This window comes from Felis catus, chromosome B1, assembly GCF_018350175.1.
Source record: "Felis catus isolate Fca126 chromosome B1, F.catus_Fca126_mat1.0, whole genome shotgun sequence".
Lineage (NCBI taxonomy): Eukaryota > Metazoa > Chordata > Mammalia > Carnivora > Felidae > Felis > Felis catus.
The window spans coordinates 6,936,311-7,006,427 of record NC_058371.1 but is presented as its reverse complement, the minus strand read 5'-3'; the positions used below and the strand labels follow the sequence as shown (position 1 = coordinate 7,006,427).

General features: G+C 44.8%; 5 protein-coding genes, 1 long non-coding RNA gene and 1 pseudogene across 6 annotated transcripts in view; 3 read left to right on the top strand and 4 right to left on the bottom strand.

Annotated features, from left to right (window-relative positions):
- LOC123384826 (putative protein FAM90A13P) overlaps positions 1-2,530 on the top strand; it is a 3,194-nt gene extending 664 nt beyond the window's left edge. Inside the window, exons 2-3 of the mRNA XM_045055430.1 lie at positions 662-958; positions 1,589-2,530. Coding sequence (XP_044911365.1) covers positions 662-958; positions 1,589-2,530 — 1,239 coding nt within the window. The remainder of the gene's footprint in view (positions 1-661; positions 959-1,588) is intronic.
- A 6,566-nt stretch (positions 2,531-9,096) lies between these two features.
- Positions 9,097-11,143, bottom strand: LOC109499336 (ubiquitin carboxyl-terminal hydrolase 17-like protein 13). Its single transcript, XM_045055428.1, has one exon. The coding sequence runs from the start codon at positions 9,796-9,798 to the stop codon at positions 9,097-9,099; it is 702 nt and encodes a 233-aa protein (XP_044911363.1). The 5' UTR covers positions 9,799-11,143.
- A 13,163-nt stretch (positions 11,144-24,306) lies between these two features.
- Positions 24,307-32,271, bottom strand: LOC111560076 (annotated as a pseudogene).
- Positions 32,272-34,518: 2,247 nt separating this feature from the next.
- Positions 34,519-43,560, bottom strand: LOC105260478 (beta-defensin 105-like). Its single transcript, XM_019828197.3, has 3 exons — positions 39,937-43,560; positions 39,535-39,576; positions 34,519-36,562 (listed from the first exon to the last, which is right to left on the bottom strand). The coding sequence occupies exons 1-3, from the start codon at positions 40,004-40,006 to the stop codon at positions 36,435-36,437; spliced, it is 240 nt and encodes a 79-aa protein (XP_019683756.2). The 5' UTR covers positions 40,007-43,560; the 3' UTR covers positions 34,519-36,434.
- A 2,290-nt stretch (positions 43,561-45,850) lies between these two features.
- On the top strand, positions 45,851-47,982 carry LOC111560075 (beta-defensin 106A-like). The gene is given in 4 exon segments (XM_045055423.1): positions 45,851-45,866; positions 46,371-46,423; positions 47,690-47,872; positions 47,874-47,982. Coding segments are annotated over 4 exon segments (282 nt in total). The 3' UTR covers positions 47,904-47,982.
- An 814-nt stretch (positions 47,983-48,796) lies between these two features.
- Positions 48,797-53,460, bottom strand: LOC111560077. Its single transcript, XR_002741578.2, has 2 exons — positions 52,250-53,460; positions 48,797-49,545 (listed from the first exon to the last, which is right to left on the bottom strand). It is a non-coding gene; the product is annotated as an uncharacterized LOC111560077 (long non-coding RNA).
- A 2,199-nt stretch (positions 53,461-55,659) lies between these two features.
- Positions 55,660-60,820, top strand: LOC101083583 (sperm-associated antigen 11-like). The gene is made up of 3 exons (XM_003984563.3): positions 55,660-55,717; positions 57,075-57,224; positions 60,407-60,820. Exons 1-3 carry the CDS (start codon positions 55,660-55,662, stop codon positions 60,538-60,540), a joined length of 342 nt encoding a protein of 113 aa, XP_003984612.2. The 3' UTR covers positions 60,541-60,820.
- Positions 60,821-70,117: the final 9,297 nt, after the last annotated feature.

The following is a 70,117-nucleotide window of genomic DNA, read 5'->3' as shown; positions in this document are numbered from 1 at the left end:
ATACAGTGTTTGGGGTTTGGGTCAGTATTAAACAAAATCCTGGCCCCGGGCAGATAGGCAGACAATTGTTAAGGGCAGACAGGAGGCACTGTGCCTGTTTATCTTTGCCAGCTTAGGGGGATGAGACAGACAGGGAGAATAGCCTCTGGGTTAACAAGGCACTTTTTTTTTTTTTTTTTTTTTTTAACCATCACCTCTCCAGGCTGCTTGGCCTACAGCGCAGCATCCATAGTCCAATTCACTAGTTTACCTAACTTGGCCTTTTCCTCCTGTGAAAGCAGCTTTTCTGCTATAGAACTAATTGGGGGGCCTTTTTTCCCTGCATGCCTGATCTTGCTTACCTCATATAATTTTGTATTGGGAGCCTTTGCACCCGTTCCTAATTTGGGCCTTTGTCCCTCCCTCTCTATTCTGGGGACTCTGCACCCACTTTCTATTTTGGGTGCCTTTGCACCTCCCTATTCTAGGGGTGCCAATCTGGTTTACCCAAAATCGGGTGTTTGGGTGAGCATTCTATGGCTTTGAATTTCTTTATGCCTTGTTAACCCATTGGTGTAAGCCCAGGGGATTCCTAAGCTTATCCCCCACACTTCTCATGTTCTTTACACTTGGATTTTGGTTCCTGCTCATTCACTGAGTCTCTCCACCTTCCTTCACACAGGTAAAGTGTAAGAACTGCAGAGCCTTTGGGCACAAAGCATCAGGCAGCTGGTGCACCATGAGACACTGGGATGGGCCGCGGGCCCCCCAGGCCTGGGACTCCAGGAAGCTGAGGGAGAATCTGGAACCAAGGAGAATGTGGAACACAGGCAATGCAGCTCCTTCTACTTCCCAAGGTTTGTCGTGTAGACGAGAAGGTCAGCGGAGGAAGGCGCTGTTCCAGAGATTCTCCAGGAGACGCCCAGGAAGGCAGCAGCGAACCTGGAGGGAATCCACAGAACCCTGTGACTATGAGAGGGTGAGTGTCCCCTGTTCCTGCTCTTCTTCTTTCCCTGGGACAGGGGTGGGCTTCATTGCCCTCCTGGGAGCAGAGGGGTTTCAACTTTGACCAAGGTGATTTCTCTGGGAGTCCTTTTCACCCAGTTCCCCCGGGTGTCCATGCTTTTGCAGGATCCCTCGTATGTGTGCTAACAGTGTGGCTAGTGGGGGAGGGCGGTGAGAATACTATATCAGGAAACTCTTGCAACACCTAGACGCCTCTCTGGAAGACCACGCATCTTTCTTTGTGACACATACTCCCAAATTAGCCATGGAACTCAGCAGCCCCCACCGCAAACCACCTGCAGGATGCCTGTACTTTCCCTGGAAGCATGAATGGACGTGCTTGTCCACTTCGGGAGAAAGGCACGATGCAGAACCTTTCTGGTCCGTCGCTCCAGTGGAATCAAAGCATCAAGGGGCTACTGCCCAGTGTTTCTTCCTGATCAGCATTGAGCTGGAGGTCCTCATCCTCTGTCTCTCCCAGTTGTTCGCAATGGACTGAGGTCTTGGCGTTTCTGTCTGTTTCTTTGCTGTGCTTGCCGTGCATGTGTCCTTGGTGGGGAGGAAGGACTCATGGCCGTTGTCTGTGTGTTGTGTGTTCCCACAGCATCCGCACAGGCCGATGCCTGTGTACACCACCAAGAGGGTGTCTGTGCTGGAGCCGCACGTCCCGGCTGAGCCTACTAGCAGGACACCTGACACGACACAGCTGTCCCCGTCGGCTGCTCCTCTCGGGAGACCTGTGGCAAGCACCTTCCCGCCTGCTGGCCGACAGGATGCCCAGCAAGTGGGGACCCCTGCCCCTCCTGCCCCGCCTGCCCCAGCACACCAACGCTCTGCCTGGGATCCAGGCCTCAGTGTCCAGCTGAGACAACACCGGCCCCGATGTGCCTCCCTTGAAGGTCTCCAGACTGTCTCTAGGGCGCAGGGCACTGGCCATGCCCAGGCACCAGCCAAGCATCCTGAGGTGAGCTCTGATCCTCCTCTAACCCGTTTGGCTCCGAGTCCTCAGCCCCACATCCAGACACCAGGCAAGAGATGGGCCCCGCTCCCCGACAACACGTGCCAGAACCCTCGAAAGAAACCACGATGGACCCCCTTTCATCAACCCCACAAGAGCACAGGATGCCCCCGTGTGGGGCTTTGCCAGAGTCTGTGTCGTCCAGAAAGGAGAAGGGCATGTGGTCTCAAGGGGGCAGCCCACGTGCTCAGGAAGTCACCCGCCTTAGTGCAAAGCATGAGCCTCCAGCCTCCCCACCCCCAACCTCAATTGGACACTCTCCAGGCATGCACCATGGCCCTGTGTCCACCCTGTCCACAGGCACCCAGCCAGCCCATGGGAATGGTCTTCAGCCGCCTGGATAAAGGCAGCTGGAACTCCAGGTTCATAGCAGCTCCCTGTCTGGCACCTCCCGAGACGCCAGCCCCCACTGGTCAGGTCCCTCCCATCACACACCAGTCTGAAGGAGGCTGTGTGTGCATCCGATTGAGTGTCCTCTTTGATCACCTGCAGCTTTCATCATCCTCAGATGAGTGCAATTGGCAGTGAGACACCTCATGGCCTTGGAATCTTGACCTCCAACTCAGTGACCCTGAGGAGATGACTATTTAATTGAAAATAGGTTTCAGGTATGGCATATGGTGCATCAGCAATTCCCCTGTTGGGCTCGATGTACAAAATTGGAGCCCTGGTCATACTTGGATGTCACGCTTGTGTCGTGTATATACATACATCCCTTCTCCCGACGCAGAACACACTTTTTCTTTAGGTAATATATGTTATTTTTCACATGATACTTATCAACGTGGATGTAAAGTTTATTTTATGTAAATACATATTTAAGAAATTTAGTGAAATTATAATAATAAGTTGTAAGCCTCAATGTAAATATAACCTATGACATTAAATGCATTTGGTTTGCAAATGTGCAATTTGGGGATTCTGAATAAAGGATCCAACTGTTTCCTTTGCAAATTTGAAGCAGAGATTAATTTGGTAGACTCTGTGATGGTAGTTTTGTGCCAGTTGTACTGGGGAATATATTACCCGCTTTCTTCATTTTCGTTATTAAATGTTATCATGAAGCTATGTTTCCTTTTTTCACATTTAATAAAAATTTTCCAAATAAGACATAAGGTGCATTAGTTTTTTTCTCAGCTTTGAAGATTATTTTTAATTATTTACTTTGTCAAAGCTTAATTAACTGTCAGGAAAGAGGAGCTTTATAGGACCTAGGTCTGCTTCGACTTTCAGAACCTCAGGCAAACCCAGCTGTAGTGTATAAATACATGCTTATTAGAATCATTTTTGTGTGATTGGGCACCTGGGTAGCTCAGCCCGTTAAGCATCTGACTCCTAATTTCAGGTCATGATCTCAGAGCTCATGAATTCAAGCCCGGTGTCTGGCTCTGCACTGTCAGGGCAGAACCTGCTTGGGATTCTCTCTCTCTCCTTCCCGCTCTGCCCCTCCCCCACTCTCCCCACCCCCCCCCCCCCCCCCCGGTCTCCCTGAAGATAAAATAAATAAACTATAAAAATACTTCCATGTGATCCTGCGTACCTCCAATATGCACTGGGCAGGCTCAGTCTGTCTTTGGCCCATAATGGGATCCGTTGGTGAGGCTTCATGTATGCATATGCCGGAACCCTATGACAAGAGATGCACATATTGGCTGCCTTTTGGAGGCCTGGCTTGTGATTTACTGCCCTCCATAGGATTTTGTGACACAGCAATATTTGACAGGCTGGGCAGGCGCTGGTCAAAATATCACCTTAGGAACAGGCTATCTTTCTTCTCTCCCTCAGGGCAAACTCTGAGGAGGACCCAGGGAAATCCCATAGGTCTGCAGAGAGGAATCCCCCCTTAGGAAGAGCGCACGCCTGCTCCTTCGCCCTAAAGAGCATTCTTTGGGGAATGCTCCCCTCTCTCTCTCTGCAGATCTGTGCAGCCAGAAGGCAGAGCAACTAGCTGTTGGCCATCCAATGTCACTTAAACCAGGAGGGAAGTACAGGAGTCACAGGGTGAGCCCCACCCAAAACTCCATCCATGCAGACTCTGTGTGACTTGAGTCAGAGGCTGTTGTTCCCTTTCCCCGGCCCCTGACTCAGGCCCTGCCCACTGCCCCATTACTGTCTCATTCCTTCTGACAAAACCATAATAATTGGGCTCTTTTTCTAATATTCATTTTATTCAGGTCATATGGCTGCTCTTTTACATTGTTAACCTCACACCCCTTTTGCAACGCATTTAACTGTGGATAATATTATCAATGTTGTAAGTCTTCTCTGGGGGTTCTACATATGAAATGCCTAATATCTTCGGTAAGGCATCATGGAGGGTCAACTACTATGCCAAAGATTTTTGACTTTATGACATGCACGGAAACTGTGTTAGATGATATTAATAGGTTATCTGATATCATCCATCACAAACAGATGCATTGAGAGGCATCAAGAATTCTCATTGGACTAGGGGGAGGGCCTCCAAGTGCAATGCAGTCTGGATGGTTTCCCTCCTTGAAGATTGGCATGTATTGGACATCGTGTGCACTTTTCATTTGGCCTTTCCTATCTTCTCCAGGAGGCTGCTCCTGTGGCCTCTGTCCACTGCCCTCAAGGCATGGCCCCCTCCCAGCCTGGTGCCATCCAGCCCTGCCCACAGCTTCCCCCGGCCTCAGCCTGGCCTCACTCAATGGCATGGGACCACTGCCCCACCCTTACTGGCAGCATTCTTACCCCTCCCCCACCCATCACCACACCCTTCCCAATTCTCATCCTCTCAACTCCCAGTTGGTCTCACCTTACAACCAGCCCATCCCTTCACCGTACCAGCCTGGCACCAGCCACTCTCAGGACAGACCAGATTCTTGAGGGGGGGGGGGGGTGGTTATCGGGCCCAGAGGAGAAGCACACCTTTCACTTTTCTTAAAATATCCATTGACATGCACCAAACTTGGACCTGTTTTTTCAATGATTATATATTCCATTGAGTTTTCACCTTTTCCTATAAAATTGTTGGGTTTTCAATGGAGTTTTAGACAGTATTATCTCTGGCATTATTAGAATGAGGTCACAGATTGCTCTCCTCCATGTAGTGGCCTCAGCCAGTCTATTCCAGGCCTTCCTGGGGCACGAAGCTGACTCATCTCTGAGGACTAGACTTTTGCTCCTGTCTGAATGCTTTGGTACTGACATGTGGGTTCTTCCCCAGGCTTGAGTCAGCTGGCCTTCATACTTGAATGACACCCCAGCTTGTCTTGGTCTCCAAATCTCAGAATGGCCCAGAATCTTCCACGTGGGTAGTCAGGATGGGGAGTTGTCTCAAAAGAACCATTCTACCACCTGTTTCCCTGTCATGTCTATGTGTCATCTATCTGTGTGTCTATCATGTATCTCTCCTGTCTTCATCGGGTCTCTATTATCTATCTATGGAGTCTATTTCTGTTATTGAAATTGTATCTGTTATTTGCCATACTCTGTGCATGATGTATAAATTCAAATGCCTTTGAGATGCAGGTGGGTGACATCCATAAATGTTTAGTTTTCTAAGTATATTCTACATATATTTTAGGTTCATGTTTCTCATCATCTTTGTAGCCTGGACTCTTTGACAGATTATCTTCATTGTGAACATAGAATATAGCTTATTCTTTTACCCATTTTTGCTTTCTCCTTCAGAATATTTTGTTTCACCTATGGATTAAAGCCATGTCCAGGATCTACTGTGTAGGAAATACATGATTTCAATTTAAACTAATGAAAGTTGAAGTGTTCGCCATTTTCAGGCATACTTTTAAGGACACCTGCGCTCTCACATGAACAGGTGAAAACACGGTCATACTGCCTTCTTTGGAGCCTCATTAATACCCTTATGAATTGTAGGGTGAAATCTGTGAATTAAAATTTCCTTGAGAAATCCAGTTTAGGTGGCAGGATTTGTCAAGACCAAATAACACTGTTCCTATTGCCAGAATTGCTCCAACATCACCCCACGTGAGGCCACCTACTGGTTTTCCCATATGCAATCTTCTTTGCTAATTGTCAACATTTTAAAAAATTTAACATCTTGACTTAACTGGATTTATATTTTGAAATAAAAGTTCCAGGAATGTCTGGAAAACATATCATCACCAGTGGCCTGAGCAGTGCAGGGTTCTCTATTTTAGCTCAGAGTCCAGGGTCCAGTATGGCCAAAATTAAGAGTCACAATGAGGGAATCCTAGACCCACCAGACCTTCTGTAAATGTTCATGGTCGCCTTTATGCCCCACGAAATGCTCAGGCTGCAGTGCAAGGCATGGAGACTCCAATCTGCCAGCCTGAGCAAGTGCCCAATGCCAGGTCCTCCTGGAAGACTATGCAATGCCCGTGCTGGCCAGCGGCGCCCCCTGCTGGAAAGAGAGCATTGTGCAAGACTCCCTCTTGTGACCTCTCCCAAGGATTACAAAGCCAGGGGTGTGGACTTCCTCAGGTGTGGGTGGAACACGTGACACACGACCACCCAGGAAGAGCTGGCCATAGTCATCTGGGGAGCTGACTGGATGCTTATGGAGGCCATCATGAGATCCAGATCAAATATTGTGTGTGTGTGTGTGTGTGTGTGTGTGTGTGTGTGTGTGTGGTTGCGTGTGTGATATACAGATTTTAATCCAGGAAGAGAAAGTTGGATCCCAAAATTTCTACAGGATGACCTAGCATGGTTATTTTCTGTGGCTTCCCTTCGTGGCTCAGATGCACATACACTTTTTGCATTCTACCCATGATTCTGCCCAATTTAGAATCAAATCCACAGGAAAAATATATTTCACCTGTTAATGTCTTTTGAGATCTAACATCCAGTTAGCCCTGTTGAGCTCTTTCAGTGAGAAAGTGCCATGTAATCACTTGTATGTGGAATAAAAAACAAAACAGAAGCACATAGGGCAAGGGAAGAATAAATAAAATAAGATAAAATCACAGAGGGAGGCAAGCCATAGGAGACTCTTCAAAAAAAATTGTTTTTTGTGTATTTGAAAGAGAGAGAAAGAGAGAGAGAGAGAGAGAGAGAGAGAGAGAGAGAGAGAGAGAGAGAGAGATACAGAGCATGACCAGGGGATTGGCAGAGAGAAGGGGAGACACAGAATCCAGAGCAGGCTCCAGGCTCTGAGCTGTCATCACAGCACCGGACACGGGGATTGAACTCTCAAACCCTGAGATCATGAGCTGACTGAATCAGAGTCCTAACTGGCTGAGACACCCACGTGCCCCAGGAGAACCCTTAAGTGTAGAGAAGAAAGTGAGGGTTGCTAGAGGGGAGGAGTGGGTGGGCTCCATTTGCAACAGGTGTTATGGAGGGCCCCTGTGGGGGTTGGCAGTGGGTGTTTCATGTAAGGGACGAAGCCCTAAATTCCACCCCTGAAACCAAGACTACACTCAATGTTAACTGAATTTGATTTAAATTTGGAAAATGGAGGGGGGACTGGGTGCCTCAGTCGGTTGAGTGTCGAACCTCAGCTCAGGTCGGGATCTCATGGTTCGTGGCGTTGAGCTCCACGTTGGGCTCTGTGCTGACAGCTCAGAGCCTAGAGCTGCTTTGGATTCTGTGTCTCCCTCTCTCTGCCCCTCCCATGCTCACACTCGGTTTCTGTTTCTGTGTGTGTGTCTCTCTCTGTTTATTTAAACATTTTATTTCATGCTTAAATAAAACATGAAAACAACAGACCAATAAATTTTAAAAGTAGATTAAGAAAAAGTATTTTTCCTCTATCGGCTATGATATTTGAACATCCAGAATTCAATATGATTTCCTGTACAAAATTCAAATACTGACATTAGTTCCCACTACGTGTGGTGTGTATGTTTAATGCAGACTGGAAACAACAACAACAACAACAACAACAGCAACAACAGGCTTTACCCTGTCAGTGCCATTGGCAAACGACCAGAGATCTCCTATAGGGCCCCCCTCCCCTAGGGGGAATTGAAGGATCATGCACTAACTCCCATTCAACAATGTATTTAGTGAGTCTCGCTCCTAAGAAATACAGGTGTGACTGAGAGCATCCATCCATACCCTGACCTGAAATACCACATTGTCGCCTCGGTGTCCACTTGAGACTGTTTTTCTGAGGTGTACAACCGAGGACCAAGATTGCAATGCAACTGAGCAGAAATCCCTGAGCCTCCTCCCTTGTGGAGGAGATTGTCCGATGGGGGGATGGTGGTCAACTCTGCGGAACAAGGTAGAGCTGCTTGGTGGCTCAGCAAGAAGAGGTGGAAGAAGGTTCCTTTCCCCCATTTGCTCTGCAGCCTCATGGGAGGGGGATTGTTAAGGGAACCTAATCTAATGAACAGGGGCCAGGAAGGCTCCACCCACCTGTCTCCAGAGACATAAGCATTTGTTTGCTCCTGGCCATTTCCAGGCAGTTAGCCAATGTTCACACGAACATGTGGAGACTTTACAAAATAGATTATGTATACAAGGAAACACTTTGCACAGTTATGAATTAGTGTTCCCTTCTGCTCCTCTCCTTCCGACACAAGACATTCCTGACAAGGCTGTCTGCTCCCACGTAGAGCTAGAGCTCTTCCAGTTTCCTGGTCATTTGCCACTGCTCCGTGTGGAAGCACTGAGATTGTTTCAAACTCCTTCCCCTGCCGGTGCCTGTTTGGATATCACCAAGAGTCCCCACACGCACATGTTTGGGCACATGTACTTTACCGATACACAGAGAGTAGGCAATGGGATGATGGGACCGTGAGTCCCAGGCATTTTCACAGGGACTCCCAGTGCTCTGCCTTGTTTCCACCTTCATGCCTCATTGGCCACTTCCTCTGATCCTTTCAGGCTCTGAGAGTGCCCAATGATCCTCGGTGCTGATGGAGGGGAGAAACCTTCCAAATACCCAGCATAATCCACACCTCTCCAATAACATCATTACAGCCAGCCAGCCTTAAAGCTCAGGATTCTCCAGATCAACTGGAACGCCATACCCCATGAATACAGCCAGATTCACGGTCCCTCCACATGCCCCGATCACACCCACCCACAACACACAAAATGTGGCCTACAAGGGACTGTGAGTGAGTGAGTAGTGAGTGAGGGCGGGTGAGTGTGCATGTGGGCAGGCATGTATCTCAAAGCCTGTAGTGGGATCCCTGCACTGCTTCCTGAGACCTCTGTCCCTTCTTGTTCTTCCTCTTGGTAGCTCTGGCTCTGCCGGTGAGACAAGGGACTTGGTTAATGGCCGTTGCCCTCTGAGGTGGGATGTCCCTGGCTGAACTGTTGAGCCGGTAGATGTTTGGTTCACGGTGATCCTTTCCCATCTCATCTCTGTATTTGGACTGGTGAATGAGGACTGCGTCGGGGGGAAGAGCAAATTCTAGTTTCCTGAGGTTGAATTCAGACTTGGGACGGTGGCTTTCTTGGAGGAATCTCCACTGGTCTAACATGATTGTTGGCAGTGGTGTCTCTTCCACGTGATCCTCCAATTGTGGCACCTCGATGTTGGGGTCGGTTTCAGGCCCCCCTTGGGCCGCAGCCGTGCCTGCGTGGTCAGCCTGGAGGGACGTGGATTCCCCAGCACCTGGCTCACTCGCACGGTCTCTTTCCAATTCACTCTTCTGGATGTAAAAGAGGACATAGGCGTGTTGGCTTAGGGCAGACGTCGCATCACTGGCGGTCACCTTCGCATCATCCATTTTGTACCACTGGCCGTTCCCAGCTTTGATGTAACAGAAGTAATGTCCGCTGTGACAATTCCAGCCCGCGTGCACCAGCACGGCATAGAGCACGTAAGTCAGCGACCCCCCGTTCTGCCCAGACACGTAGCGTTGCATGTCAAGGCGCTCAGAATATTACACTTCCTTAGCCAGTTTGCTGCCCGTGAAATGGCAGAATCGTTTCAATACCAGCATCAGGACCTTGGAGCAAGTGTGCAAAGTCAACGTCTTGGAAGCAGGTACCTTGTCGAGACAAGTACTACAACGATAGGCATTTTCACCATCCAACTGTTCGGGCTTCACCAAGTGTTGCAAAGCTTGGCTCACACTCTGAGCTGCCCCGATATCCAGGCTAATGTCCAGGTAAGGGTCCAAAGTGCTGGAGACATCCTGGCAGTGGAGACACTGGATTTGAGACCTCCAGTACCCCCCAAAGATTTGCCGGATGAGGGTGGCGTCCTGAGCCTGAGGCTCTGAAGGCTTGTCCTCATGCAAACACACTTGCTGCATAGCATCCAGAGCGAACATCAGAAACTCATGGGCATCTTCCTGCTGTGTGTGTGGAAGACAGGAATTAAAACCCAAGTGAGGACAGTTTCCTAGGACGTTGGCTGTAAAGGCTATCTATATGTGCTGGACTGTCACTTAAATCACGATAGATTTCTATCTTTATTGTTCGGTCAATGTCCTCTACTAGCTACTTAAATTACATAGTTGGGTAATTGCCCCTTGTAAAACTTTTCCAGTATTTTTCATGGGTTAAAAACAGTAGTTTCTTGGCCTTCTCAGCAAGGCAAATTTGGTCCATATGCTGGCCTCCATTTGTAGCCAAGGTGCAATGGGGAAGTGGGGACACATTAGCATCCCTCTGTCACAGACCCTTAGTTGGCTGGTTGGTGATATTAGCGATTTTGTTTGAGGTATGCCTTGGGTCGCTTTGACATGTCAGGAACCTCTGTCATATCCTGCGTGTGGGACACCACTCAGGATTCAGGGGGGGATCTTTGAGGTAATGGAAACATGGGAGGAGCATGGGAGCTTCTCTTTGATCCCCAAGGACTCTCCCTTGGGATGCCTTTTAACCCACTGGAAAAAATTTGACTGCAAAATTTAGGAAAGGACGGATCTTCTGTAACACTGCATGGCCTTAGCAGGATCTAGCAGTTAGATCTCTTCCGCAGGAAACAGGGCAAATGGGCTGAGGTACCATCAGGCACCATCAGTTCATCCTCCCACTCTCACGGTAAGGGAGCAAAGAGCACCCCCTTGGACTGCCTACTTCCTATTTCCCCACCAATGTTCCAGGTAAAAAAATTGACAATGGGGGAAAATTTGTCTTAAGTGGACCCAAGGGAAACATATTCTGTATTTGAACTAATTTAAGTTTGATGGTTTAATTAAGATAAACCTGTCTTTAGAGTTATGAGCGTTAAATATGAAACTGTTATTCTACCTAGGTTTCCTGAAGGTCAAATAAGCTCATGTTATCTCTGTTCCAATTTTTTAGCAAAAAGGTGACTTAAAGTAATGGTTGGAGTGTCTGGCTCGCTCAGTCAGTTAAGCGTCCGACTTCGGCTCAGGTCATGATCTCACGGTTCGTGGGTTTGAGCCCCGTGTCAGGCTCTGTGCTGACAGCTCAGAGCCTGGAGCCTGCTTCAGATTCTGTGTCTCCCTCTCTCTCTGCCCCTCCCCCACTCATGCTCTATCTCTCTCTGTCTCAAAAATAAATAAGTAAAGATTAAAATAATGGTTAATTTTGTCTGTCTCAAACTTTTCATGGGTAATTGTTAAGATAGCTTTCAAAGTCTTTGGTAACCTGAAACTTTAAAGTTTTGTTTGGTTGATAAATTAGGATTAAATTCATTGGACATGTGGGTCTTTTCCAAACAGAATGGAAAGCTAAAACATTAATTACTGAAAGTAGGTTTGTGCTTTTAACTTACTGATGAGAAACTAGGACTATTTGGGTCTGTTAGTAAACATGTGTGCTTAAATGATTCATAAATTTGCCATCTAAAGAATTCTAGTAACAGTTCACAATTGGTTACTACTATGCTTTCACTGGAGACTCAGGTGTCTAAGAGTTAAAATTCTGCTAAATGTAGCTAAGACTGATGGAAATAAGGGAAACAGCTCTGTATGTAAAAAAGTAGATGTGTAAGAAAGATATAAGGAATGGAAGTACATTTTTGTTGAAGGTAAAAGAAAGTAATTTTGTCCTAAATCAGACTGGTTGTTTGAAGAAAAATAGCTTGGGACAAAATCTGAAGGCAAAAGAAAGTTGTAGAAGGTTCATGACTGAAAATCTTTGGAAAGGAGTGTTATGTGTGGTCAGGATGGACAAAGGTTGCAATGAATGGGTTTTTTTTTTTTCAACGTTTATTTATTTTTGGGACAGAGAGAGACAGAGCATGAACGGGGGAGGGGCAGAGAGAGAGGGAAAAACAGAGTTGGAAACAGGCTCCAGGCTCTGAGCCATCAGCCCAGAGCCTGACGCGGGGTTTGAACTCACAGACCGCAAGATGGTGACCTGGCTGAAGTTGGACGCTTAACCGACTGCGCCACCCAGGCGCCCCACAATGAATGGGTTTTAAAAGTACACTGGTATAAGATCTGCTTTTCTCTCTGTTCAAAATACAAAGTTTTCTTGGACTGTTGATCTGCTCTTGGTACGAATAATAGAAACGAAGTTTTTTTTTCTTTTTTGTCTGCCAGGAACACCAAAGCTTTATGTTTCCTTTTTATCAGGTCTTTTATTGCTTAGTTAAAATTCCTCAATGGTAAAGGAACTAAGTTTTGCTAACAACTGTATAACCCTACATATTTGCTTTTGAGATTTTTTTTCCATCTTGGTTAAATACATAATTTAAAGTTTTAAGATGTGTAATGATCTATGATCCTTTTTAGGATGTGTTTTATAACTTTCTAAGGTTTAACAAATTTCCCAGGATTCACAATGTAAATGAAGTCTTTGACCAATTAGGCCTCTTTTGGTATGCTAAGTTACTCTGGAAACACTGTCAAACAAATACTGGTATTGCTTGGGCAAATGCTGTAACTGCTCAGATTTAAATGCAATTCCTAAAGTTTTAATATGCTTTGGTAACAAGGTCTTCACTTGATATTCTGATTATTGAAGTGTTATGTGTCACAGAAATAACCGAATTTCCTTATCGATTGCAACATAATGAACTCTCATCAGATTGTTAACCATCTCCATTTCTGAGATTTTGTCATTTATAATTATTCTGATGCTCTTACAAAATCACCTTCAAGATTTATAAAAAGGCCTTTCAGGACAAAGACAGGTATTTAACATCTTTAAAATACTAAAACTAAAATGGGTGAGAATTTCCAGAAGTAAACAGTCGTGTTGAAACTGAACAAGAATTAGTCACATGGGACTAAACGCACTGAAGAAGATGGTCTTAGTTTTGCAGCTCTTGTTTTGAAGTATTGCTAGTTCTCTAATGTTTGCTTTTCTGGATTAAGGAAACTTTCTCTTAAGATACCCATGGTATACAAAAATAGGATAAAGTATTCATTTGTCAACAAACGAAAGCATCTAACTTTTCTCTCTACCTGAACCCTCTGAAATCCACAAACCCAATGAGTGTTCTTTCTTCCATGGCAATCATACTTATTTGCATAAGTTCAATAAGAATCTGTTCCTCTTGTAACAGGACACCATTAGAAATACTAGTTATTTTACCAAGGCTTTGACTGGAATGTCATGTTTGAAAGCTACATGCATAGACTCAGATATGACTATACAGCTCTAAAGAACTGATACTGACCTTAGGAAACATGGAGCCATATAGCCCCTCAGAAATTTTGGCCTGATAGCTTGCTTACAGAGTTCCCAGCAGCCTTACCGGCTGAGTAAAGAATGTCAATTCCTGGCAAGTGCAGGAACCTCAGCATATCTTGGGGACCTTGAAAAGAGGAATTCGCCCAAATCAAGAGGCATTGCGGGCATGCCTTATGGCAACTACTTGGCTTGGCTTCTGTCCTGGAGAACCTCTAATAGTTCAGTCTAGAGATTCCTTATAAAAAGTTCCAGCAAAGCAAATTTTAAAATATCTATACGGGGGCGCCTGGGTGGCGCAGTCGGTTAAGCATCTGACTTCAGCCAGGTCACGATCTCGCGGTCTGTGAGTTTGAGCCCCGCGTCGGGCTCTGGGCTGATGGCTCAGAGCCTGGAGCCTGTTTCCGATTCTGTGTCTCCCTCTCTCTCTGCCCCTCCCCCATTCATGCTCTGTCTCTCTCTGTCCCAAAAATAAATAAACGTTGAAAAAAAATTTTTTTAAATATCTATACGACCAATCGCTGTTCTTGCTGAACTTATGTAAATAATTAGGCCAAATTTATTAAACTGAACTTGTTTAACAAGCGAATTAGCCTTAATTTGGTTATCTCTGGAGATGAGGGTTCTTAGGTAGAAAAAGACTGCCTCAATAATTGCATCTTTATGGATGTTAAATTCTAGTTCCGATTGTCTTTAAATGTTGTTTGCCTAAGCTAGACAACTTGAGGTAAACTTCAGAAAAATTGTCACAAATAGCATAGGTATAGACAATCTTCTTGCAGGTTATTCTGTGGGGATAGTAACAGGACCCCATGGGTATATTACTTAAACAACTGGAGAGGCACCTGGGTGGTGCAGTCGGTTAAGCGTCCAACTTCAGCCAGGTCACGATCTCGCGGTCCGTGAGTTCGAGCCCCGCATCGGGCTCTGGGCTGATGGCTCGGAGCCTGGAGCCTGTTTCCGATTCTGTGTCTCCCTCTCTCTCTGCCCCTCCCCCGTTCATGCTCTGTCTCTCTCTGTCCCAAAAATAAATAAAAACGTTGAAAAAAAAATTTAAACAACTGGAAAGGGGATGGATTCCCCCAACAATTGTATATAAAAAGACTTTTCTCACTGTAGACCTATCAATAGATAAAGACTATAGTGCTTTATTAAATCATTCACTTGAGGCTAGGTCAATTCATAAATCTCTAAATATGCAAACCATATCCTCCCTAAACCTGAACTGACAGTTCCTAGAAACCCACTCCATAAAAACCCAAAGACTTCGTTTATTTAAAAGAGTGACATTCTAATACAGAAGGGAACTAACTCCAAAATGGAAGGGCCCCTACCGGGTCGTATTAAATACTCCCATTGCGGTAAAGATAGAGGGGCGCTCTTCGTGGGTTCCTATATCTAAAATAAGACCTGTACCCCCTTCACAAAAAACCAACGAGCAGACAAATGTGCCTTCTCATTCTTGTGAGTGTCACACTTCTCTTATGATGGTGGTACCTTTCTTTTTCATTCTCCTTCCTCCAATTTATACTAACAATTCCTTTCTATAATGGACACAGCATTATGCCAAACTATAAAATCAGACAGCTTGCTGGAGATGTGCGGTTTCGCCCATGTCAAGCACATCTGAATTATCCTGGTGCGTTTCACCTTTACAAGGTACTGATTGGCAACCTCTAGGTACTTATATATCAAAAATAATATATAAAGATAACATGTTTGGGGATAAGTCTATCACTCATCAAAATGTTTCTTCTTGGCCCATGATCAATAAGACTTGGCATTTACCAGGACATAACTGGACTTTTTCATACCCTCAAACTGTTAAGATAAGAACTGATTTTACAAATCCACAAGTTAATACCTGCCAGTGAGTGTCTAAGTTACAAAACCCTACTTATCACTGTACTGAGGATGGGATGTATCAAATTGGGGATGCATATTTATGGTTCACACCCACCATTGGTCGGCTAAGTCAAAAAGGCAATTTTATGCTGGAAACAAAGAAATCATATATATGATACCCGGACATACATATGATACAATATCCAGGGTAGTTATGGAAACGTGCTCCCAAACGGGCATACTTCAGGCTACCGACTGGCTTGCTACTGATTGAATAAAGCAACCTGGAATCAGATGGTTAGCCCCAAACGGAACCCACTGGATATGTGAAACTAACCTATGGCCCTGGCTTTCTCCGGGATAGGTAGGTCACTGCCCCTTAGGATTTGCCTGGATTCATGGGTGCATTATTAAAACAATCACTGCCCCAGCTAACTTCCCAAATGTAAAACAAACAGAGAGACGATCTGTTTTCCAATGGTGTGATCGTTTGGCATCCATTTTTGCTCCATCCGTGGGGTTAAAAAGTGTAATTTGGCATGTGAAAGCCCTTAACAAATACATCATAAGGGCACTCAGTGACTCACAAAAGAGCATCTCCTTACTCAACACTGAAGTCGCACAGATGCGCAAAACAGTTCTACAAAATAGAATGGCATTAGATGTTTTGGCTGCTGCACAAGGTGGCATTTGTGCTCTCATAAAAACAATGCTGTGCATACATTCCAGATTACCGTGAAAGTATTTCTGGATTTCTAACCGACATGAATACTCAAATTGGTGCTTTAAACAATCCCTCTCTTTCTTTTAGTGATTGGTTAAACTCTTGAGTGGAGGCTTTTGTCAACTACCAAAGACTTTTATTAGGGCTTCTTTCTAGTTATGCTAATTATGCTTTGCTGTTTTCTCCCATGTCTCTCTGCCTGGTGCAAAGACTATATCACTACGATAACTTCAAGCCAACGGATGATCCTTTCTACTCAAGAAGGATCATGTATGTTGTCCATGTGGGATTCAGCTGCCTCCACTTTTTGTAACACCCCTATATGTTCCCCAGCTGATCAGTATTGACCCGTAGGTAGGGACAACTCTACAGCCCTAGTCAGCAAGAAGAAGCTACAGAAGATGAGACCTTCTTATCTTAAAGATTTAAGGGTCAAAATTGTTCAGGGTGGAGATGATGACGGATCATCAGGCAAGCTGAGGGCGGAGCAAAAGTTAGCAACCCCCCTTACCCCAGGTGGGATGTGTGTGACATTCCTCAGGCACTCCTGGCTGCCCAAGGACAAAGGGAAGGAAAGAAAACAAGTGGCTGACTGAGAGAGATCACAGTCATACACGACCTGAGTGTCCACCAGTTTACAAATGTCTTGGTAAATTACAACATCACCCCTCCATAGCGATATGGGGAACAAAGGCAAGAAAGAAATGGCAGGTAAAATTAAATTTCCTCATAACCTACAGCCCACTGACAAATACTTGAGACAAATAAAGAGTAGAACATTTCTCCAGGAACACCCTACTGGCCTGATGTTAATGCCTTACTAGAGAGAAGACAACCTTAGCTGGATACTAGCAAGGCCTCTGTTATCCTAGGAGTTCTCGTTAGCACATCAAAGTCTCACTGAAGGCCTCCTTTTGACTTTAACTTCCCAACTTCATAGTACCTAAGGAGCCACTCTTCATGAACCCAGGGCGGCTCTTTCTGCCCTTGGGGCCTGTCTCTGTGCTTTAATAAAATCACATTTTGCACCAAAGCCTTCTTCATGAATTCTTTCATTGCCATCAGCTCTGAACCCCACAAACACCCTCCCATCACCCCCAAAACCTCATCACTATCACCTCTTCCATCAGACCCCTGGAGGTCCAGGTAACTTTATTTGCATATCTAGACTCTGGGCTGTTGGAATGCGAGCCTCTGTCAACTGACCAGCAGAGGGTGACAAAGGCCAGCATGGGAGACTTACACTGCTTTGGGGAGGACCTAGAAAATGCTGAAGTTTCTGGAGTAGGGGGGCAGTCACCAGCCTGTGCCTTCCAGTGCTGCACCAGCCTTTTTCTGGAGCAAATAATGAGTGAGCATGAGGCAGGCTGAGGGGCAAAGCACAAGCTAGCACCCCCCACCCATCCCAGGCAGGATCTGTGTAATATTCCTGGGACATTCCCAGCTACCCAAGAACAAAAGGAAAGGGTTTGAGTGTTTGCCATGGTAATGTGGGAAACTAAGGCAAATGAAAAATTTAATTCCCTTACTGCCTACAGCCCATTGACAAGTCCTTGAAACTGGCAGAGTGACCTCCCTCTAGGAGCTCAGCTGCCTTGATGATGGCACTTTGCTGGGGCAAAAGAGAAGCTTAGCTTAACATCCCAATCTCAAAGATCCTGTAAGTCTACTTCCTTTATCTCAACTGCTCCAAGATATATGCTGGCAATCAGACTCCAAGCTTATTGCCCCCCCCCCCCAGAGAAATCTGGAGGGTCTCATGAGTGAGGTTTTATTAAATGGTAGTAAGTGACATTTCCCTAGAACCAGCTAGCCCCTCAAGGCCCTGGAAACTTTGCTTCCAAAATACCTTACAGACTGACTCCATCCCTGACCCCCTCCCAACCTGAGGATGTATAATGAGTTACCCATCACAACCCCATGCGGCTCTTCCTGCCCATGAGTCTTGTCCCCATGTTTAATGAAATCACCTTTTTGCACCAAAGATGTCTTCAAGAATTCTTTTTTGGCTGTCAGCTCCAGACCCCATGAACGCCCCCATCACTCAAAAACTTAAATCAATGAGGGGGCTTCAAACATTTCCAGGGACTCAGGCTGGCTGAGATTGCCCAGTGGTGGTTCCCTGACTCTGAGTTGAGGTAGAAAATTCTAAGGATACTCAGGCAAGCATCAGCTCTTTCTCCAACCTCTCCAGGAAGGCAAGAGCTGTTCCTTGGCCCCCAAGTAGACTTAGAAAACATTTTGATGACTCTGGCCATCCAAGAACAAAATCCCTATGTCTTCCAGCTCATCACAAGACTTATCTGGGCCTTTGGGAAATCGGTGGGGGGCGGGGGGGCAGGGGGCTTGTAAATTTTATTAGAGACTCCACCAGGTCATGGTTGCATCTCGAACCCTGGTTGCATCTCGAGTTTTAGCACTGTCATTTTGCAGGGTCTTTACTGAAGTAGACAATTCTGAGAATACTTCAGCAGTGGGAAACTCATAATCGTTTTCAGGAAGACAAGAGTGATCCCTGGGCTCCCAAATATTCTTAGAAAACTTTGTGGTGGTTCTAGTGGACCAAGGATGCCTGGAAATTGCCCCAGCTTGCTATGTGGAGAGGGTTTCTAGGAAAAGGTTCAGAGGGAACACCAGGCCCAGCCCAATGTGAGAATATGGAGCAGGAGCCTGGAGTAGATGAAAAGAGAAGATAGAGGTAGGTGGGGAGGAAACCTGAGATCCGTGCACAGGGCCAGTCAGTCCTGACTCTCAGGGTACACAAGGACAGCCCTGCCCCTGTCCTTACACCCTCAGAGTTCTGGCACATCAGTAGTCAGTGCTTACTTTATGATGATCGTCACACTGTTCAGAAAGTGCTACGGAATTCCTTTCCTGCCCAACTTTATATTCTCCCCAGGGCTCATTATTTTCTCGTTTTTCATGTATCTGATTTTAGATGTACTCCTTTCTAATTCAATCCTAAACTTTCTGCCCATTGCCTGAACCTCGTCTTTAAAAGTTTATTCTGATCAGGTATGTCTATCAATCTCATCATCTTGTAGAGCTGTCTCCTAGAGATGTCTGAGGTGTCCCAATCAACGTTGTTGCCAGCTGTGCGTGTTGCTCACTGCCACGTTGAGGGGGCCCTTCATTCTCTTCCTGGGATTCCCACAGGAGTGCTCTCCTGAGTCTCCTATTCCCACGTTGTGTTGGTTCCCTATTGTCACTGTCACGAATTACCATCAACTTAGTGTCTGAAAACAACAGAAATGTATTTCTTTTTTTACAGGTTTGGAGGCCTGAAGTCCAAAATGAGCCATTTTGGTGGTTTCAGAGTGGCATCTCACTGGGGACACCCCTGTCTATTAAGGGATCTGTTTCTTACACACTCCTTTGTCTCATCTGATGAAAACACTTCCCTGCAGTGTTCACAGTTGGCCTTAGCCCTTTATAAATCCAATGACTTTGCTGAGTGAAATGATAAATGGAGAAAATAGAGAAGTGATTTGTCAGAATTGTGTCATTGAAGATCTGGTAGGATCCTTGAGAACAGAGACTGTACCTCATTTGTCCATATGTTCTCAATGCCCGGTACATAATAAACATCACCAGCACCAGCCCCCTCTTCATCCTTATCCTCCCCTCCCCCCACCCCCATTTGGATTTACTGCCCTTAGTAATTAGGCACTATTGTTACCTCTGTGTCCACTCCCTACCCTTCAGCAAATCCTAAGGTTCCTGTTCTTCAAAACAAACAAATAAATATCCTACTTCAAGTGTAAGTAATGTTGCTTATTTCTCCTTGAATATACTTGGCCAGGAGTTTTAGGTACTGGCTCTTCTCTTTTATGCTTTTGGTCATTTCCTTGGCCAAAAGCTGGTGCAGGCTGCAGTAAGGCATGTCTGGGCAGGATGGTTAAGATCTCTAGTCCCTGTTTCTACCCTGAATGTAGAAGGGTACACTCTGTTTGGGAGTCAGCTGGAATCTCCGTGTGCAGGTTCTGTTCAAAGAGACCAGGGTTGAAAGGGAACAAGGAGAGCCAAGTGTGGAATAAAGCTCTAGGGACAGAGTTGAGCCTGAACGATCAACAGTATGGAGCTAGTTTTCTTAGACTCAGTTATCCTTACAAGTAGGTCCCTATCACTCCCCTTTGCCTGCATCCAAGAGCTTTATCATGGCTCTGTCATGCCATTATCTTAGAATCCCTAACTCTTGGAGAACACAAGCAGAGGAGGCTTGGAGACAAAAAATGATTAGGAAAATGCCCCATTTTCTGTTACTCAGACCCTGTTCAGTTCAGTGATGAGGCACAGATGGTTCTAGACACCGGGAAAGCCTTTGACCGCTCTTCATTTCTAAGTCGATCTTTACACAACCTAGGATGTGGTGCACGCAATCAGAAGAGGTTATTCAGAGGTGAGACGACCACGGTTCTCTCAGATATCCACTTTCCCACGGGGCCCCTTCTCGGTGTGCTCTGCGTGTAGGTAGTGGGGCTTTTGTCCTGTGTGCAGGATTCTCTCAAGCACTCAGATTCTCAAACTTATCAGGTCTTACATAAGTTTGTTTGATCCGTGGGGAGACTTGGTTGGAAAAAGAAGAGAATGGCATAAGAAAATGACAGTAGTCCTCATGGGTGAAGGTGTCCATACAGACAGTGGAAAATGGCTTCATTTCAGTCAGCAGCTCACTAGGACCAGTAGGACAGATCAGTTTGGATAATGAGGACATTTCAATACCTCCATGAGGATACCTAGGGACATAGGTGTCCCTTGAGAGCAGAATGGCCTTCAGAGGAGGACAGAGGGTCCTTGTTATTTTGGATGCTCAGTTACCCAGCATGATGAAAATGGGAATTATTGAATGGGGAAAAAAATGTCAAATGGGAACATAAGCTACCAATACATTGGCAATAGAATGGAACAAAAGTCCTTCAGTTCAGTCATAGTGATTTAGGCTAGATTGATGAAGCAATTGGTCTGAATAGTGATGACAGGGTATTTTGCCTGTGAACTTGTTCCAGACTCCACTAACTCAGGTCATACTCAATCATCCTACCCTGAGCTCCCCTCAGGCCTCCCATGAGGCACAGAAACTGCCATGTTGTATGTTACTTTGCTAGACATATATTCATCTTCCCATTAAAGTCTGAGCTTCTGTTCCCCTAGTTGAGCAAGGAGGTGAAGATTTTGTTTAGTTCCTCTCAATGTCTCCTTTTCAAAAAGTGCATCACAGTGAAATACCACTGGACCTGAAGGCAAGGCTTCTGGATTTGAGTTTTGAAGCTCCATCTTGGTTTCTAACTAGAGGTGTGGGACAAGGGTCATCTTTGAATCTTGGATGCTCCTCTAGTCAATGATCTGTAGTTGCCAAACTTCACTACATAGCAGACTTGATTGGAAAAGTGATTTTAAAAATTCAAATTCTTAGCTTAAGAGTTCCCAATACGGGGGCACCTGGGTGGCTTAGTCAGTTAAGCATCCAACTTCAGCTCAGGTCATGATCTCACAGTTTGTGAGTTTGAGCCCTGCATTGGGCTCTGTGCTGACAGCTCAGAGCCTAGAGCCTGCTTTGGATTCTGTGTCTCCCTCTCTGTCCCTCACTCTCTCTCTCTCTCTCTCTCTCTCTCTCAAAAGTGAACATTAAAGAAAAAATTAAGAGTTCCCAATATGAAAGCATTAAAGTGAGGACAGACTTCTGAATATTCAAAAATATTCTAGGTAACTAGAATCAGTGTGGTTCTGGAAACATCGACTTACATTATCTCCAAAGGCACTTCTAGCTGCAATATTTTCATGCTCTCACAATTCGAGTGTGACACGTACACTTAGTTTTATGGTTGAATGACACAGCTGGGGTATGCGTGTGCACGTGTCTGCATGCATGCACACATATGCAGCAGGAAACATGAACTACTCCTCATCCCGTGCAAAACCCAATCCCCAAATTCTAGGTAACTGAGAACAATGTCAGTGAAAAGACAGGGGTGAAGAAATGTCACAACACATTTGCACATATTAGTGAGTAATCTATGTAGATTTATGTAATGAGTAAATTGGGTGATTTGTGAGGGAACCTAAGTGCTCCTGAGGAAGCTGTTTTTAGCCCGAGTGTCTGGGTAAATGGTAACAATATTTACCAAGATCTGGAATAGTGAATGAAGATCAGTTTTGGAAAGAAAGTGATAAATTGCAACGAAAACAAGTTCCTTTGGGGTGCCTACCAGAAATCCAGTTGGGGAAGACCAATGCCCTAAAAAACTTTAGCAAGATGTTAGAGTTTGAAATATAGTGTAGGATTTTTGTCAGACAAGGCCCATTCGGGACAACAGAAATCATACTGGATATTTAAAACAGGAAATTTAATGCAGGAAATTGGTTACACAGGTGGTGGGTGGCTGAAAAGGCACAGAGATTAACAACTACAGGCCCAGAAGAGCAGAAGGGAAAGGGGTTATAAGGGGCAGGAGCTGGAAACCCTGCGGTAAGCAGCCTACAGCTGGAGACCGGATGTGTGAGTAGGGGACACCTACATCTGAGCTGGTGCTCAGACCTCTTAAGTGGGGAGCAGCACGTGGGTGTGGCTTAAGACTTGAGGAAGGAGGGCCCCGTGATTGGGGCTCAGACAAACAGGGTGGAGGCAACCTGCAGCCAGGGTTCACACTTCTGAGAAGGAGACATAGCCAAACAGGGGCGTGGAGAGCCAGGGTACACGGCAAAGCCGGTCGTGGCTCAACTGGTCCTCTTAACTACCAAGGGGACAGACGCTGGGTGCTGCTGGTCCTTTCGAGAGACCTTGTCGGGCTGCTGAGAAAGCCGAAAGAAGCGGGCGCCTGGAGCCAACCATCTGCTGCTGTTGGGGTGCCGGTGGCTGGAGCAGGAAACGGAAGCAGGTGTCTTCACCTTTCGCCTTCATTTCCCGTCTACTGCCAATGCCCTGACCGGAAGCCAGCTGGCCACGGGGTCTGGCAGATGCAGCGTGCAGGGTGTCCACACACTGCCCTAGAGTGCAACACAGAAGAGGGGCTTGGAGCCCGGAAATGCCGGTAAGCAGACGGTGCCGTGGCAGTAGGTGAGACCTTGAACCACGGGAGCATGTGGGGTTATTTAGAGAGAACGTATAACAAGGTGGGTGAAACCAGGGTGTGTGCAAGCCCAGCAAAGAGGGAACAAAAGAGAGCCAGGGAGGAAGAGAAAGAAAATAGCCTAACGCTTGGGTCCTCATGGGCAGAGGAGACAGAAATGAAGGAGACAGACCTCATTGTGAAATGTTTGTGAAAGAACCCAGATTGAATGAATGCTGGCCGTGGGTCACTGGGGTTGGCCCTGGAATCTTTACTAAGAGGACAGTGGCCAGGACGTGTCTGAGAGGTCACTGGCTCCTTATTACGAGAAATCCCAGCGACATGAAGATGGCAGAGGACATTTCTGTTAAGTTGAGAAGCAAAGAGGGAGACCATATGCACACTACGGTTCATTTTGCAAGCAAAGGGAGAAAAAAGGAAGGAAAGGGGGAAGAGATCTAAGTACATTTAGGTTCTGAAAGGCAGTTAGTTTTATCTGAGACCGTGGGAAAGAATTTTGGGGAAAAGCCCAGGACCTGAGCAAGTTCCTCTGATTACAACAGACAGCTTTATCTGCCCGCTCGTCTCTTACATAACTTTCAGATAAAAAAATTCAGCCGATTAACCATAAAGGTATGTAGCAGCACCAGAACACTTTTTTTAAAAACACATTTTTATTTCTTATTTTACAGCTTTTTACAAATTGTCTTGTCCCAGGACATCGTGTTTTATTTTGCTCTCTTATTTGCGTCTCTGCAGGAAGCAGGCCTTCATCGAATAGGTAAGAAAACTCTCCAGAGCAGAGCTGAGGGGATTTGTTTCTTCTGTTCTGGAAGGGTGTGCTGTAAATCTGTGATGAAAACAGCCTGTGAACTGTATCTTTCTCTGCCCGAAAGCGGGGACTCCAAATTTTGGCAAATCAGGGCAGAGGCAAACCTCAGTTTACCATTACCATCAGCCCCAAAAGCAAAGATCTCAGGGTCACAGAAGGAATTTTGCAAAGTGTCTAATTTTTCTGCAGCTGATTTCAGCTGCTTCCTCCACCTGCTGCTCACTGAGCTGCTAAAAGGTGTTCCAGCCAGGGCGCCTGGGTAGCTCAGTGGGTTGAGCGTCCGACTTCAGCTCAGGTCATGATCTCACAGTTGGTGGGTTCGAGCCCCGTGTCAGGCTCTGTGCTGACAGCTCGGAGCCTAGAGCCTGCTTCAGATTCTGTGTCTCCCTCTCTCTCTGACCCTCCTCTGCTCATGCATGCACATGTGCTCGCTCGCTCTCTCAAGAATAAACATTTTAAAAAAGTTTAAAAAAAAAGATTTAAAAGCTGTTTCAGCCATAGGCTTCTGTCCTCATCTGGCACACCATTTTGTACACATGCTAAGAACACAGGACCAAAAAGCCAAAGTCTAGATATGGCTATAACTAAGCTAGTACCTGTGGGATCTTCCTGGGCCTTTACCTCCTCGTCTGTAATAAGAGCATTGAATTAGATTATCTCTAGGCACCTGGGACTTGAATAGGCCACGACGGGATCAATTCTCGCGGCAAGTGGCCAGAAGGAAGATGCTACCGAATCTTTGGCCAACCTGAACTTTGACACGGGCCAGTTTCTTTGGGTCACTTCATGTCCCAGATTGGACAGAGCGTGGAGGACATTCTAGCAACTCTTACCTGTGAAGGAGACGGAGGGGTACTTGTCAGCAGTGCCGCGAAGGCAGCCATAATTGGTGTCCAGTAGGTGGTCTATTTACTAGGTGGTTGACTCTTCTTATAGCACGGGTCCCAGAGTCTGAACAGCAAAAGCCAGGGTCACACATGTGTCTGAAGCCAGGACTGTCACTTCAGAACCCATCTGAACCATGGTCCCACCTTTCCATTCTATCTGTTTTAACCTGTTCATTCACTCCCTCACTGACTTCATCAGTCAATAAAATAGTGAATGGGCCCTATGCCAGCAAGTGGGGGTGCAAAGGTGAACAAGACTCAGTGCCTTCCCTCAGGAAGCTCAGGGCCTAGGGCGGGCATTTCCCTGCAGTGTCAGAAGCTGGACTGATGGCTTCATTCAAAGAATGCAAACTTTAGAGGGCAAGAGAGAAAACCCAGAGCTTTGCCGCACGGAGCTCACAGCCAGAGTATCTTCGCCTCTCTTTTTTTGCAGCTGCGGCTTGGCTTGTACTTGTTCTTCCTTTCTCTTCAACAGAGTGGTGTCAGTTCAGTTCTACAACCCCCAATCTTAACCTCAAAGGAAAGGCACTCGGCTTCACGGTGACCGTCTGGTTTCAGACAACGTGGCTCTCTGTGCATCCCTCTGCTAGCTAAGTGAAGAAAGCAAGACTTCGGTTATCCAGGAATCCATGACCAGAAAGCAACATGACATCACCTGGGCCTCACCCACAATTCCCCATTAGCGAATCTCCTGCAGACACAAAGTATAAATCTAGAGGTCAGAAAAAACAGATGCCTCCTGAACGGCTTCATCGGAGTTCAGACTCGCTGCACAATACACACAGGGTCCTTACTTGATATTCACTTCCCTCTGCCACAATCATTTCTAGGATATCTAGAAGCAGAGTATTTCTTCCTGGGAGGGAGACAGTACACTTTCTAATCCCAATAAACAGTCCTTTCCAATAAATGATCTTTTTTCATGTCTCCAAAATCAATAGGCTCCGATATACAGTGAAAGGTAAAGACTGTGCCGTTTACACTGTAGGCAGACCGATGAGAGACCAAATGCACTGTCGTGCGGTTGTGGACAATTTTAGGTGCAAAGTTAAAGAAACATGGTGCTGGTCCACACTGTAAAAAACATCAATGGAATAATGGATTTAACTCTGGCAGGCAAATTTAGAGTGGCCTCGGCCGTGGCTTTTCCTTCGGAGCAAAGAGTAAGCTGAGGAGAGTAAAAATATTTTGAGAGGAATGAATGAAAAAATTTCTTGTGGTGTGGGTTCTCAGGAGAAGTGATAGAAGGAACTGGCAGTTGCTCTCAAAAGGAACTTATTCTTGGAAAGTACAGCATTGGGAGAGGGGGAACAGACTACACATTAGCTGCCATACAACTGAGATACTGCCATGCGGAAAAGACACTGACGCCATGCCCAGTTAGGACGCAGACCAATGGAAAGGAATTGCACGGCCTTAGATTTCTGTTCACAGTTAGAGGACATTTTTTCAGTAGTCCCATGCTGAACTGGGAATAGTCTGAGTTACAGAACAACTGAAATTCATCACGCTTCTGGGCAATCAACTAACATGGAATATGTATCAGGGCAGATCATAAGAACAGGAATGATGATAAGAACAGTGACATCAAAGCAATAGCAACAGTGAACTTTCTCAGAGAACAGAGGGCGTGCCTGGCTTTGTTTAAGCGGTTTATACAGAGGGATTGTTAAACTTTCCTCAAGCAGTTAGTTTTCCCCTTCAGACAATGAGTAATGGATCCTCTGGTTTTTAGCCGGAACGTGGATACTTAGCATAAGGAGTCAGCTCCTGGCCCTGTGTCCCTGTATGGCCACATGGAGGAGTTTGGACCAATGGCTGGTTCTGTGCAATGTCTTTGACCATGCTCTTGACTTGCTTTTCAGCCCTCTCCATTAGAGCATCTTTAGAACCAGATAAAACAGTCCCATGTTTAGGATGCAAGGTTGACCTTCCTCTCTGGTCTCAACATGACTTAATGGAGAAGAACCTTCCTTCTACCCACACTGGTCAACTTACCTATTTTTGGACTTTTACATGAGAAACAAATAAACTATCCTTTTTCATTTACTATCTTTTTAAGTTTCTTTGTTAAAACAAGTTAGCCTCTACTCGAATATAACAAATGTCTTAATATTTTATATTTTTAAATATATTTTAAATGTTTATTTATTTATGGGGGGGGGGGAGGACAGAGAGCAAGCAGGGAGGGGTTGAGAGAGAGGGAGGGAGAGAATCCCAAGCAGGCTCTGCACTGTCAGTGCAGAGCCTGACACAGGACTTAAACCTAAGAACCATGAGATCATTACCTGAGCCAAGACCAAGAGTTGGACGCTCAACCAACTGAGCCACCCAGGTGCCTTGAAAAATGCCTTAATCTTTAAAACCATCCTATTATTATTACCATTTATAGAAAGAAAATTGAAGCACAAGAGTTCATACAGTTTATAAGGATTGGAACTGAGATCCAACCTCCAATGTCTTGGCATGATAGTCTGTTGTTACCTCTTGTATTGACCATTGAACTCACTTCCAGCTCTAAGATTCTGTGTAGTTGTGATGGTGGTGGTGGTGGTCCCAACTGGAGTCCATCCTGTGCTTATTGTTAGGATTCAAATGTGTCTGAGCTGAATCTGAAGACAGGGAGCCCTTAACTAATGAGTCAGAGGCCTGATGATTGGGGATGGAGAAGACAGCTTAACATGTGTTTCTCTACTTGGATCCATTGTCTGACCTCTGAAGAAAGAGAGTGGGGCAGAAGCTAAGTAAGTGATTTGATTAAGTGAGACTTTGAAACATGAGGGCATGTTTTTATGCCCGTTTTCAAAAGTGCAATGTAAATACCACATCCCAGGAAGCCCCTCCTGATTCTCCAGTTAGAAAACCAAGCTTCTCTTTGTCATCTGTATCTCTTATGGCACTTATGAGAACTGTTTTGTACTATAGCTATTTGTGTATCTTCCTGTCTCATCCATTCACCTATTTACACATTTGAAATTTATCAAATTGCCTATTTATTATTCTGGACAACCTACTTTTGACCAACACAGAAATAATAAAACAATAAACTTCAAGCAAATTAAGGGTGAAGACCATGCTCTATTACATTTTTGATCTCCATTTTACTTACTTTTGATATAATGCCCAATTTCTCATTAAGTGGTAGGAACATATTTCATATCTATTGGTTTGGTAGGCTTACTGAGGCCTGATTGTGTAAGAGTTAAGTGTAGAAATCCAGGAACCATGAAAAACAGTGTTTCACAATACATAGGGAGTCCCCATTAGAAATGACTTCATAACAGGAGGAATGAAAGACAGTTGAGAAAGGATGGATATAAAAATTTTTTAGGGATAGTCTTGGCTGTACCTGAGCAAAAAGAAACTATTTCAAAGGTGTCAAAGATTGAAAAGCAAACTAATCAAGATGCTACTTGTTTAAATGATATAATTTCTCACATCAGTATGTGAGAACTAGAAAGAAATTCTAAATAATCTAAGATTAGGAGAATTGGACCAACTAGTAAGACATAAAAAAACAGACTAAGAACCTTTTGAGTTTAGTTTCATTTAGGTTACAAAAGCTATACTTCTCTAAATTAACAAATGTGTTTGGACTTTGCCTCTGAAATTTCCTCTCATTTTAGAGCAATCACTCTGACATATGCTAAAGCTCTGCTGAATATTACAGAAGAAGGAAAGATCTAAACATAAAGAGAAGTCTGAAACCCCTTGGTGGAGCTTTTAGGGGAATTAACCAGATACTTCTCTGTTTGGAGTTAGTCTGGCTCTGTGTGGTCCCATTGTTTTTTTGTCTAAACTCAAGAAAAGATTTCCAGGGGTGCCTGAACGATTCAGTCAATTAAGCGTCTGCCTCTAGATTTCGGCTCAGGTCGTAATCCCAGGGTCATATGATCGAGCCCCGCCTCAGGCTCCATGCTGAGCATGTAGCCTGCTTACACTGTTGGTGGGAAAGCAAACTGGTGCAATCGCTCTGGAAAACAGTGTGGAGGTTCCTCAAAAAATTAAAAATAGAACTACGCTACAACCCAGCAATAGCATTACTAGGAATTTATCCAAAGGATACAGGAGTGCTGATGCACAGGGGCACATGTACCCCAATGTTTATAGCAGCACTTTCAAAAGTAGCCAAATCATGGAGAGTCCAAATGTCCATCAACTGATAAATGGATAAAGAAGATGTGGTTTATATATACAAGGGAATACTACTTGGCAATGAGAAAGAATGAAATCCTGTCATTTGCAGCAACGTGGATGGAACTGGAGGGTATTACGTGAAGTGAAATAAGTCAGTCTGAGAAACACAGATAACATATGTTTCCACTCATATGTGGAACTTGAGAAACTTAACAGAATACCATGGGGTAAGGGAAGGGGAAAAAGTAGTTTCAAACAGAGAGGGAGGCAAACCATAAGAGACTCTTAAATACAGAGAACAAACTGAGGGTTGATGGGGGGGATGGAGGAGGGGGGAAGGGGAAAATGCATGATGGGCATTGAGGAAGGCACTTGTTGGGATGAGCACTGGGTGTTGTATGTAATGAATCACAGGAATCTACCCCCAAAGCCAAGAGCACACTGTATACATTGTATGCTAGCTAACTTGACAATAAATTATATTTAAAAGAAAAAAAAAAAGTTTCTCTCTCTCTCCCTCTGCCCCTCTCCCCTACTCTCTCTCTCTTTCTCTCTCTCTCTCTCTCTCAAATAAAATAAAATAAAATAAAATAAAATAAAATAAAATAAAATAAAAATAAGAAATAAAATGAAAGATTTCCAATAACTGGTTTGTCCCGGGACATTTTAAGAACACAGGAATGAGTCACACATATTTCTAAAACTTCAGCTTTCTTCTTAAAAGACAGATTGCCACCCTTACATCTATTAGGATTTCCTTTTACCTGGGAAAATGCCAGCAAGGAGAATGAGAGCAGCAAAAATTAAGAAAAAGATTCTCATGGCTCAGACATCAGTGGAGAGAGGACAAAGGAGGGACAGTTGGTAAAATCCAGCTCTTTTACCAAGAGAAGTTGATCAAAACAGGTTCTACAGCTCCGAAAGGGCTGGAAGTCAACTTTGGTTTGTAATGTTCATTAGGAAGAAACTATTTTTCATGCTCTACTGAATAGCGTGTGGGCCTCTGGGTCAGGTATTACCTAAATGAGGTTTACAGGAGAGTAAGGCAAACAACCTGTCCTCCAGCCCGGATCCCTTGAGCCTATGTCTCTGCCTAGACGTCTCTTTTTTCCCTCAAGCCCCATCTCGGGTACCTTCCCTTCCAGAAGATCTATAGTCCCCATTCCTTTTCTTCTTCTCTAAGATCTTACACACAACTTACTCTCTTATAAGAGGACCCAGCTGTTATTAATGGGTGCCTGGTATAATTGCTTTTCCAAAATTATAGTATATGAAAATTTTTTTATCTGTCCAATTCGACTATAAACTCCACAGATGAAAACCACTCTCCCTCCATCCTTTCCTTTCCATTCACTCTTTATGACAGAGCTTTGTAGCAGTAGATATTCAAAAATATATGTTCTTTGACTTATTAATAGCTGTCTAGTTAGAAGAACTCATGAATAGTCAACTAATTAATGTAGATATTATCAAATGTTCAAAGTTTTTCATCTGAAGATGATGATGATGATGATTTTAAGTAGGCCTCATACCCAACATGGAGCCCAACATGGGGCAGAAATCAAGACCTGAACTGAGATCAAGAGTCAGATACTTAACCAACTAAGCCACCCAGGCAACCCTGTAAGATATTATTAAGGATAAGGGCATTATGATTAAATATGACCATGTCTCATATGTTATGGGAATAGCTTTCATTCAACAAATACGGGTTGGAGAACTACCAGGTGTATTTATATGTTACTAAAAAATTTGAACTTTATCCTAAAATCAAAGGAAAGTTATTGAAGGGTTTTAGGTAGGGGAGTTACTTGAAAGATTAAAACTCGAATGAGTAATTCCATTTTGAATAAAGCAGAGTGAGCTTCTAACAGGTGGACCCTCCCACCGATAATAAGTAAAACTCTGGGGGAACAAAACAAAACGAAATAAAACAAACCCACAAAAAAACTACCTGAAGAATATGAAAGTTGAAATAAATACAAGCATATTTTGGATAAAAGTCAAAAGTTGGAAAAATGGAACAGCCCAGAGTATGTTCTCTCTGACTGCAGTGTGGCATGGAGAGGCTAAAACAAAACAAACAAGATATCCACCCTCTTTCTAAACTTAGAACACAAAGATAGAGCTAAGGGAGAAGCACCACAGCTTCTGGAAATGAAAACCCAGAAAAGGGAGCTTAGGTTCTATATGTGAACTCTGCCCATAACTCTTGCTAACCCCTGAAACACGCATTCACCTTGTTAAGATAAAATGAAACAAACACGCAAACACCCCTGAGATTTGAGCTGCTGCCCATTACAGATGAGGTGATATTTGCAAATTGAGTTTAATAGAGTCGCTTTCCTGTCAAATCAAAACATCAGCATTCTTCAGAAGATGTACCAGTCTTCAGATTCTTTTCAACACAACATTCACAGCATCCTGGACATCAATCTTGTTGAAATAATCAGACAAGGACCTTAATATATCCATTTTAACACACTCCAAGTAGTAAAGAAAATACACATGCAATCAATTTGAACTCAGGAAGTCTCATTAGAGAACAGAAAATATAAAAAAAAATTTGATACTAAAAAATACAATATCTGAACAAAATTAACTGAATAGATTTGATAGCACCGAAAATATGACAGGATCAAGAGTCACTGAATCAATAAAAACTATGCAATCTGTAGATGAGAGGAAAAAAAGATTGAGAGATATAGGCCGTCAAGGGTCTGATGGATAACATCAAAAGCTAAAGCAGACAGGTCATTGGAGTCCCAGAATGAGGAGAGAACCGTAATGGGGTAAAAAGTAGTTCAAGGAAATAATGGCTGAAAATTCCCAAATGCGGTGAAAGTAACAAAAGGACAAAACCAGGAAGCTCAGCGAATTGCAAGGAACATAAAAACCATGCTTAGGCACAACACAGTCAAACTTCTGAAATCCAAAAAAAGGGAGAGAATCGTGAAAGCATCCAGAGAAAAGTAACACTTTGAGTTCAGGGAAACCGCAATTGAATTACCATCAGCTTCTCCTCAGAAACGAAAGAGGTAAGTAAGGTGAGTGGGTGCACACCCTGCTGTGCTGTAGGAAAACAAGCAGAAGCTGCCTGCCCCAAATTCCACCTGCAGGAAGAACTCCTTTAAAAGGGGAAGATAGAATAAACATATTTTCAGGGCGAAGAAAACTGAAAGTTTTCTCTACCAGAGATTCCCTAAAGGAAGTTCTTCAGGCTGAAGGGAAATGCAAGAAGGAAACTTGATTTTCAAGGAGAATAAAAAACATCAGAAATGATAAATATCAGAGGTGCCTGGGTGGTTCAGTCGGTTAAGCAGCTGACTCTTGATTCAGCTCAGGTGATGATTTCATGGTTTGTGAGTTCGAGCCCCGCGCTGAGCTCTGTGCTGACAGCTCGGAGCCTAGAGCCTGCTTTGGATTCTGTCTTCCTCTCTCTCTGCCCCTCCCCTGCTCACACTCTGTCTCTCTCTCTCTCTCTCAAAAATAAACATTAAAAAATTTTTTTTAATAAAAATAAATTGGAAGTTTATAACAATAACCCAGTTAGGAAATTTCCTAATATTTGAAAATAAAAAAAAACATAATTCTAAATTATGTATGCATCAAAGAACAAATTAGAAAACATTTCACATTGCACATAAAGAAATACCAATATATCTGAGCGCCTGGGTGGCTCAGTTGGTTAAGTGTCTGGCTCTTGATTTCAGCTCAAATCATGATCTCATAGTTCGTGAGTTCCCCACCCACATCTGGCTCTGCACTGGCAGTGTGGAGCCTGCTTGGGATTTTCTCTCTCTCCCTCTCTCTCTGCCCTTCCTCCACTCACACACTTTCTCTGTCAAAATAAACTAAAAAAAAAAAAAAAAACCCAAAAAAACAATATGTCAAGTTTTGTGGGACCCAGCAAAAGAATCACAGAAATTTGTGTCCAAATGCTTATTTTAAACAATGAAAAATGTCTATACTTATGACTTAAAATTTCATTTAAAAAATTTTAAAAATGGAGAACAAGGGGAGCCCAAGTACATAGAATGAATGAAAGAGCAAATCCTATAGACATTAAGATGTTTGGAACAGATCCAAGGGAACAGGTTACCCTTCGAGGGACTAGTCAGCTCTTGAAGTTTTAGCTTCCTAAATTGGAAGATTAGTTCACTGATTTGGGATCTTCCGTCTTTTTATTTTTTTTTTAAATTTTTTTTTCAACGTTTATTTATTTTTGGGACAGAGGGAGACAGAGCATGAACGGGGGAGGGGCAGAGAGAGAGGGAGACACAGAATCGGAAACAGGCTCCAGGCTCCGAGCCATCAGCCCAGAGCCCGACGCGGGGCTCGAACTCACGGACCGCGAGATCATGACCTGGCTGAAGTCGGACGCTTAACCAACTGCGCCACCCAGGCGCCCCTCTTCCGTCTTTTTAAATGGAGACATTTACAACTATAAATTTTCCTCTAAGCATTCCTTTAGCTGCATCCCCTAAGTCTTGTTTTGCTTTGTTTTCAATTTTCATTCACCTAATATTTTCTAATTTCTCTTTCGATTTCTTCTTTGACCCATTGCTGATCTAGGAGCATGTTGTTCATTTCCACATCTTTGTGACTTTCCCAATTTTTCTCTTGTTATTCCTTTTTGGTCAGAGAGTATACTTGGTATGATTTCGATCCTTTGAAATCATTGAGGCTGGATGTTTGGCTTACCATATGGCCTATTCTGCAGATATTTTGGAAGAACGTCTGCAGAACGTCTCATGGGACCTTGAGAAGAATGTATTTTGCTGTTGCTGGGTGGAGTGTGCCATAGATGTCCAAGTGGTTCACAGTGTCTTCAGATCTATTTCCTTATTAAATATTAAAGTCCTCCAATATTTTTGTTGAATTATCGGTTTCTCCCTGCGATGTGTCAGTTCTCACTTCGTGTATTTTGTGACTCCTGTGAGGTTTATATACACTTATAATTGTCATGTTGACTCATGAGGCTTTGACTCATCTACCATTGTACACAGTTCTCTTGCCTTTGGCTATATCTTTTTCCATCCATTTTGATCTCTTTAGTTCCTTGAATCTAAACTGTGTCTGTGGCACACAGCATAGAGTTGCATCTTCTTTACAAACTCCATTCTGCTACGTTCTAACTGGAGTGTTTAGCCCATTTGCATTTAATGCCATAATTGATGAGGTAAGATTTACATCTGCCATTTGCTATTTGTTTTCTAAACGTTATGCCTCTTTCCCCCCCTCTGTTCCTGCATTACTGACTACTTTTGTGTTAAACAGATATTTCCTGAGGTACCATTTGAATTCCCTGTCATTTATCTTGCAATCCATGTTTGAGTAATATTATAAATGACTTGGGGGTTGCAATTAATTTTAAACAATCTAGTTTGTTTACAACCACCCACCACCAGGGTGGTTCAGTTGGTAAGTGACTTCAGCTCAGGTCATGATCTCTGGGTTCATGGGTTGGAGTCCCACATCGGGCTCTCTGCTCAGAGCCTGGAGCCTGCTTGGATTCTGTGTCTCCCTCTCTTCCCCTACCCTGCTCTCTCTCTCTCTCTCTCTCTCTCTCTCTCTCTCTCTCTCTTTCAAACATAAATAAACTTTAAACAATCTAGTTTGGATCAATACTAATTTGATTCCAATGGTGAACAAAAACGTTATTCTGTGAAGCTTGGTTTTCTCCCCCTTTCTTTTGTTCTGATTAGAAAGAAATTGGAGTTTTGAAGGATGAGAGCCTCTCACTGGCCTTGAAGGAGAAACTGCTGTTCTATGGGAAGAGCCATTGGACAGGAAAAAGAAGGCAGCCTCGGCTCACTCAGGACAGCCCGATGCTGACAGCCTGCAAGACAACAGCCACCCACCCCAGGCCTAGGACCCCAAGTGACAGAATTTTCCCAGCAGCCCCAGGGGTGTGTGAGTAGATCTCTTGCCTTGGATTAGATCCAAATCTGGACCAACACCATGCTGTCAGTCTTGTGAAACCCTGAGCAGGGAGTCTAGCTATCCTGTGCCCAGACTCTGGACCCATGGAAGCCTGAGAGATAACGTGTGCTATTTAAGCTGCTAACTTTTGTGGTGCTTTGTTGTACAGTGAAAGAAACGGATACCGCAATGTTCCAAGATAAATCTCCTTTTGGAAAGCATATTTCTGTGTTCTTTCAAGGCTCCCGTGTGGCCCACAGCATTCTATTGTGTCCTGAATGGTTGATATTGTTTCTGGTCCATTTTATGAACTTATCTTAAACCTAACCTCCCAGGTCTCTATCTTAAACCACTTACTACAGTTCCCTTGCTCTAGCATGCCACATTATTTGGGAATTTTCCCTTTAGGATGGTTTCAGCCCAGTGACCTTGAGTAGCATTCACTGGGTCTGTGGAAGCCACGCCCCTTTGCCCTCCCTAATCTCGTGAGTGCAGTCCACTCCAGTGCTGACTTTTCTGTCCTGCCATGGTGCACAACTCCAGTCGGAGCTCTTTGCCTGTAGACACTTTGAAGTGTGGACACCTGGGAGAGGCAGCCACTGCTGGAGAGGTGGGGGAGAGAACCCCTTCCTCCCATCCACCATTCTCCCACCAAGGAGAGACCAAAAGATGTACTGTTGTGCAAAATGACCAATCATACAATGGTAGCTCAAACATTAAGCAAAATACTGTTCGTCTCACATGTAAAAACTGAGTGATCAAATTTGAGTAGCTGCTCATAAGGATGAATAATTTTGACCTTATTTGTATGAAGCTACAAATTTTATTTCATGAGGCAAAAAGTTATATAGTCAACCATCCATGCTTAGTCTAGGCTGCGCATTGTAAGTCAATCTCTGGCATTTTCATTTATAGGCAAGAAAAGAAGTGAGAAGTTGGTGCCACAGACATTAATTGAGTAAGTATGAGTTGCCTAAAAAATACACCATAAGTTCTAGAAGTAAAGAATGACAATGTATTGATATACCAAGAAATGACGTGGATAATTTCTTGTATTCTATACAATTATAAGTCCACTGACACAAATGCGATGTCCTTTCTGTTTCTCTATTTCGTTAAAATTGGTACACATAGATAGACACACAGAACATGATGGGGGTATACATGTCCGTTTCTGGCTCCCAGGCTATGACCTTGAGGAAGTGACAGCTTCTCTGGGTCTCAATTTCTTCAAATATAAATAGAGATAATAAAATCTACTTCATAAGGTTATATTGAGTTCTCTGAGGAAAGTATGGGGGAAATACTCACAAATGACAAGGTACTCCACAAATTTGTAGTGGTAGTATCTGATTAGGCTCTTAGGCACCTTCGAATCTTGATTTTAAAATCAATAAAAAATAAGCAAAGAAACAAAACAAGGGGAGAAAGAAACCGGAATGATTCTGAGACTCACTCACAGTGTTACTTGGGTAAAGCCACCCAATTTCTCTTGCCCTCCTTTGAAAGTCCAGGCCTGCTTCCAAGACTGGAGGAGGGCCGATTGGGTTCAGCTGACCTTCCGTCGGCAACAGAAAAAGTTCAGCTTGCAATGTCCAACAGGCTTCTCATCCTCAGCACACATCTTCCTGCACTTGCCCCGGCCGAGCCTGCATGGCTCACAAGCAGCAAAGTCACCTACGCCAGAAAGATCTACTGACACACCTGTCCAGGGACTCCCTGGACGTGGGGAGAACATCAAAGGCCACCTAAATAAGGGAGGGTTTATATGGTCATAAAGAGTGTTTTTAAGAGCCAGCCCTGATTTTTCAAAGAGCTCTGCTTTTCTCAGGATGGAGATGGGGAGACTTAATTTTGAAGCAAGAGGTCAGCACATTCTTTGTTCTTCATGTGTTTATAACCTGGCCTGTGTCACAAGTAAGCACAGTGGGGCCAAGTGTCGTGTATATTACAGAAGCATAAAAATACATACCTGATACTTCTGTAAAGGTTACAGGATAAAGATTAGAGGGTTATCTTGTGGTTTGAAAAGATCCTTGAAGGTAGAGGTGAAGTTCGGTGCAGTTTTTTTGGGGGGTCTGGGAATGGTGTGTGTCCTCTGCAAACTGCCTGATCTCAACTTTCTCATTTGTCAAATGAACATTCTAGAAACACTTGTCTACACTGTAAATTCTTTTAGTGGTCAAATGGAGTAATTCATGTGAGAACATGTTGCCAAACACTATTTAGTCAATTAGCTGTTTTTTGCTGTTGTTACTTTAAGCAAAAGCTGTTTTACATGATCACAAAAAAATTTTTCAGGATAACTTTTGTGGACCAGGGAGGTAGTGCCTTTGCCAGCCAAGAGTCCTTTATTTGCTGGTCTGGTTCTCCAGTGGCAACCTTTATGTTGCAACCCCTTATTTTCTTTCCTATTAACTACCTTCTTGTCAGTAACCCAGAGCTACATGGAATCTTACAGGTTGGTCTCACTACGACAACCACTCACTGGGCTCCTTGACAGTTTATTTCCCCATCCTCAGTGGCTATTTAGGATTTTACGTTCCCTGTCTCATCAAAGAAGATGTTTCCTCCCTCTCCTTCCCTCTCACATCATGGCTCAGTGACATGCCCAGAGTTGGTCCATTCTTGGACTGCGTTATATCACCTTGATGCTGGATCTCCTCAGGTTGCCCACCTAACTTATGAAAACCAACCGAAGAGCTGTTTGTGCTCATGCTAATTGCTGGTTGCTTTGTGCTGAAGCTTGCCCGGGGGGCATGGGGATGGCCGTGACTATCCAGTTGGTTCTACGAAGTCCACCGTTAGAGTCAGATCTGTTCCTCAGGCTTCGCTCTAGTAAAGCCCAAGTCCGCATCACATGTCTCTTCTGCCAGACGTAGTGCACTCATCACAACTTGTGATAAGAATTCCTACTGGCTCTGAAACAAAGCCCCTGATGACTTTTATTCCAACCCGCTTTGATTGGGGGCAAGAGCAGACACAAGCTAACATTCTACTGAAGGCTTCCTGAGAACACTGAAAAACCAGTGCCCTGCTTCCTCGCCACACAACACTTCAACTCCTTGTTCATGTGTAGCTGCTGATTTTATCATTTTCTCCTTCTGAGTTCCAATCTTCTTCCTTACCTGGGAACTTCTGGGTGAGCAGCCATCCACCTTGTCTTCCCAGCTTATGTGAGTTCCACCCGTCTTCACTCAGATGATGCCCCAGCCTGTCTTACCTCCTGAGCCTTGCATTACCGAGGCAGGGAGGAATCAGCGTTTTCAGCCCTGGAACCGGGTAGGATATGGACTTATGTTGTGTTTCTAATCTGACCTACGCTTCGGAATGCCGGGTAGAGTCTCTAGATGCCCATTTGCTGCCAAATTAGAACACCCATTCTCCTGCTAACCCGCTCTGGCTGTGTTTACATGCAGGGCTTACAAGCAATGGTCGGAGTGATTATTTATGACAGCATCTGCTCTTTTCAGGCAGGGTGTGGTCTGACCGTTCAATGCCTTGCTGTCTGTTGAGGATTTTGTATGCCACCTCTGCTCAAGGCTATTGCTGGGCGCTTTCCTACCTGGTTGGGAATCACAGAATCCAGACTTTGTGACTCTGGCATCCTGAATTGGAAGCCTAGCTTACCACTTGTCATTCTGTCACCCGGGGACAATTATTTAACGTCTCATCCATGTCCCAGCTTCATCGTCTTGTATAAGACAGCAGTTACAATATCACCCACATCCTAGGGACGTTTTGAAGGTTAAATGACATAATCCACATAAAGTTAATAGACTGCCTGGTGCACAGGAACTGCTCAGTGATGAGTAGAATCTTAATTGTTTCTCACTCCAAAATGCTGTCTAAACACTTTTAAATTCTGTTTGCAATTCTCCAGAGATATTTCTTTCGGTTCTGTTTATAATACGCATTCTTCCTGCAGAAGATAAGTATACAAAGAGATCAGGGGGTGCTTCAACGGGCACAGCTCTTCTGTATTGGCGGTGAGATTTCACCACTCCTTTATTTGATCCTTCTGAGACCAGTAGCATAGGCTGGGACACCTCTTACTGGGTTTAGGGGCAGAGCCTGTAAGACGTGGGCGAGCATGTTCTCAGAGCAGTGCTTCTTGGCCGGTACAAGCCTGATCCTGTAACCTTGCTTTCATTAGCACCACAAGCTGATGACAATAGGTCATTACCAGGTCCAAATCTCTGTAGCCGAAATTCCAATTCAGTAACTAAGAGATTTCCCTGTGAGATAGCAAACCCAGATATGATGCTGGCTACAAGAGGCAGAAATCTGGGGTTTCAGGCAACTCTATTCTTCTGATTCTTTCTTTTTTTTTCTTTTTTTTTTTCAACTTTTATTTATTTTTGGGACAGAGAGAGACAGAGCATGAACGGGGGAGGGGCAGAGAGAGAGGGAGACACAGAATCGGAAACAGGCTCCAGGCTCTGAGCCGTCAGCCCAGAGCCTGACGCGGGGCTCGAACTCACAGACCGCGAGATCGTGACCTGGCTGAAGTCGGACGCTCAACCGACTGCGCCACCCAGGCGCCCCTCTTCTGATTATTTCTATCACACCTTGCCTCCAGAAGTCAGAGGGAGCTGACAGGTCAGAGGTCTTAAAAGTAGAAATTACACACAGGGGATTCAACTTACCTCCTGGAAGTGGCTTGGAATACTCGAGTCCTGCCTGGCACCCTAAATTCAAAATAGCACATTTTGGATTTTAAAGTCAGTGCAGGAAATAACGCTGTACAAAACAACATTCCTGGCTCCACACATCTGCTGTCAAAGGTCAGCAGATCACAGAGGCCGTATCTTTATTCTATTTCTGAAGGCTAGCACTCTGGGTAACCAGTAAGAAGTTTAATAAAAAGGTTGGGGGTAGGTGAGAGAGGGAATTGTAGTTTGCTGAGAAAATGCCACTGTAGATTCAAGAAATTCTCGTGAGGACCTCAGTGGGGAGCTGACTGTTAATCTCGATTTTACGGTGGCCCACAGAAGAACCATCAGGCTTTAAGAGCTGCCCCCATCACAATCCCATCCATTTGCAATTACCTGATGGAAACTGGGTGAAAATGAAGAAAAAGGCAAAGACAACATAAGACATCTTCCCGGTCAGGGTCATTTCTGGGGAAGACTCTTCAGAGCAGAGGTCTGGGACCTCTGCGAGAGGACAGGAGGCTCACTTATATTTGAAAGTAATGGGGAATACACTTGGTCAATGAAGTGAATCAATAAAGAAAGCACACTGACATGCTCCATTTCCTAGGATCAAGGACTGACATGATGGGAGGACCTGTATTCTGGGAATTCTGGCTGGGGCAGTGGAAGGAACATGAGGCCAGGAGCTGGAAAACCAGGAGCCACGCACTGTTGCTACTGATGCAGGATGTAGGAGCCTGCTAGCCCCTTCTCTCTCCCAGCTCCATTGTCTCTTCCATTGACTAAGGAGCAGCCATAGTGATTGACAGACGCAACATGCCCAGAGCTGGTCCATTCCTGAGCTGCGTTCCATCACCTTGAGGCTGGATCTTCTCAGGTTGCCCACCTAACTTCTGAGCACCAACCCAAGAACTGTTTGTGTTCATGCTAACTGCTGCTTGCTTTGTGCTGAAGCTTGCTGGGGGGATGGGGATGGCTGTGCCTATCCACTTGGTTCTTTGAAGCCCACAGCTCCTCTGCCAGTCTCTTAGGGTTGTTGTCAAGCTGTAGGGATGAGGCTATGGATGTGCTTGGAACATAGGGAAGTGCTTGGAAAGAAGCCTGGTGCCCTGTAAGAAAAGCCCAAGCAATGTGCACTGTTACTGCCCTGGTTTTCATTTGTACTACCTTCACACAAGAAAGGGGGTTGGTTAATCTCAATTTTATGGTGGTCTGGGAGAAAAGGGGGGGGGGGTGGTAGTCATTTTACCAACTTAGCTCTGAATCCCCAAGCCTGTGACAATGTCAACTAGCAGCCCAAAGGCAGAATTTCCACATCCTTTTCATTCATCAAGAACACAGGTATCAAAATTACTACTTATATCCCTGCACCCCCAAATAAGTCCCATCCTGTTGTCCATGCTTCTGCAAGGCTCTGTTCTTCATCTTGGGAATGCAAAATAGGATAACTGAACAAGGCAGGCTGAGGTCAGACAGAGCGGGTTAGCAGATGTATGACCTCGGGCAGGTGGCTTACTTTGTTGAACTTGTCTCTTCATCTTACAATGGGGACGGAATAAAGGTACGTACTTCATAGGATATTTAAAAGGACTCACTGAAATGAGTATTAAGTGGCTATCAGTGTGTCTGGCTATTATTACCAGCCTTACATTCACGTGTCTGTCTATCCTGCTTTGCGTCCAACTTTTATGTAAATTCTTTTTCAACTACACCAACTCACAGTGAACTTTTTCTGGCCTGGGAAGTGCAGCCATGCTGATATCTGTACGTTTGTTTCCGTGGCCTTCAAACAAGGCAGCTTCGTGAACATAAGGCAATACGTAGGTACTAGAGGACGAGAGCTGAGCCTAACAGCCTCAGCCTTCAGCTTCCAGGCATTTTTAATAACCTGGAGCCAGGCCAAGTGTGAGGAGGGCAGCTGCACACCCCTGTTCTTACCTTGGGGTTTAATGCTCAGCACTCACTGTATTGCAATTCTTAATAATTTTATCTTTGAATATGTGCTCTGTAAATCAAATCTGGTCGGAATAGGAGCAAGTCTGGGACCTTAGAGCCTCAGTCCCCATATGATCTGCCTTCCTTCCCCTCCTCACCTTCTTGGGGGTTCCTGGCCCCCGGCCCTGGGGGCCCCACCCAACCTCCTCCTTTCCTATCCCTCCCAGAAACACTGCCACCACCGACCCCCAGCTCGTACTGAGTGGAGATGTACCTAGAGATGGGATGGCAGTGTCTTAGGGCCCAGCATGCCATCAAGCCCTCCCGTGCCATGACCGTGCCATGGTGTAGGTGGGCAACCTGGCAGGAGCAGACCTCTCTCCAGCCCCCAATTCAATGCGGATTGCTTGTAGCAGATATTGATATATCCTTGAGAGTTGCCCGGCCACCATGGATGGCAGCGGCAGGCTCATGGGGGAAACACCTGGCTTGACTCTCTCTGGAGCAAGACATGCCGGTCCAGCAGTGGCTGATGGTGGACCACACACGTATGCGCAGTGGCAGTGTGGGGATCCCCAGGCAGTGTGAGCATCTGCAAGTGTCCTTCAAGCATCTTTGTGCCTAGGAGATTGTGACATTAAATAGCAAAGAACCATTACTATGACAGATCGAGAGAACTAGATACCTTTAATGGCGCCTTTTTCCTACTTCTTGAACATGGGCCCTTGCACGTTATGTAGCTGATCTTGACCTGGAGTGAACTTCTAGTCTTAGGAAAACAAGATGACTCTAGAAACTTTCAAATTAATGGGCTAGTCCTTGTCATGGGGATTGCATAGCCTCCTTGCTCCATCATGAGGCCAGAGATGCCCCTATAGAGCGGTCCCTACCATGCTCACTTCTGTAGCTCAAAGCCTCCTGCTCCAAACTCAAATCCTTCCATATGCAACTGCTTTGAATATGGTACAAATCATCATTTGTTTAGCCATTTAGAGCCTACCTGCTTTGCACACCCCCACAAAAGTTCCCCCCACATCTGCTAACATAGATAAGACAAATCCCAGAGCTGTAAGACTCCAAATTGCTGACAGCCTTCTAGGGCTTTGATCCCGAGACTTCTCACCTTGCTGGTGAGAGGTATCATCTAGACTCATGAGCCCCTGTCTGGCACCCTCTCCCCTGGGAGTTCCATGGCCCTTTGGGGTGGGCGCCTCATGCTACCTTCTCTGGGAGGCCCATCCCCTCATGCAACCCTGTCCACGTACCACCTGATTAACACCTCTCATGGTTCTACCTCTTCCCTGAGCAGCCCTCAAACCCTGGGACTCACCACATCCTTGGAATTCACCCACTCAAAGTTATCTGCCCTCCTCACAGTGAGGTGTGAGTAGGACACATCTTAGCTCTTACAACGTTGCACGTCCCTTGGGAGAGTTAGTTGGCTATTTGTGAGTGCTCAGACAAAATCACATATGCCATGCTCTGAATGTCTGTGTCCCCCCAACATTCATGTTGAAACCTAATCCTCACGGTGATGATGTTTGGAGATGAGTCTTTGGGATGTGATTAGGTCAGGAGAAAGGAGCCCTCATGAATGGGATTAACACCTTTATAAAAGGGGCCCCTGAGAGCTCCCTGTCCCCATCCCCCAAAGGAGGACACAGTGAGAAGTTAGCCATCTGCAACCCAGAAGAGGGTCCTCACCAGCACCCGGCCATGCTGGTGCCTGGTCTTGTATTGCAGCTTCCAGAACTGTGATAAATGTTGTTTATAAGCTACTGAGTCTGGGGTGTTTGGTTATAGCAGCTCAAACAGACTGAGACACCATACGCTGAGAGGAAGACAAAGAATCCCAAGCAGGATCCGTGCTGCCAGCCCAGAGCCTGATGCAGGGCTCGATCTCACAAACCATGAGATCATGACCTGAGGAGAAATCAAGAGTCTGACACTTAACCAACTGAGCCACTCAGGCTCTCCTAAAATTTTTTAAGTGAGTATTGGAAGGGAATAGAAAAAATTTGTATATTCAGCCTATCATTCTTTTTTTTTAATGTTTTATTTATTTTTCAGAGCAAGAGAGAGACAGAGTGTGAGCAGGGAGGGGCAGAGAGAGAGGGAGACACAGAATCCAAAGCAGACTCCAGGCTCTGAGCTGTCAGCACAGAGCCCAACGCGGGGCTCGAATCCACAAACTATGAGATCATGACCTGAGCCGAAGTCTGACACTTAACCGACAAGCCACCCAGGTGACCCTCAACCTATCATTCTTCACTGGATTTTTCATATAAGAATATATAATCAACACACACACACACACACACACACACGTACGCATACATACACACACCTCACAAAAATCTCATGGTGACTGAGGCTAAGGATACATGGAACATTCCCGCATAGTTATTTTAAGCAAATTGTTTAATTTAGAATAATTTAGAAAACCTGCACAGTGGAGAGTTCTCACATACCCCTCCCCCAGCTGCCCCTGATGTTAACATTCATGCTAATAATTATTAATAGTATGACCACGATGCGTTTGTCAAAACCAAGAAATTATCATTGGTATGTCATATTCCTACTGACTACCCTACAGATTTTGAGTTTGTCTGAGGTTTTCTCACAACCGGACTGGGGTTTGGGGCCTGGGAGAAGAATAACACAGGGTTGAGGCTCCTCACCTTGTCCCTCGTGTCAGGGGAATGTGCTGGGGACATGCCTGTCCACCCCTGATGTTAACCCTGGCCACTCATTTAAGGTGCCAGCTTTGTCCGCGCTAAAGGGACACTCTTGCCTCCCCACATTCTTTGGAATTAATCGCCTTCATTCAAGTTGGAGGACTCAAGCCTCACCTCCTGGAGGGAGGTGTCTACTGGGACCATCTGCAATTCTTCTGTTAAAAATGTGTCCCTTTTATCACAGTTACTTGTGCGTTCAATCATTTATTGACATTACTATGGCAGGAAGAAGTAAATTGATAGTCTTATCCAGGTCACATTCACAAACCATGTTTTCAGTTACACAGCAAGCATTTGGTTGCTTTTCGGGAGTTTGTGATTATTTTAATAATATCTTAAGATATTTCAATTTTCAGTAGCAATAATAATAGGGAGAATGATGATGAGGGAGGCTCATCTCCCTAATGTCACATTAAAGAGGGGTATTTCCCAACAGGGAAGAATTAGAGTGGGTAATTCAGGCCTTTCTCTCCATCCACTTAGCTGATTTACTTCAGATTAGGAAAAAGAGATAATCAAATTAGTGGCAGCCTGTGGTCAGAGTATATGGATATTTGATGTATCTATAGTCTTAATCAAATATCAAATATCCCATATGCTCATAACTATCCAGGGAGCTGTTTGCAGATTAAATAAGATGATGTATATAGTATTTAAAGTATCAGCACTTTTTAAAAAATAAACAATAAAACATATGTTTCAGTAAAGGCACTTGCCGAATGTACACAGCTCACAAATATTGGAGCTGGAGTTCAGACCCCACTGACTCCATCATGATATTCTGTAATTACTCTGATTTTACATATGAGTGAACCAAAGCTATTAAGGAGCATAGTCAGGATTAGAAATCCAAACTGCCAGATTCCAGATCTTTCTTCCTACTGGTGCATATATCTGCCCCTGATCATCAAGGCACCCTCTACTCTGTCTTCCCTTCTTCCCCATTGTCCTTCTTAGGAACTTTCCAGTGTCAGAAAAGCAGTGAGCTGCGGGCTGAGTGACACCCACTGAGATGTGGGCTCGGCTTGGCAAAGCATGGAAACGTTCTCATTTGTGGCATGCCTCGCTGATCAAGATGTTCTCTGGTCTAGAGAAATGTATAAATGTGGGTGTTTGCTGCTCTTTTATCATGGACGCTGTGCTGATCTCTCAAGACCCTTCGAGACATGAGGACATTCCTCTTTCTCTTTGCTGTTCTCTTCCTTCTGGCCCCAGGTAAAATGAACGTCTTTGCAGGGAAGGTTCTAGAGGTGGTGGCCCAGAGAAAGAGTCTGCTTCAGTGAGCACCTTGGTGTGGTCAGCCCGGTGGCCCTGCAGGGGAGCATTTACTATGGGAGGTGACCCCCCTAATGTCTCTTCTATGAATCCATTGCATTTTCCCTGATTGTCTGAGATGGGGTATCACGGGGTTGAGGAAACAAAGATATGCCAGGAAAGATGCCCTTTGGTCCCCAGCTCCATGCTAACTAACAAAAACAAAAAATTGGGGAAAAAATGTAAAAGCTAGGGTTGGCATCTGTGGATCTTGTAAAAAATAGTCGTGATAGATATGAGACAGGTAAGAAAGAGAGCCAGAAAAAGGCAAAAAGGGACGAGGAAAGGGACGGAGCTCGGACACTGCGTTCACGCCGGCCATGGCGCAGGTCCAACGTACGTGTCAAACTGCTGCTCCTTCGTCACAACACCATGAAGCTGGGCACTTGTGACGAACACTTCACACCACAAAATGCATGCGGTTCTCCAATGCCAGGACCTTTAAGGAAACTCTGTCCTATTTCGAATTTAGTGATTTCAGACCAACACTTCAGGCTTGGAAGGTGTGCTTTATAGATATTTTTCAGATGCAGAAACTGAGCCTCAGATGGGCTAGGCGGCTTCTCAAAGTCACACAGATAAGCCAGAATGAAGCCAGGACCTGAGAGTTCACAGCAGGACTCCTGCCACATTCTCTGGCTCCCAGGAACCTCTAGTGGCTCCAGTCAGATCTTCCTCAAAATAAAATCCAAGACTAGACTCATCCCAGTTTCCAGAGAGCTAGAGAAAGGGCTTTTCAGAGCCTGCAACGAGCCCAAATTGTGCCAGATGCTATAGATGTCTCCTTAGGAGGCTCAGAATTCTCACACCGGCTATATGTGTTGCTGGTCTGTTTTGCAGTGAGCCTGTGTGGTTCGATTCTGTGCCAAGTGCACCGGGATCCAGGACCTACGGTGAGCTATTCATTCCACTGACCTCGATGTACACGTTGGAAACTGACCAAGGCCCCCTTTTCAGATCAGTCAGGTTTATTATATAATTTAGTTAACACAATATAAGATAAGGCAATATAAAATTATCTATATAAGCAAATGGAACTGACCTATTAATATGCATTTGCACACACGCACACACACACACACACAGAGTTACATTAACCTCTAGATGGGTGTGTGTGATGATCCATCCGAATCCTTGTAGACACAGATGCTCTCTCTTTGCAGAGGCTCTCTCTTTCTGGACCATCACTGTTAACTGGATATAATACAAGGACCCTTGTGAAAAGTGAGGTCCAGTGCCTCCAGCCTGGGATGACCTTACAATATTAGGAGGGGGGATAGAGTACTGTCCCCTGCAGTGGGGGCCAAAGTTCACTGAGCTTTGAAACACTGGATTTTGATACTTATGAACTTATATGCAGATGCTAGAAATGATTAGTACACATGCTAATACCAATCCGCCTGGTTTTAGTTTTACATATATGTGAATTAGTCACCTTTGTTTGTCGACATTAATTTCAACTTGTGTACATCTGATGCCTGTCCTTAAATATACCTGGATTAGGTAATCTAAAATGTTGATTCCAGTAAGATGTCTGTCTCTCCTTAACTTGAAGCGGGCTGCTCTTAGGACGGCTACTGATAAAGTACTAAGGCCAGAGCCACTATATTCTGCACAGAATAGACAAGAGGAGTCCTGGGGAACCACTCCCAACACATGCCCCTACTGGCCCTTGAACACGTTTTATGAAATGTGGCAAAGAAATCTGATGAGCCTTTCTAGGCAATCTTTTCCCTTCCACCCACAAGAGTAAACTTTTCCCTTTCTATATATTTATCCCTGTTTATTACTCCAATCGTGGGCCATGTCCCCAGCCTCAGACCTGCTCAATTCTCAGGGTGTAACACTTGGACAGCGAGTTGGGGAGTTACCTGCCCTGGAGGGGTTTACAAGGACAAGGTGGTCATTACGTACCGCTAACAGATTCTGATAAAAGAACAATAGCTTCTGCTTCCCAAAGCCCCCACAGCCTAACCCCAAATGTCAAGACAAACGTATTCTTCCTGGTCGTTAATCCCCTAAAATAAAAAGACAGAAAAATTAGAGAGAAAATATCTCCCTACCATCTCATCTACTGGCAGGATGAGACCACGGCAGCTTGTAAAGAAATCTTTCCTAACTAGTTACAAGACTGTACCTGGTAACTGGATGTATGTGAGAGAATTAATCCCAGTGGCTCCTTGCCTTCCATAGCCAGGAACGCGTTTTTTGATGAGAAATGCTCCAAGCTTCAAGGGAGGTGCGTGAATTCTTGTCAGAAAAATGAAGAACTTGTTGCTCTCTGCCAGAAGTCTCTGAAATGCTGCCTGACCCTCCAGCCATGTTGGAAGAACACAAATGATTGAATCTGAAGGCTCTGGCATTCCAGAGTGACATAAATGACCTCATTTTGTCTTCTTTTTACTCTGGTCTCTTCAGTGAGAAGACACCTCAATAAAAATAAATGACTATTTTTTATCAGTTTGTCAAGTGCTTCACTTAGAAAGGAAATGTGAGTAGTTAACCCTGATGGTCCCTGCCTACTTGCCTTCTTTTTCTATAACTTTTTGCTAAGGGAACTTTCCCCAAATGATCTGATATTTCTTTTTATTTATTTTTTTTATTTTTTTATTTAAAAAAAATTTTTTTTATTCGACGTTTATTTATTTTTGAGACATAGAGAGACAGAGTATGAACGGGGGAGGGTCAGAGAGAGAGGGAGACACAGAATCTGAAACAGGCTCCAGGCTCTGAGCTGTCAGCACAGAGCCCGATGCGGGGCTCGAACTCACGGAGTGTGAGATCATGACCTGAGCTGAAGTCGGTCACCCAACCGACTGAGCCACCCAGGCGCCCCGATATTTCTTTTTAAAGGGGACTGCTAAAGACTATACATCAACAAACCTCTCACTTGCCCTCAGGCAGTCAGCCCCAACCACCTGTTGAGACAGATGATAGATAAATGGGTAAGTGGAGAAATGAACATATTAAGGATAAGTAGATAGATAAATTTACTTATTAAGGATTCTCATGTGTCATACACATATATAAGTTAATCATCTTGACTCCATGGCTTTAATTGGAGACAATTACTGGATCCAGGTCCCCGAATGACTTTCTATTATTTGCCAAATCACTTTCTGACTCTAAGCTTTCATATTACCCAGTTCAAGTAAGGATTCCTGGTCATGTTCCCCAGGCCTAAGATCCAGCCTTGGTTCCCTGTTGGGTCAGAAATCTTGCCTTATTTCCCTCTTGAGTCCCCAAGGTCAACGCGCTTAATCCTGTTGAAGCAACAACCTTTTTTTATGACATTTTTCTGTTTTGAGATAATTACAAAGTCATGCACAGTTGTAAAATACAATACAGATACATCTCTACCGTTTAATGCAGTTTTCCCAATAGCACAACCAGAGGACAATACACTACGAACACCAGATACTGACACGGATACAAAACAAGTCCATCACCACAGAGATCCCTGCCCCCACCCACGCCCGCCATGTTGCCCTTTCAGGGCCACATCCTCTTCCCTCCTGTGTCCGCCTCCACCTTAATTCCGGGTACTACTTATCTGCTCTTCACTTCTACAACTTGTTCTTCAGGAACGTCATATAAATGGAATCCTACAGGAGTACTTGGGTGGCTCAATCAGTTCAGCGACCGACTTAGTTTCGGCTCAGGTCATGATCTCGCGGTTTGTGAGTTCAAGCCCGGCTTCAGGCTCTGCACTGACAGTGAGGAGCCTATTTGGGATTCTCTCTCTCCTTCTCTGTCTTCCCCTCCTCTGCTTGCATGCGCTTTCTGTGTCCCTCAAGATAAATGAATTTGAAAATAAAATAAATGGAATCCTACAGTAGGTAACTTCTGGGGGACTTTTCACTCACTGTAGTGGTCTGGAGACTCTCCATGTTTGGTGCGTGTCTCAGTAGGTCTTCCCTTTTTGTCCCTGCATCGTAGTCCACCGGGTGGATGTACCAGGATTCATTGAACCCTTCACCTGCTGGAGGACAGCCGGGTTCTTTCCAGTTTGGTACTATGACAAGTAAAGGTGTTGTAAACTTTTACGTTTATAGATGTTTGAGCAAACACAACTTGTCATTACTCTGAGACAAGCGTCCCAACATGCACTTGCCAAGTCATATGGTTGCAGGTTTAGTTTTTACAAAAGAATGCCAAACTGTTTCCCAGAGTAGCTGTACCGTTTTTACACTCCCACCAGGAATGTAAGCGTGACCTAGCTTATCCACACCCTAGCTAGCATCTGCTGCAAAAAGTTGCCACGATTTTTTTGTTTTTGTCATCAACAGCTTATATGTCATTTTAGTTTGACTTTCTCTAAAATCTCATGATGTTTAACACCTTATCCTGTGGTTTTGTTTTTTTTGTTTTGTTTCGTTTTTTGTTTTTGCCATCTTTGTACCTTCAGCGAAATGGATGGCTCACACTTATTTTCTAATTGGATTTTTTCTTGTTTTCACTGTTGAGCTCTGAGAGTCCTTGATATATTCTTGATATGGGTCATGTGTTGGATATGCAATTTCCAAATATTTTCCCCCCAAAATACATTGCATTTTTAACCTCTTAATAGATCTTTTGAGCAGCATTTTTTTTTAACTTTGTGAAGTCCAGCTTCTTTCTATGGATCATGGTTTCTTTGGGAGTCAAGTCTCAGATCTTTTTGTGTAGTCTTAGATGATTTTCTCCTATGTGCTTTTCTAAAAGTTTAATGGTTTCACAGTTACACTTAAATCCATGAACCATTTTGAGTTAATTTTTCTAAAAGCTGTTAAGATGGTCAATGTTGTTCTCATTTCTGTTTTTGCTGTGGGTGTTCAGTTGCTCCAGCATTTGTTCAAAAGGCTGTCTTTTCTCCATTGGATTACTGTTGCAACCTTGTCAAACATTAGAAACTTAGGTCCAAACAAACTCCTACCTGGAATGTTTATAGCACCTTTGTTTATAATCACCCCAAACCAGGAGCAACCAAGATGTCCCTCAGTAGGTGGGCTGAGAACAAACTGTGATTCATCCAACTAATGGAATATTATTCAGGAATAAAAAACAGGTAAGCTGTCAAGTCACCAAAAGACACAGAATAACCTTAAGTGCATATTGCTGTGTGAAAGAAGCCAGTCTAAAAAGGTTATAGACGGCATGATTCCATGTATGTGGCATTCTGGAAAGGGGAAAACTAGGGATCGTGAAAAGAAGTGATCTTTTGCCCCGGTTGCCAGGGGGTTGGCCAGGGGTAAAACACAGGGAATGTGCTAGGGCAGAATATCAAACTTCTGCATGATTCTCTGCCTTTGTTAAACCCTGAGAACCATGCAGCCCAAAGGGTGAACTAAAGTTCACTGTGCAAATTAACAGAGTTAATTGGAAGTCAGGGCTACCCCAGGGTGAAATGCAGAACTATCTAATTGTATCATAAATGTATAAAACAACTTTCCTGCAGGCCAGGGGGAAGGGAATGCTGGCCTGGGTAACTTCTCAGTTACAAAAGAAGTCTATAATCTAGTACAATGCACAAGAGCATGGCACTCTAGCCGATGATGTATTTGTTAGGTAACACAAGCTTAGCAATTCAGATCTTGCTATGCACTTATAGCCAGAACTGAACAATTAAGTACCGGGCTTGCAGATGTGGGAGCCAGGTTTGGAGAGGGAGTTTATAGATAAGCAGGGAAAAGGTAGAATGACCCACCTGGGGATGGATGACAGGTGGAGACCTGGCTTGCATACAGATGGTTACATATACAAATATTTATTGGTGTGTGTGTGTGTGTGTGTGTGTGTGTGTGTGTGTGTGTGTGTGTGTTATTAAACAAATATGTACGTCCTTGCTCTGTCAGCTTAGAGGTCCTGGAAGCAAGAACATTCCAGCAACTATGAGCACACCTGGCACTCAAATACTGGTTTTTAATTCCATTCACCAACAGAAGGAGTCAGGGATCCTTGGAGAAGTGGGTGTTTCTAAGACTGGAGCAGAGAACGTACAAGATAAACCCAGAGCAACTTTGTAGTGCCAGAACATGTGGAAGAACTTCAAACAAACAATGACACAGTGTGCCAAAAGAACACAAAAATTGAATTAATTTAGGGAAAAAGAAATTAAGTAGTGTTGGTATAAAATAGATATCCATGAGTATATAATAAATATTCATGATCAGGACTCCACCATACTGAAGGAAACACCAGTCTGTTCCTGGCTGGTGTCCCTGCAATGTGACCTTCACAAATACGTCCTAGGGTGTCCCATTCATTTGAGCGAGGAAGCTGGGTGGGCTGGTGTAGGGGGCGTGTCCTTCCTCCAGATAAAGCTTTAGTAAAATCATTTTCCTGGGAGAGTCAGCTCTTGTTGTAGAAAACTCTCTGGACACATTTCACATAATTACTTCCCCTTTTCCTTGCCAGGGCCACCGGGGATTACTTCTTGGCTTTTCACCGTGATTACCTCATGGGCGTCCTGGAGTTAAAACCCAGGAAGCAGTGGGATCCCTTCCCCTGTGGCCCTCAGTTGTTTGGTTCAGGCTTGCCCTCACTCATCCTCTGGAAATTTGTCAACATGACCACAGTGTTCCTACCCTTTTAAGGCTCCAGAGGCTTCTGCCCCAGGTTAGCCCATCTCCACTGTGACTCTCTCCAAATTTGGGAGCGGTGGTTTACCCTGTGACCTAAGTTCTCTGATGGGTCCAAGAAAAATCATCGATTTTCAGTTTGTTCAGAGTTTTTCTTACCTTAAGGATGGGAGTGGAGACTTTCAGGTTTTTCACATGTAGCAGCTGCAATCAAAGTCCCAGGGTTCAGCCCAGTGAGCCCGGTAGGTATCTCCTCTCCTCTGTCTGTTCTGCTCTCCCCTGCTCATGTCGCTTCTGCTTTATGCTCGTCCTCTCTGTCCCAACGTTCACTCAACAGGTGGTTGGTTTTTAAGCACATGTTGGGCACTGGGCGAGCCCGTAATTTGTGAATGGAACATGAACATCGTCTCCCACCTGGGGAACTTAGAATTCAATCAGGAAGACCAAGTCACTGAAAACATCATGTAATTACAACTTGGGAAAGATGTCGTGAAGGAATAAAAAACTTCCAGGGCGCTTGGGCACATGGGAAAAACAGGGAGAGATCCCCCAACGTTGTGACATGGAGATTCCAGGAGGTCATTCGTGGGAGGAGGGGGGAGTATTCCAGGGAGAAGAGCGTTGGGCCCTGAATGGAGGCCAGCGCTGCTCGAAGCTCATGGTAAAGGGCTTGCTTGGATTCAACCAAAAAGTGATAGCAGGGATTTTATTGTAGGGATTTTGAGAAGAGATGTGACAAGAGCCAATTAATGTTTAATTTTAATGTTTAAAATTCTCTTCTCATCTGGAAGAGAATCAGATGGTGGGGTCCATCAGCGAGGAGAGCAGAGGGAGGAGGTGGCTTGGGAAATCTGTTCCACCAGGGTTCCAGGGTATTCTCTCAAGTCAGTTCAGTCACTATCCCCCAGAAACCACTGCCAAAGTCCCGCCTCCTGGTCTTCAGGCATGATAATCGCACTGATTTATTCTGTTATTTAGTGAGAAATGAATTTGACACAGACAAGATATGCGGCTATGGGACCGCCCGCTGCCGGAGGCGCTGTAAAACAGGGGAATTCTTCATCGGAACTTGCCCCAACATCTACCCCTGCTGTCTGAAAACGCGGAATGCCAACCGACCCATTCCTCTGACGTACTGAAACCCGGTGGCGCCGGGTCCTTGCAGCAGCCGAAACTCTGAGCCTTCACTTCCTGAGTCCCCTCACGGCTGGACCGTTCCCAGTGGCTGCAGCTAATCCAATTACGCTAAAACCTTGGATTGCGAGTAACTTGTTCCTGAGTGTTCCACAAGATGAGCAAATATTTCTAATAAATTTTAACTTGATAAACGAGTGAGGTCTTGCAATACGAGTAGTACATGACGCCCAATGTCACATGATCACAGCTGAGCCAATGGTCCTTGAAATTCGCTTTGATATGCAAGTGCTTTGGATGACAAGCCTGTTTGTGGAACAAATTATGCTCGCAAACCAAGGTTTTACTGTCACAAGAATTTGCTAAGTGCCTTCACTCAGTGGAGAGCATGTGGGGGAGCCTCAAAATGGCCTTGCATAGTTGGGATAAGGGAGAAAGCAAAGTGGGTTAAGTGAGTGTTTCAACAGCCAAACCAAAAAGTACAGCTAATCAGCCACAAGCCTAAGTGAACTTCTTTTATTTATTTTTTTTAGTTTTTTTTTTTTTAATGTTTATTTATTTTTGAGAGAGAGAGAGAGAGACTGCACGAGCAGGGGAGGGACAGAGAGAGAAGGAGTCACAGAATCTGAAGCAGGCTCCAGGCTCTGAGCTGTCAGCACAGAGCCTGATGCCGGGCTCAAACTCACAAACCCTGAGATCATGACCTGAGCCAAAGTCGGACACTTAACCGACTAGCCACCCAGGTGCCCCCTAAGTGAACTTCTTTTATATTTTTGGCCTGAACTGCATCAGCTGAGCTTGCTAGCATGAGTTTTCTCTTCTGATCAGTTTTGCTCAGCAGTTAGTAATGTCTTTTATTAATTAAAACAGGAAAGAAATCAATATTAAGTGCAATTCATTTAGCAAACACTCTAATTCAAGGCATAGACCTCCAGGGAGCAAGACTAAAGAAATATTATGTGACGACAAGGGACTGGCCCACATGGATGTCTGTGGAGGGTCACATCCTGCAGACACGGCACAGAGCTGATCTGCCCCCCCCCCCCAGACCCACTGTCCTGAAATCTGGTAAGGAAAGGGGAGCCCTAAAACATTTGACTTCCCTTTTTCTTCCAAATGTTAGCCCAGCTAATAAATGAATGATAACAAAGAATGATAACATCAAGAGAATATCACTATATTGCAAACCCCTAGGGAAATAATGACCTAGCCTGTGAATGTCAAGAGCCCCACTCAAATAAACAAGAATGGGGCACCTGGGATGCCTGGGTGGCTCAGTCGGTTAAGTGTCCGACGTCAGCTCAGGTCATGATCTCACAGTCCATAAGTTTGAGCCGCACGTCGGGCTCTGTGCTGACAGCTCAGAGCCTGGAGCCTGCTTAGGATTCTGTGTCTCCCTCTCTCTCTGCCCCTCCCCTGCTCATGCTCTCTCTCTCTGTCTCAAAAATAAATAAAAACATTTTAAAAAAAATTTTTAATAAAAAAAAAAGAATGGGGCGCCTGGGTGGCTCAGTTGGTTAAGCGTCCAACTCTTGGTTTAAGCTCAGGTCATGATCTCACGGTTTGTGAGTTCAAGCCCTGCATCGGGCTCTGTGCTAACAGTGCAGAGCTTGCTTGGGCTTCTCTCTCTCTCCCTCTCTCTGCCCCTCCCCTACTTGCTCTGTCTCTCTCAAAATAAATAAACTTAAAAAAGTTATTACAAGACGAGAAAACTCAGACTCAATCACAGATTTTTTTTAAAAGCAGAATTGAATTGGACCCAATGGCATCAATAATTTCTGAGGAAAAGTCAAGAATGAAAAGAGGAGGGAAAAATGAAGAGTCAGATGAATTAAAATCAAAATGGGGAGGACACAGAGATGAAGGAGAAGTAGAGGAAGCCAAGGAATGCGGGGAGAAAAGAACAGAAATGAAATCTGGAATGACTTTGGAACGACCCACACAACTTCAGGAAATGACAGTTGTGAAAAATCAGGCCATCCCTGAAATGCCTGACGTTTTCCTGCCTGATTTTTTTACACTGAAATAAATACACTCAGAAGCCAGGGTAGAAGCCGGACGACAGCCATATTTATGTCACCATTTCGGTGCACACCGGCGCTTTAATAGACACTTGAGGAAGTTGGTTTTTTGTGTTAATGACGTTTGTTCTCTCTCTTTCCTCCTTCTGCTCCTCTTCTCTTTGTTCCGTCCTCTCTTAGTCACCAAACCCACCCAGGGCATTCAGGCATACTTTTCACTTCCTGAGGAAAATGGCTCCCATGTTTGTTCCGCTGCCCGTGGGAAAATAACACACCGACTGTCCTCGGTGCCAGAGACACCGTTCCGGATTTCAGCTCTTCCCACCTACAGGCCCCCGCCCTGCAACTCAGGGCTATAAAGGGAGCCCTGCTGCCAGCCCCGGGACCTCCTCAGACAGCTGTCCCCTTGGTGACATGAAGCCATCCCTCTCTGTATTCCCCAGCTTCCTCCTTGTGGCTCTGCTGTTTTTAGGTAAATGGGAAATGTGACCTCATCCTGGGGACTGAGTCTCTCTGCAATGGTCATCTCCAGGTGGGGCGTCCAGGTGGGGCATGAGACACTAAGCCCACAGGTGCATTTCCTGGTGGGGTTCTCGGGCAGCAGTCTCTTGATGGGTTTGTCAGTGACCCCTTGAATGTGCTGATGGCCCTGGCTCCCCAGCAGACAGGGTCCTGACCCTGACCACACTTCCTCAGCCTTTTAATATTCACCTGCTCCTTACAGAGAAGGCAGCCTGCATCATGAATGATCCTAACTGTTAGGGAGTCTCACTCAACAACTATATTGGGGCACACTCATTGGGGACGCTCATTGGCTTACAGGTGGCCTCCACTGCCAGCCCTCTTCAGTCCTCACTCACCTCTCCCTCTCCTCTCTCTCTCCCTTTCTCTCTCCCTCTCCTTCTCTCTCTCTCCCTTTCTCTCTCCCTCTCCTTCTCTCTCTCTCTCCCTTTCTCTCTCCCTCTCCTTCTCTCTCCCTTTCTCTCTCCCTCTCCTTCTCTCTTTCAGTCTATCTCTCAGACTCTCTCTCTCCCTCTCTCCCTCCCCCCTACACACACACACACACACACACACACACACACACACACACACACACTTGCCCTGCTTCCAACCCATTCCATGCCATTCTCTATTTGCTCACTCTCTTTCTTTACAGCTTTACTGAGGTACACTTATTATACCAAAGCCCACACATAGTTAACGTGAACAGTTTGATGAGTTTGGACATTTGCAAACACTCCTAGTACCATCACTATAGCCAAGGTAAGAGCCACCCGCAACCCCTCCCAAAGTTTTCTTCTGTCCCTTTATGGTGGTGTTTTTTTGTGATGAGAACACTTAAAAGATCTATCCTCTGAACAAACTTTGAAGTGCACAATACCATATTGCTACCTGTAGGCACGGTGCTTCACAGCAGATCTCTGGACTGCGGCCATGTTACAGGACTGAAACTCTGTACCCATTGAGCAGCAGGGACTCCCAGTCTCCCCCGACCCTCCATTTTACCCACCCCCTAGAGTAAAGGACCTCATCCTCATGGGTCCTCTCAAAAGAGAGAGAGTTCTGGGGCGCCTGGGTGGCGCAGTCGGTTAAGCATCCGACTTCAGCCAGGTCACGATCTTGCGGTCCGTGAGTTCGAGCCCCGCGTCAGGCTCTGGGCTGATGGCTCAGAGCCTGGAGCCTGTTTCCGATTCTGTGTCTCCCTCTCTCTCTGCCCCTCCCCCGTTCATGCTCTGTCTCTCTCTGTCCCAAAAATAAATAAACGTTAAAAAAAAAATTAAAAAAAAAAAAGAGAGTTCTAAAAATGCTGCATATTTACTCGGAAACAGGACTATCTGGAGCCAGAAATGAGGACCTTCAAGGCACTGAGGGTCCCAGAGAACCCAGGGAAGAGTCTCCTGGACAAGGAACAAACGGGTCTCATTTGCTACACCACCAAGAGAAACGCCACATCTTACCGCGTACTCCCCCTTATGAGGGTAGGTGACTCCAGAAATTTTCAGTGAATGAAGAGATGGGAAGGGGTCTGTGCCTGTGGGGGTAGGGGAGAGCTTCACCCAAACCTGAGACCCGGAGGATATGACATTGAGTAAGACACCCTCGTGCCCTCTCCCTTGGCCTTGAGTTCCTTCAATCTAGGCATTTGCTGAATACCTGTGAAGAGGGCGGGGTGACCTGTGAGCTCACAGGGAATGCCCCAGGGTGGGGTGTGCGGAGGATGGGGCACTGGTCTGAGGAACACAGCCATGACAAAGCCAAAGAGCCCTCAGCCGCCTTTCTGGTCGGTCCTCAACCCCCACGAGGGGCCTGAAAGCAATCTGGAAGGACCTAGAGAAGACCGTCATTTCTAAGATGCTTCCTTAGTCCCAAACTCTTTCCTGACCCTGAGTCAGGGAACAAGAGGCTGGACACTCAGTGGGCAAGAGCAGGGAACACATGAGGGTGTTGGCAGACAGAAGCCAGGAATTCAGATCCTGCGACATTATTCCCTGCATCGTTCTCTCCTCTCTTCAATACCTTTGGAGAGGGCTCTGGGCTCCCAGGGGACTCACTCCCAGGTTCTCCTCCCAAGAGAAGGTGAAAAGACAAAATGGTGCTTGCACAACAATATAAACAACATGAGGTGTGTGTCACTTATCCTAACTGTAGATCTATGACACAGGGTCATTCCCATTTGACTCATGAGGGCGTTGGGGAGATTGGTCCACATTTGTCCAAGATAACGTGTCTAAGATCGTGCGGCTGGCAAATGGCAGTCAAGAGTGGAAACTTCAAGAATATAAGCAAGACTTCCAGGGCTGTTGTCCAGGAAGAGGTCTCAGTCCACTCCCTTTAAGACATACCTGTTTCTTTCTCCCCGATACCCTGCACTCGCTTCCTGCCTACGTTTCTCCGTGTGCATCACTCTTGAATTTTTACTTGCCTTCCCCACCTGTGATTTCCGTCCTTAGTGTGCAGCCTCCCTATGTTCAGACTGGCCCTGATGTGCATCTGCTCCATCCCAGTGCCACACACAGAGTGCAACCTTGTGACCGGGCATCACTGACCACTGCCATCTCATTCCCCAATTCAGAGAAGAAGCAATGAAGACAGAGAATTTCCTCCATAATAAGTATTTTTGCAATACAATTTTCTGAAGCATTTTTACTTTCCTACTGTTTTTTCTACTTCCTATTGCATTTGAGTCTACTGGAGAAATACTCTTTATGAACAAAATTCTCTCCCTAATGGCTTCTCCTCTGAATTGGGGAAGGACTCTCGTTACTTCCTGTATTAACATTATACCTCGATCTGTGTCTAGAAATGCAGTGTCTCAAAAGTACACCTGAAAAATAAACAACTAAGAGAATACACCCTAAAATGCTCACCCAGCTGTACAAGTCTGTGCTGGTCTGGCACTACGCTGGGTTAACCCACATTTTCCACCATTACACTGCTGTGGTCCCCAAGCCATGCGGTGACTCCTAGAAAATGCTCTGCTCTTTCGTGTCCTTGCACAACCCTGTGGAGCACATCTAGCTTTAGTTCAAGACCCCATTTCGACACTACATTTAACATCCATTTAAATCTGATAATCTCTGTGACCTTATTTGGCTGTTCTCTATGTTCCCAAATCACTCTGTGCAGACTCGACTGTGGATGGATTATACTGAATTTAAATATGTGGTTACATGTTTGTTTCCCGGCTGATTCAGAAAATGTCCCCCTCCCCTGACCCTGTTATGGCACACTAAAATGTCCTACATCATTCAGCCTTGAAGGAATGAGCAAGTGAGTTAATTTACCGAGTGAATAAACATCTGTAGGGCCCCCCATCTGTTCTATTTTTGTCTTTCTCTCTTTCTAAGATTACCCCCTTTCTCTCTCAAAAGTTATTAAATTTCCGTATATAACGGCATGTTTAACCAAGTACAAAAATGGGATTTTCAGCTGGGATTCAAGGTACTAGGGGGTCGGGAGGCAGACCACTCTGCACAGAGGAGGTAACCAAAATGCAGCGACACAAGCCTTAAATCCTAGGGTGACTGGCACATGGAGAGGCCCCTCCTTCTCCAGAGGGCAAGGGCTGGGGGTCTTGCTCCCAAATGGAGCCATTGGTTTCTTTTTTTTTTTTTTTTTAATGTTTACTTATTTTTTGAGAGACAGAGAGAGAGACAGAGAGAGACAGACAGAGAGAGAGCTGGGGAAGGACAGAGAGAGAGAGAGAGAGAGAGAGAGAGAGAGAGAGACACACACACACACACAGAATCTGAGGCAGGCTCCAGGCTCCAAACTGTCAGCACAGAGCCTGACCCAGGACTCAAATTCACGAGTGTGAGCGGGGGAAGGGGCAGAGAGAGAGAGGGAGAGAGAGAATCCCAAGCAGGCTCCACGCTGTCAGTGCAGAGCCCGATGCAGGGCTCAAACTCACAAACCGTGAGATCACGACCTGAGCCGAAAACCAGAGCCAGGTGCTTATCCGACTGAGGCACCCAGGCGCCCCACTTTTTCTTCCTAACACTTGCCCCTTGCCTTTTCTACCAATCGTCTTCATAATATATAATTTAAGATAAAAATTCATCTTTACTAACCGCAGGGCCTGAAACGTAGAGTGAGGGAGCAAGTTCACATTCCTCAAGTAAACTGGCACATCTCAGAGGCACAAGACAGTCTTCCAGGTGCTTCCCCAGAATGAGGCGGAACTAGAAGTCATTTTCACTTTCAAAATCTGCCCTTGGCTACCTCTCATCTCCCTTACAGAGATGGCTCAGCCCAAACCCACCCTCCTCACAGGACCATCCCACTGAAGTCTGCACTTGGGAGGGCTGTGTCACTCGTCAGTGAGCCTCGCAGAGCCCTTCCGTGTCCCCTTGCATAACATCCTACATTGTTGAAAGTGGAACATTTGTATCGTGATACATCTCTTACCGTGTCTCTTTCCAACTGCCTCTGACCCGGCAGCTTGTTTCTCAGGGAGAGTAGAGGTGGCTTTCAAGCCAGAATCAAGGATCTGATTTGTACACTCTCAGGCTGACTACAGGGAACTGTGAGCGCTCACATACAAAAGAAACCTGTTTCCTACCTATGGGTGACCTCCGCCATGTCCCTTTGGACTCAGATGATCCCTGTTCGAGTCTTGAGATGGTCTTAAGAGGCTAATGTCGGATCTCTCTTTATACAGAACCAGAACCAGATTTCAAAGTGGTCAACTGCAAGAAAAGTGAAGGCTACTGTCAAGAATACTGTAATTATATGGAAACACAAGTGGGTTACTGCTTTAAAAAGAAATACACCTGCTGTTTACATCACAACTGAACTTGCTGACACAGAAGCCAGAATTTGGTCCCCTCGCCGGCTCTCTGGGTCCTGTCCCTAACGCAGACACAGGGGTTTTTGGAGAAAGGACTAGCTGAGGTGTTGTCATCTGAGCTGGAGAGTTTCGACATGTTATTCCAACTAAAAGAGAGATGAAAACCCACTACGCCTGCCCTTAGAGAAAGTGACTTAGCCTGACGTGGACAAAATCCTCAAAAATCAACAGTTTTTGCTGGTAGATGTGGATGTAATAAACTTTCACAAGAAAGCATTCAAGTCATTCCTTCTCTTGTTTAAAAAAAAATTTTTTTGGGGCGCCTGGGTGGCGCAGTCGGTTAAGCATCCGACTTCAGCCAGGTCACGATCTCGCGGTCCGTGAGTTCGAGCCCCGCGTCAGGCTCTGGGCTGATGGCTCAGAGCCTGGAGCCTGGAGCCTGCTTCAGGTTCTGTGTCTCCCTGTCTGTCCCTCCCCTGCTCTCACTCTGTCTCTCTCAAAAATAAACATTAAAAATAAATTAAAAATAAAATAAAAATAAAAATATTTTTTGACGAGCGCCTGTGTGGCTCAGTTAGTTAAGCATCTGACTCTTAATTTTGGCTCAGGTCATGATATCATGGTTCATGATTCCAGCCCTGCATCGGGCTCAGTCCTGAAATGCAGAGACTGCTTGGGATTCTCTCTCCCTCTCTCTACCCATTACCCCTCTCAAAAAATAAATAAATAAACATTTTAAAAAGAGAGAGAAGGGGCACCTGGGTGGCTCAGTTGGTTAAGCGTCCGACTCTCAATTTTGGCTCAGGTCATGATCTCATGGTTCCATGAGTTCAAATCCCACATCGGGCTCTGCACTGACAGCTTGGAGCCTGGAGCCTGCTTCAGATTGTGGGTCTCCCTCTCTCTCTGCCCCTCCCTTGCTCATGATCACTCTCTCTCTCTCTCTTTTTCAAAATTAAACATTAAAAAATTTTTTTAAAAAAGAGAAAAATATTTTTGAGTACCTGTTTTGTTCCTGGGCACTGAGAAATGTAACAAATTGGAAACATGAATATGTGAGGAGAAACACAGCCAAATAAATTTAAAAAATAAAATGCCACACATTTTATCATGTGAATATATCCAAGGCAATATGTGGAGCAGATAAATATAAGAGATTTAAGAAAGGATTCCTGGGGAAATTCGAGCAGGGTTTTGGAGGATGAGTAGGAGTTTGTTAAGCAAAAGAGAGAGGCAGAGATTCCCAGGCAAGGGGTACAGTTTGCAGAGAGGCATGAAGATGTGAAAGAATGGTTTGCTAAGCAAATGGTGAGAAGTTCAGCATCACTATGAAAGAGACGGATTGATTACAAGTCTCAAATGAGGAGCGTGCAGGAAAATGGTGAGAAGTTGTCAAAGAAAATAAATATGATGCTCCAGATCTCAGCTGCTAAACAAGAGGGGGTTATCAGGTACCTCCAGAGGAGTGACGCCATCATAGTTTCAATTTTAGAATGTTCCTTCTAATGAAAGACTTGGGGGTGGATTAGAAATGCATGAGACCAGAGGCAGGAATACCAGGTAAGGATTGATGGCAACTGTGGACGTCCAGAACAGCCATTCAGTGACCAAGGTGGAGATAATGGCTAGGAAGGGGAAAGAAATGGGTCCCCGATGACGTGGGGTTCTCAGGTTTGGTGACGGAGAAGAAGGAAGGGCATGGGACAGAAAAGAATGGTTAACTGAGGCAGCTCGCACAGGACAAGAGAGAGCAGGAGGGACATGGACAGGACCAGGTTGGCTCTGGACATGTTGTACTGGATCAGGCATTCAGGACACCCCGCAGGGGCGTGAAGGGACCAATGCAGATTCCGGGAGAGGCAGGGAGACAAGAAATCCGAGTGGAAGGCTTGCAATCCTTCGTGAGGGGGCAGCTTTCCGGGCAGCAGAAGGACCTGGCTGAGTGATGCTAACAGTTCAGGGAGGCACAGAATGGGGGAACCACCGCAGCACTTGGCGGGGGCTCTGGGAGGGGACGTGAGACAGCATGGGTCTAGAAGATGAGCACAGGAAAGGGGGTGGGTCATCCTGCAAAGGAAGGTGGGCCCGGACAACAAGCAGGGACCCCAGAACAAAGGCAAGGATGCCTCTGCCTCCACGTTGTCTCCATTCCGTCCGGTTGAGGGACAGGGGCTGGAGATGGGACTCCACTAGGAACGCAGCCTCGGGTATTTAATGCCAGCGTCTCCTAAGCAGTGAGAGCAAACATTGACTCAAGGAGCCTTTCATTTTTGCCTTTGGCGTAAGAGTCAGAATAGTGACTAAGTATGAAATCGAGAAGGGGGGAAGGTGTATGTGTGAGGAGTTTGTAAAGGAAACAGAATGTTGGGGTGGCTGAGAGGGAGATAGGAAGCGTTGGCGCCCTCCCTGCAAATACACGTCTAGCGTGTCACCTTTCTCCTTAAATCTCTCTGCTGGGGCCGCTGTTTCCATTCACTCATTCACTCATTCATTCATTCACTCATCCATTCACTCATTCACTCACTCAACCATTCACTTATCCATTCACTCATCCATCCATCCATCCATTCATTTACTCATTCATGCACTCATCCATCCATTAGTTCATTCACTCATCCATTTGTTCACTCATCCATTCATTAATTCGTTCACTCATCCATTAATTCATTCACTCACTCACTCACTCACTCGTCCATTCAACACATATCTAGTAAGCATCCACAGCAGCCCAGGCATTGTTTTGGGTACCAGAAGTCCAGCGATGAACAAAATCTCTGCCCACACTCTACCAAGAGGGACAGACAATAAGCATGACAGGTGAGTAAAATGTATGATGTATTAAAGTGATAAATGACGTGGAATAAGAAAAATACAGGAAGGGATGACACCTTGTCAGGCAGGGGCTTGGGGCTGGGTGCGGGAGGTAGGAGAGCCTCCCTGGGTACAGACAGAGAGTGGCGGGGGGTGGGGGGGCAGGCCCTCTGCATTTGGCGGGTGGAAGGCATCCCAGGGGGAAGAGAGGACAGTGCCAGTGCCCCAGGGAGGCAAGGTGCTGTATGTGTTTGTGGAGCAGCAGGACGAGGCCAGTGTGACTGCAGCAAAGGGAACTAGGGAGCTACAGTCATCTGTGAGGCCAGAGTGGTAGCAGCGTTAGGTAACGAACCCAGGGGTCCCAGCAAGATTTGGGCTTTCTCTTTGAGGAAGATAGGAGGCCATCTGCAGTTTGCTTCTTCGTGTTTCTGTACTTATAAGAGCATTTTATTAACACCACTGGGAATAAAAGGTCAGTGTCAGACTGAGCTTTCCTGGGAAAATGAACTTACAACTCTCTTCAATCTCATGAGATGAAAATGTGCAAAGAGTATTTTCTGTCCCCTTCGGTTGAGTGAAAGTCACCCTGCATGAAGACCTATTGTGTCCTGGAAGTCTACTGCCTGTGCCCACTGCTGGTGGCTCAGAAGTACATTTGTTATGACCTTTCCAAACTTTCATTTGTCACGTGGGCATTGGTGGATGGCAGGAGTCTCCACGCCTGGTCCTTTACCCTTGGTCCTCACTGGGATTCTGCTCCGGGGGCTTCTAATCATTCCCCGAATAATGGGAACTTAAAAAAAAAAATCTCTACTCGCTAGATTCATAGTGAGGCAATAGCAGAATTTGCCATGAAATATGTCTAAGTGGTGATTATTTTTGGGCTCAAGGTGATTATTAGTAAACTGTTTATAACCCATGTTACAAAATTTTGAATCCATCATCTTCTACACATTTCTTTACCTTTTATGAGTCAAGAGTCCTCTCTGCTCATCACAAGGAAAAACCCATTTTATTCCTTTTCTATCTCCTTTTTTTGGGTGGGCGGGGGGAGTTGTCTATATGAGATGATGGATGTTAACTAAACTTGTGGTAATTATTTTATGGTATATGCAAGTCAGATCATTATGCTGTACACCTTAAATTTACACAGTGCTCTGTATCACTTATGTCTCAAAACTAGAAAGAGGGAGAAAAAAAGATCATCATTTCTGATGTCAATGATATCTCAATAAAACAAGAAAACAAAGAAAGGAGATGCTCTGTCCTCAAAAAAAATCCTTTGGAGCACTTGAGAGGCTTAGTCAGTTGAGTGTCCAACTTCAGCTCAGGTCATGATCTCGGTTCATGAGTTCAAGCCCCCCGTGGGGCTCTGTGCTGACAGCTCAGAGCCCAGAGCCTGCTTTGGATTCCGTGTCTCCTTCTGTCTCTGCCCCTCCCCTGCTCGCACTCTGTCTCTCTCTTTCAAAAATAAATAAACATTAAAAAATTTTTTAAAAAATCCTTTGCGAGATTGTTGTGTCTGGGTTCCAGCTGGGTTACGATAAAGATTCCACAGCTCATGTAGACCATCGAATTCCCAGCGGTGCATAGAGTGGCACATAGATCTCCTCCCAGAATGCTGCTTTTCCAGACTTCTTTCTGGATAAATGTATTCCATACTTAATTCACACACAGACACACTCACACGAGGCTGATACTCAGGGACAGGGCATGTATGGTGAAAACTAGTACTTACATACCAACCCGGAAGCATTGCCATTGACTCAGTGACTCAGTTATTCTGCTTCTCAGAAACAACTGACTCTTCAATGGGTGCAAAGTTACAGTTATGCAAAATGAGTAAGTCCTAAAGATCTGCTGTACAACATTGTGCCTGTGGTTAAAATACTGTATTGTGCACTTAAACATTTCTTAATAGGAGTAAGTCTCATGGTGAGTGTTCTTATCTCAGTTGAGAAAAGGTAATTGTTCTCAAGAAATAACAAAAATGTTTTGAGAAATTTTTTAAATAAATCTAAATTTCAAACTAGAGCACTTATCAAACTACGGTATATCTACTTAAGGGATGTTATATATCCCTTAGGTATAATAAACATAAAAGCAAATAAAAAACATAAAATGCATAAGATAAAGATTTCAAGGCAATTTTCTATCTTGGAAAATACAAGATACAAATTTTCATATATCTGATGTAAAATTAATTAGCCAAAGTATGTCTGAAAGAAAAAAAAAGATTTTAGGTTCCAATGTGAAGATTATTGGAGATTTTTAACTACTTTATCTTTGAAAATACCCCGTCAAGGGGCGCCTGGGTGGCTCAGTCGGTTAAGCGTCCAACTTCAACTCAGGTCACGATCTCGCGGTCCGTGAGTTCGAGCCCCGCGTCGGGCTCTGGGCTGATGGCTCAGAGCCTGAAGCCTGCTTCTGATTCTGTGTCTCCCTCTCTCTCTGCCCCTCCCCCGTTCATGCTCTGTCTCTCTCTGTCCCAAAAATAAATAAACGTTAAAAAAAATTTTTTTAATAAAAAAAAATTAAAAAAATAAAATGAAATACCCCGTCAAGTTACTGCATAACTCTTAAATATGCATTCAAAAAGACAAATAAATGTGCCTAAGGATAAATATGTATGTATATAAACAAAGGCATACTTTGACTGTAGGCAAAGACGTTGCATCAAGAAAGTCCTAAATCTAACATAAGAAAGAACTTCTGGGTATTAAGACTATAAAACATTCAAGCATGTTACCCAAAGAGATCTTGGGATTCAGAAGAATAAGGTCACAACTGATATTTTTCTACCAAGTGCGGTAATTTTTACAGCCCCCCCCCTTGGAGACAACGGAATGAGCCCCGTGGCCCCTCAAGGCAAGTTCCAGTCAGCAGCTCTGTCAGTTACGCTTGCTTTGTTCTTTTCACAGAAGTCTGCTTAACGCAGGACCCTGAGGATGGGAGGCTTTATGGACACCAGCTGTACCCCTGGTGGGAAGAGACCCATTAGCCAGAAATTGCTTTAGGTCCTTACAGGGCCAGTCATACCACGCCTGGCTGCCTCCATGTCTGCCCTCCATGCCCACCTTCCACACACAGTGTCCTGCCTCCCACTGCACCTCGGGACCTTCCAAGAGCTTTGATCCCTGTGACTCATCCATCCCCCCGGGGTGACCCTTCGTGGAGGAATCTATTTTCTCCTCCATACCCCTGGTCTGCTGGGGCGGGGGCCAGGTGGACAGGCTCAGTCAATCAAATCCCCATTTCGCTTCCTTGACTTTAATAACAGCCACACCTAGTTTTTTCTACCTGTCCATGCGGGTGGTGGTCACTACACCTTGCAGGCTTGGACTGACTCAGTTTATCTCTTGGGTTACAGGAAAGTACCTTACTGGACCCAGGGAGTCCCCTTGTTGTAAAAACAAAAATTAAAATTAGTATGTCCAAATGAAGGGAAACTGAGATCATTAACACCGTGTCTGCCTCTTTCTTGATAGACCAAAACAATTCCCGGAGGTCAGATGACTAACGTTAGCATTACCTATGAGGACAGCAGGGATAGGGCTGTATCCTGGCTGTGGGGAAATGACATCAAGCCCAGGTGGGAGGCAGAGGGGTCTGAAAAAATGTCTCTGTTAGGTCTAAATGCATCCCTCGTGCTCTACCGACTGAGCCAGCCAGGCAGTGGACGCTGCAGTTAGGCATGAGGCTTTCAGGAGAGCAGGGAAGTGTCAGTCTGTTTTGCCCCTTCTGTCTGCTTCCTATGGACCCCCTCTGTGATTTGCCTCCACTCTGCTCTTCTTTTCTCTGGGGGCTCTGAGAACATTCTTCAAGAAGCCACTGCTGCCTCCTACCTATCTATCCAAGGCACCTGTAACGGGCACGTTACGATTCCTATTTCATTTAAGACAAAATAAGCATAGAAAGTTAAGTGATCCAACCCAAATGGCGATCAGACAACACATCCAGGTTGCTAACCGAGTTCGCTTCAAGCCAGAAAAGTCCAAGTGTGGGCTTTTTTTTGTCTTACACGACACTGACATTTCTAAGAGAACACACCTTTGTTTCTCAGAATGTCTTCTTGGCCACAACCTCAGAAAGATGGACACCGGCCAGGACAGGGGCTCAAGCTCTGGGGAAAGGCACTTTCCTTGCAAAGGCATGTGACTCTGTGAGTCCCAGATGCCAACAGACGTGGGTGTGCGAGCAGAGGAAATCACACTCACCAGGAATGCTGATACTTGGGTTCTAGTCCCGACTCTAGTCAATAATTGTGTTGACGCTTTGTGCAACTCCTGATGAGTACAGGGGGCAAACGTGTCCTTCTAAACCCACGCTCTTTGTGACAATCAATGAACTGTATTTGTAAGAACAAAAGTTAAAATTAGAATGTTCACATGAAGGGAAACCGAGAGCTATTTCTGTAAGTACAGTACCTCAGTAGACAAAGACGTGATCGCAGGAGGTTGGTCTCTCCCCTGTGATGAATTTATGGTGAGCCTGGAAAAGAAAAAAAGACCTATGAAGTCAACAAGATGAGAGTTTGGTGTAGGACTCTGGGAAAATGACGAATGTTCTCCCTGTCTTAGCCAAGGATCTGAGATTGTTAGCTGCACAGAGGGCTCTAATATAGAGGATCATAGGAAGGAAGTAAATAATTGATTTAGGACAATGGAAATAAATCCCCAAAGGAGTTGCTAGTGCCAGAAGGAAAGGAGGCTGGTGATGCTGATCAATCATCTTTTCTCTTTATTTGAAGCTACAGGAATAAAGACAAAAGGAAGACATGTGAGGATTCTTGGATAAGAGGAAGTCAGTGGGAAGATCACTTCAAGGGGATACTGTGGTAAGAATCATTAACCAAAGAATAAGAACAATTACCCCAGCCCAAATTGGGTGGTGGAGACCCCACTTATTTATTCCCTTGGTCTAAACCCAAGGGCTGGGTTGACATTCAAGTGGTTGGAAACCAGGCACTTGGTGAGGCCTCTGATGAACAGTGATCCCAAATCGGACAATCAAGACACTCCCCTATTGCTTTTAGGGGAGCATGAGATGATCCCACTGGGATAGTAGAGGCTGAAAATTCTGTTTTATATCTCCAGGAATAAAAAGGAGGACATGAATCACAGTACATGGTTAAACAGACACATGGAGAGGAAGAAATGCTTCTATAAAGGTAAGAAACCTGTCTGGTCCAAGGAAACAATAAGTACGAACATAAGTACAACTTTGAGAGGGGAAGGTGAAATCAGCCAACTGCTGTCTGCTCTTCGCTAGGGGATGGAACTTCTGGAATCCACAGAATTGCAAACACATAGAGTCTTGACCTTTAAAGGGCACAGCCATGCTTTGGCCCCCAGGACATATGAACGTGGGTCTGAACACAGCAAATTGAAAGGAAGAAACTGACATCTGCCGTTCTTCTTGGGGAAAAAAAAGGCAAAGTAGTAAGGAAACAAACGTAAATTTTATCATCTTTTCAGGACCAGCATTTGGGTGAAATATTTTCTGACTCCCTGAATATTTCAGGGTGATTTTCTCCTTTTCCCACGCAAGATAATCAGCCATGAAACCAAATCCTTTCAACACAATTTTTCCCTTAAAATCTCAAAGGTGTCTTTCCCCGTCTGACATCTAGTGTGTACTAAAATACACGAGGCAGGTCTGTTTTTGTTCTTTTGCAGGATGCCTGCTTTTTTGTAGTTTTTTTTTTCCTTTATTCCTCAAACATCTTATTTAAATACTGCAATTCTCTCATTTCATCTGAAAAATTTGTAAGCCCTACTAACTGGCTTATTCTGATAATTTTCTAATTCATAAACAATTTTAAAATTGTATTTTAACATTAGTTCTTAAAAGAAGGGGAAGGTGGGTGGGGGGATGGGACAAATAGGCAAAGGAATTAAGAGTTCACTTATCACGATGAACATATGGAATTGCTGAATCACTTGTACACGAAACTATTATAACACTATATGTTAACTATACTGGAATTAAAATATTTTTAAATAAAAATATCAAGAATTTTTTTTTTAATTTTAAAAATAAAGCTATGAAAAGTGGTGAACCATATGGTCAAAATCAATTGTAAATGTACTGAGGCAGGAAAGAACTTGACAATGAGACACTAACAATTGTTAGGGAATAAAACATTGAGTCCAGGGCTAAGCAAGCATGCAATAATAATTCAGTAAGAGTCACTTCATTCTGCTGGTTTCCCCCCTACATTTCTCACTAAAAATTAATTTGCCTTTAAAAATCTTTTAATCAGGGGTGCCTGTGGCTCAGCCGGTTAGGCGTCTGACTCTTGGTTTTGGCTCAGGTCATGATCTCATGGTTCATGAGTTTGAGCCCCATGTAGGCTCCATGCTGACAGAACAGATCCTGCTTGGGATTCTCTCTTTCTCTCTCTCTCTCTCTCTCTCTCTCTCTCTCTCTCTCTCTCTCTCTCTCTGCCTCTCTCCTGCTTGCGTGCTCTGTCTCTCGCAAAAATAAACATTAAAAACATAAGTTAAAAAAATTTTTAATTATATTGTCATAAGAACACTTCACATGCCTCTCAACAAATTTTAAGAGTACATTAATGTTGACTCTAGGTATAACGTTGTACAGCAGATCTCTAGAGTTGATTTATCGTGCTTAACTAAAACTTCATACCTATTGATCATTAATTAACCCCCCATTTCTCCCTCCCTCCAACCTCCCATAGTTACTATTCCACATAATTTCTTCTTTGAAAAGTTTGTTTTCCTTTCAGGGATCACATAGCCATGAGGT

Excerpts from the sequence above, each read along its gene's own strand:
- LOC109499336 (XM_045055428.1), bottom strand. The coding sequence starts at position 9,798 with ATGCAACGCTACGTGTCTGGGCAGAACGGGGGGTCGCTGACTTACGTG.
- LOC105260478 (XM_019828197.3), bottom strand. The coding sequence starts at position 40,006 with ATGACCCTGACCGGGAAGATGTCTTATGTTGTCTTTGCCTTTTTCTTC. Across the intron at positions 39,577-39,936 it reads TTTCACCCAGTTTCCATCAG|GGTGCCAGGCAGGACTCGAG; the intron begins GTAATTGCAAAT and ends TTTTGAATTTAG. Across the intron at positions 36,563-39,534 it reads TTCCAAGCCACTTCCAGGAG|GTGACTTTGCTGCTTGTGAG; the intron begins GTAAGTTGAATC and ends TTTCTGGCGTAG.
- LOC101083583 (XM_003984563.3), top strand. The coding sequence starts at position 55,660 with ATGAAGCCATCCCTCTCTGTATTCCCCAGCTTCCTCCTTGTGGCTCTG. Across the intron at positions 55,718-57,074 it reads TGTGGCTCTGCTGTTTTTAG|GACTATCTGGAGCCAGAAAT; the intron begins GTAAATGGGAAA and ends ACTCGGAAACAG. Across the intron at positions 57,225-60,406 it reads GCGTACTCCCCCTTATGAGG|AACCAGAACCAGATTTCAAA; the intron begins GTAGGTGACTCC and ends CTCTTTATACAG.